This window comes from Euleptes europaea, chromosome 14, assembly GCF_029931775.1.
Source record: "Euleptes europaea isolate rEulEur1 chromosome 14, rEulEur1.hap1, whole genome shotgun sequence".
Classification (NCBI taxonomy): Eukaryota; Metazoa; Chordata; class Lepidosauria; order Squamata; family Sphaerodactylidae; genus Euleptes; species Euleptes europaea.
This window is the reverse complement of record NC_079325.1, coordinates 24,216,940-24,289,028: the sequence shown is the minus strand read 5'-3', so window position 1 is coordinate 24,289,028 and position 72,089 is coordinate 24,216,940. Positions and strand designations below refer to the sequence as shown.

At 44.2% G+C, this 72,089-nt stretch overlaps 1 protein-coding gene across 1 annotated transcript; it reads right to left on the bottom strand.

Annotated features, from left to right (window-relative positions):
- Nucleotides 1-22,190: 22,190 nt before the first annotated feature.
- On the bottom strand, nt 22,191-52,467 carry ADRA1A (adrenoceptor alpha 1A). Its single transcript, XM_056861006.1, has 2 exons — nt 51,394-52,467; nt 22,191-22,711 (listed from the first exon to the last, which is right to left on the bottom strand). The coding sequence occupies exons 1-2, from the start codon at nt 52,274-52,276 to the stop codon at nt 22,191-22,193; spliced, it is 1,404 nt and encodes a 467-aa protein (XP_056716984.1). The 5' UTR covers nt 52,277-52,467.
- Nucleotides 52,468-72,089: the final 19,622 nt, after the last annotated feature.

Below are 72,089 nucleotides of genomic sequence, written 5' to 3'. Positions count from 1 at the left end.
AAGAAAAAAAAATCTTGCCATTTACTTCGCAAAAAGACTTTATTAATGTTTCCCCAGATACTTTAAAAGGATTAGATGAAGAATGCTAAGAGCTGAACATTGGGGGTTTATGATAAAGCTGGGCATACTTGAGCTAGATACTTTATAAACCAAGGTCATCTAGAAACGATGGCAAGAAGAAGAGGTCAGTTGGGGAGAAAGGAAGTGATTGGGAGTCAACACTTTATGGCTAAGCCAGACAAGATTCCTTTAGAATATTTTGTGGACTTTGGATACTTGGAAGCTGAGCCAGGCTGGCAGAGAAATATGATTGCCAACCCCAGACTGGGAAATTCCTGGAGTTTTAGGAATGGTAACTGGGGAGGGCAGAGTTTGTGGAGGGAGCTCAGTGAGGATGTGATGAACATAAGAACATAAGAAAAGCCCTGCTGGATCAGACCAAGGCCCACCAAGTCCAGCAGTCTGCTCACACAGCGGTTAACCAGGTGCCTCTAGGAAGTCCCCAAACAAGATGACTGCAGCTATAGAGTCTGCTCTCCAAAGCTGCCATTTCCTCTAGAGAAACTGATCCCTGTAGTCTGAAATAAATTGTAATTCCAGGAGAACTCCAGCCCCACTTTGAAATTGATAACCCAACAGAAAAACAGAAACAAAGGTAGAAAGACGTATGGCTCAATCCCAAATCCCAGATGCTAGCGCATTGCAGGCAAAGCATAGCCACATCTAGACAGCAAAAGAACCCCCCTCCAAAGACTGATTTCCAAGAAACTGAGATTGTAGCAAGTGATCTGAAATCCCAAGTGACAGCATCAACCATGGTGCAGCAAACTGATGATGAACCCGTGTCAGCTACAAAGGGAAGCAGCCAACCAATGCATGCCAACACCACATGCCTCCCTGATGTCATCCTGCCCCACCTTAAAAAACACAACAAAGGAAGGGGCAAAGGAAACACAGCAGCCTCTGGTATAGAAGAAGAAGAGTTGATTTGATTCCCCACTCCTCCACATGAAGCCAGCTGGGTGATCTTGGGCAAGTTACAGCTTGGGCAAGTTAAAGCTCTGTTAGAGCTCTCTCAGCCCCACCTACCTCACAGTGTGTCTGTTGTGGGGAGGGGAGGGGAAGGTGACTGTAAGCTGGTTTGAGTCTCCCATAAGTGGTAGAGAAAGTCGGCATATAAAAACCAACTCTTCTCCTTCTCTCTTTTCTCCTTGAGGGCCTGATATCCAGTGGTGTTTTATTGAATTTGTGTTTTCTAAAAAAAAAATGCATTTGATGTATTTTCTGTCCAGAAGTATGCAATCTTTTGCAACATTTATTTATTTATTTATTTATTTATTTACTTACTTATATCCTGCCTCTCTCTGACAAGTCGGGCTTGAGGTGGTTTACACCAGTATAATCAGCATGTATATATAATCAGTTAAAACACGATGATATACATAAAACACATAATACTCTGTTAAAATGAATAAAACAGCAATTCCTATCATTTCAATTAATCCAAGAATCAGTAACCGCATGTAAACCCTTAGTCGGGTGCGAGAGGCAAGTAGGCAAGATAGAATCAAACTAGTTATATTGATTATTTTTCATGACTCCATCTGCTTTCTTCATCTTCCAAAATGGCATCTGCAATTTTTACAAGTAATTATAATGAAAAAACGATAATTGTGGGAGGAGTTACAAAATCTGCATGATCAATCAGAGGGCATCCTTTTCATCAATGAGGAGTTTCTAATTTGATAGATTTAACTGACTAATCATGACAGATTTAACCAACTATTCCATTTTCTGTTGCTGCCCTAATTTTTGGCCTTTATGTAAAGCAGCCAAGTGATAGGAAATGCTAGGAGGCAGATTAGTAACAGCCTTTATAGGAAGGGATTATGTGCATTATGTATAAACTGACCAAGCTTGAAAACAACTGGGGGCAGCTACAGGTCACAAAACTGCTGAAAGCAACATATTGCTGCCTGTGGCTTGTCAGGGAAGGAGCTATTCATATATAACCTTGATTGAACTGGTTCCGTTGCCATGTCTTCATGCTCAAGGAGTCAAAGAGCCAATTGCAGCCTGGTTCCCACTACTTACAAAAATATCCCTAATCTCCCACCCCCACCCCCTGCTTAACAGAAGATCTAAATATTGCAAAGTTCTGTGGCTCTGAGTTATTGGTTGCTGCATTTATTTTATACATTTGTTCACTTTATACATTTATTCTCAGCAGTCAAGGTCAGGTTTGCTTCGATGGCCTGAGACGGTTAATGTGAGACGGTTAATTGGCAAAGCTTCCAACTTTCTTCTGGAATGAAAACATATCTGTCTTTCAAATAAGGATGGGCTGAATTCCCATGGAGTCAAATGCTGATTGAGTCCAGGGGAGCCTGCTTAGAAAAGTCTTTAAGTACAATCAAAATGGCTGGCCTGGCTATTGCCATCTCGGGGCCCTTTCTACCTGCAGCAGCATGGGAGCTACTACTGCATGGCTTCTTCCTGCTGCTCAGTACTATCAGAGGCTCATGGTCATCAGGGAGCAGGGCTGATTCCATGTGTTCTTCTGCACCCAAGTTGGGGTTGCCAGGTCCCTCTTCACTACCGGTGGGAGGCTTTGGGGGCAGAGCCTGAGGAGAGCAGAGTTTGGGGAGGGGAAGGACTTCCATGCCATAGAGTCCAATTGCCAAAGTGGCCATTTTCTCCTGGGGTACTGCTCACTATCGGCTGGAGATCAGTTGTAATAGCATGCTGCCACCACCTTCCATGCTACTACCACCTGGTTCCAAGTCTTGGAGTTTTCAGCCAGCAGTGTCAGGATTGGGGGTTGGGTTGTATGCCTCCTCTCATGCCTCCTGCATGGGATTCAATCAAGTCCCCATCCATTTATGACATGAACTGGCCTTGCAAATGGTGAGGCCTCTCCTCTGCCCCTTCCCTGTGATGCTTCTCCTAGAAATTGAAGAGATGCTGGACCCTAACCCTAACCCATCAAGTCCAGCAGTCTGTTCACACAGTGGCCAACCGAGTGCCTCTAGGAAGCCCACAAACAAGACAACTGCAGTAGCATTGTCCTGCCTGTGTTCCACAGCACCTAATATAATAAGCATGCTCCTCTGATACTGGAGAGAATAGGTGTGCATCATGACTAGTATCTATTTTTACTAATAGCCACAAATAGCCCTCTCCTCCATGAACATGTCCGCTCCCCTCTTAAAGCCTTCCAAGTTGGCAGCCATCACCATATCCTGGGGCAGGGAGTTCCACAATTTAACTTTGGGGAAACATGTTGTAATTAGGGATGTACACTTGAAAAAATTTGGTATTTTGCGAGGGGAAAGATTCCATGCTGGTATAAAACAAAAAAACAACAACAAACCACCAAATAGATAAGAGTAAAAAAGATTTGGTAGAGAACACAATGGTCCCATAATCAGTGTCTGTGATTTTTTTGCTGACACATACATGGTGCAGTAAGCATGAGTGACTGGAAATGGCTGCTTTATCTTTGTAAGGACTCAGTAATGGCCACGATGACCCAGAGACTCTGAACAAATTGTCAAGAGTCTACAAAGAACTTTGAAGTGTTCTGAAGAACAGTTTCTAAATGGATTCCATCTAGCTATCCATCGGCAATTTTTACTATTGTATGTGATATTTAATGCATGACTTGCCACTTAAGGTACATTTTTCTATTGTGCCATTGACTAAATATATCATTCCATTTTCGACCGTTCATACTGTTTTGTCCTTATCCATTTGTTGTCGATAGATAGTTATTTACATTCTTAAACCATTGTGTCCTATACTAAATCTTGTTTACTCTTATCTCTTTTTTTTGTTTTTTGTTTTTTTGCTCTGTACCTCTAGTACATCTGGACTTCTGGGTTGTTGTCGTAGTTGTTTTTGCCGTTGTAGAGGTCAGTTTGTCTGTAGAATAACGAGAGCCGATCCCAAAGCTGGGATAATCAAAGGGTCAACTTTATTTTCATTGCTCAAGAGGGATCTGCAGCACACTCAGGTCAAAACCCCAGAGCTAATTGCAGTGCAGGCAATTGGTTGAATGCAGAAGAGTCACCTCTGTTTTGTGCATCCCTGGTCTTAGGGCAAGGCCCCCCTGGCTCAGAGCCCTTAGCCGTCACATAGGTATGCCTCCTCACATTTGTTTTTCCCAAAAAGGGAGGGTCAGCCTGACGCAGGCCCATATATGCCCCCTCCTTGGGACGACCTTTCTTTCTGCATTAGGCCCCAGGTGTGAATGCAGACTGGCTCTCTCTTCATGCCAGTCAGCGGCCAAACTCTGCCCCTCCTCCCATTTCCTTGAAGGTGAGGAAGGGGCAGCCTTCTTTTGTTTTCTTTCACTCCTTGTCTTAAGACATTCAGACCATGTGCTCTTCTGTGGTTTCCATTCTTTGCAGCTCCTTCCCCAACAAAATAATTATAGGTAGCTAGCTCTATTGGTCCATGTGGGGGGGGGGGGAGGGAATCCAGCAGCAATTATTAGGACAAAACAAAATATCACAAAATACTAAATGCAAGCTTTCCTGTTCCCCAGAAGTTTTCCTCAGGCTGCTCAATATAGGAACAAGAGAGGAGGGAGAAAAAAAAAAGGGGGGAGAGATTTCAGGGCATGTTGGAAACCCAAACTCTGTAATGTGTAGAAGGGATGCACCCTCATATTTCTCTGGTCCCCCCCCCCCAAAAAAAAAAAACCCGATACAGTATTTTTCGGGTATATTTGGGATCTGCATACACATTAGAGAATCCTGGTCAATTCTGGCATCTTAATTCCAAATATTTCATGAAATATTCAGGAATAGCGTGGAATACCTGGGAATATCTGGGGCTGTCATTTTAAAATGCCAAACATTAGTGGGGTTTTTTTTTTGTTCTTTGTTTTTAACTTTTTGCAGATTTCCTGGGCAGCATGAAAGAGAGGCAAGGGAGGTAGCTCTCACAGGCAAATGGGATCACATGTTAAGGGGAACTTGGTTCTGCTGGGATTCTCTGGTTTGGTGGTTCTGCTGGGCTTGTTGATTCTCTTTTTACCGGGTGGTTTTTATGCCTGTGGTTGCTTGCTTTTCTGTGTTTGGCTATTCTTTTCCCTGGAGAAAGCATGGAATCCCCCCCCAATAGAAAACAATGGAGGCTGGCTGGGGTCACTTTTTCAGGGGTCCATAGAATTGAATCCCTTGGTCCAATTCACTGGAAACTGCGGTGGGGGGGCGCTTTAGGAAATAGGCAGCACTAACTCTGCCGCAATTTTGGTGTCCTTTGCTTGAAAAACAGACCTTCCAGCCCCCCTGAAATATTCCCCATAAGGAATAATGGACCCAAATCATTTCAGAATTGGCCCCCAAAACCCAAATCTGATACCAAACTGATATTTAGTACCCAAATAACACAGAATACTGATAATTATGCCTTCCCCGATATCTAGATCCAAAAAATACCATTTTTTTCTTGGGCACATCCTTAGTTTGTAGCTTTCTTAAAATGGAGACCTGGAGGTACTGCAGTACATAATGGGTCAAGACACATTTCAAGGTGCACTAGAGGCTTCTGGAATAAGGAAAAAAACCAGAATAATTTTGATATATAACAGCCAGAGTGGAAGTTTCCCATAATGATTCTCTCCCAGTCTTTAAAAAAAACTTGCAAAACTCTTGCTTTTTAGGAAGACCTTTGGCTCTCTCTCAGAATCTCAGAGGCAGCTGTTTGTTTAGTGTCAGTAAGTTGTTTGCTCTGTTGTGTAAATGTTGAGCTTTTAATGAGATTTTATTGGGTTGATTATATTTTCTCACTGCCTTGACTGTGACTCACATGGAAAGCCTATTCAAATTGGATACTGCTACAAGCTTTCTACTACCCTCAGTGGTAAGCAGTTCCAGGGGCAACATTGCAGGGGTTGGGATGAGAGAAAACTAGAAACTTTGGGGATCTTTGCAATATTTGTTTCAGCTACAAATATAGAAGCAGAACACAGTGGCATCAAAAGGATCCATCAAAACCTCCATCAAACCACCTATTCCTCCATCAGATTCCCAATAGAAGCTCCAACACACACGTTTGCTAGCTTCAGATCTGGTGCCTTTCAGATGCCAAGCTACAATCGTTTTTATTTTCCTGGGCTTTTAGATTAACCATTTGTTGTACTTTTACTGGAACTCTTTACCTTTCTTGTACATGATGGGTAGCCGTGTTAGTTTGTCTGTAGCAGTAGAAAAGACCAAGAGTCCAGTAGCACCTTAAAGACAAAATAAATTTCTGACAGGGTATGAGCTTTCATGGATCAAACCTCCCTTCTTCAGATACAACCAGAATGTGAGTCCATGGCTCATACCCTGCCAGAAAGCTCACGAAAGCTCATACCCTGCCAGAAATTTAGTTAGTTTTTAAGGTGCTACTGGACACTTGTTCTTTTTTACTGCTACAGACTAACATGGCTACCCATAGTGATCTACTTCACAGGGTTGGTGTAAGAATGAAATGATGGAGGGAAGAGCTATGTATGCCCTCTGAGCTCCTTGGAAAAGGGTGGGATAACACACACACACACACAAATAAACTTAAACCATGTTTAGGTACTACTCTTGATTTTCTGCATGATTTCCTGAAATATGTCTACCTGATTCTAAACACACTGATTTGCAAATGGAGGTTTTATCCTTATTCATACATGCTGGATTCTACATGGGACCACTGTGACATAGTGTTATGCTGCATTTATGTTAACTCTCATGTTAATTTTCACATAACTTCATAATCCAGGACTCAACAAAATAATTATGAACTATCTTGCAAAATACATTTTTTCCTGTAATACTTTATTTGTTGGTTCGTTTGCTAGGATTTCATAGATTGTGTTTTCTTAAAGGTAATGACCAGGGCAAGTTATTTGAACACACTGCATGAGATACAACAGGTTTCTAAAAAAAAATAAGATACAGAAACTTTAGGAACACTTAAACTCTATAGGCAGAATCTGTCTTCCTCCATTTAAATAATCAGGAACTGCAATCCCTCCCCCAATATTCCCATTCAATCCTCAATTGAAACCAGATTCCAAATCCTGTGTTTGCTGTCTAAGAGGTAGTCAGGAAAATTGCAAGAGGCAGATGCTAACCTTTCATTTACCTGCAACTTTTGTGGGTAACCCTTTTTTTTACATTTAAACAACATTTTTTGACATCTCACAATTCCTCCAAAGGAATCCAGGGAGGCTCATCTAGTTGGCATTTTTAGAGTCTAACCATATATTGCACTGCATTTAGGTCTGCCCCTGGGCCTTTTCCCACCCCCACCCCCACCCCCGTGGTTCTGTCTAACCAGATGTGCACTCAGAATTCCAAGTTTGGAACACCAACAACCTGAGAATTAAATTTCTAAAACTGCTGGGAGTTCCATGGAGCTTTCAGAGCACATCTGATAAGTCCTAGCAACAGTATAAATGAGCCTTTAGCTGGAACTATGGAAGCCTTTGCTGTCAGGGAGAAAATACAAAGTGCTTTGCAGGGCCCCTGAAGCCAACATTACATTAGAGATTAATATTTTCCCTCTTTATTTCTTTCTTAGATTCATTTATACTCTTGTCACTCGTTTCCTAGTGGCTTTGTAGATTTATTTGTATCGTGCATGCATCTCGAACAGATCTATGTATAGATCTACGGTGTGGCCTTATTTGGATCATGGTATGCAGTTCTGGTCGCCGTATCTCTAAAAGGATATTGCAGAGCTGGAAAAAGTACAGAAGAGGGCAGCCAAGATGATTAAGTGGTTGGAGCCCTTTCCTATAAGGAAAGGTTAAAGAGTCTGGGACTTTTCAGTTTAGAAAAATAGTGACTGGGGGCATGATAATGATTTATAAAATGATGCCAGGAGTCGAGAAAGTGGATAGAACTTGTAGAATTTGATACCCAAGGATGTAATGATGGCTACTAGTATAACTGGCTTTAAAAGGAAATTAGATGCATGGACGAGATGTCCATCAGTGGCTACTTGCCAGGGTGACTAAAGGGAACCTCCACATTCAGTGCTAGGAGGCTACATCAGGGGAGGCCTTGGCCAGTATGCCCTGTGGTTCGCTCTCCAGGGTAACTGGTTGGCCACTGTGTGCCACCAGATGCTTGGCTAGATGGACCACCACTCTGATTCAGCAGGGCGTTTCCTGTGTTCATTTTTATATACTATTGATATTTATTTATTTACTTCATTCATATTCCGCCTTTCTCCCCAATAGGTCTCCTCTTCTCCATTTTCTCCTCACACCAACCCTGTGAGGTAGGTTAGGCTGAGAATAGTATAACTGGCTCAAGGTCACCCAGCAAGCTTCCATAGCAGAATGGGGATTTGAACATGGCGGAAGGGCCATAGCTCAGTGGTAGAGCATCTGCTTGGCATGCAGAAGGCCCCAGGTTCAATCCCTGGCATGTCCAGTTAAAGGGACTAGGCAAGTAGATGATGTAAAAGACCTCTGCCTGAGACCCTGGAGAGCCACTGCCGGTCTGAGTAGACAATACTGGCTTTGATGGACCAATAGTCTGATTCAGTAGAAGGCAGCTTCATGTGTTCATGTGAACCTAGGTCTTCCAGAAACTCATCCGACACTCTAACAACTATACCACACTGACACTTATATGTGCACATACCAAACACATAATGCGGATTAATTGATACACCAATAAAATTAAAACCATGTTCATTTTCGATTAAACCTTTGCTTCCAAGAAACAGAAAATGACATGAAAATAAAGAATCCTGGGTTTGATTTGCACAAGAGAGAAGCAAAATAGAAACTGAGGGTTGGGGTTCAACCAGTCTGGATGAGAAAACATCCCTGTGTTTATCTTTCCTGTATTCTGCTTGTGCCACAGTGCACATGCCAGGATTCACCATTGTAACCATGTGGGCATAGATGGAACTGAGACACACTGTGCATGCACATTATGTGACTTGCATGTCTCAGGTTTCTCAGGCTCATCGCACTGGGACCACCCCCCTGACACTCTTGTGCATAAATACCCAAAGAAGTTCTGCTCATGATTCTGGAAGGTGAAATCCATTAGCCATACCCTGCTATGCCAATTTGATTGGGAATGCCGTCTATTACAAAGCTCCTCAACCCATGAAATTGAGTTCTCAGGAAATGTGCAAAGGTCACGAGCAACTCTGTATTTATTCTCTAAAAAGAGTTTATTGGATCAGAGATGGCTATCAGAAATTGCAACCGGCAAATCCTATAACTCTGAGAACCTCTTGCCAGCTCCTATTAAAAGGTTTGCCAAGGAAATGAATGATGTTCTTTTGGCAATGGGGCAAGAGAGCTGGAGACACAGATTTTTTACATAGCTTCTTGGGGAGATGGTATGTGATCCCATCATTTTAAAAGTTGCGCAAGTATTAGCACAAACACACACACACACACATGAGGGCTAAAAATAACATTCGGGCAGGCATAGAATTTCTTTTTTGGGGGGAAAGAATTTTCTTCTATCTCAGATATTATTGCTTCATCTCAGGTATTTCCTTGTGTACAAGAGAGTATGAATCTTTCTCCTTTAATCTCACTGGGGCTCTGTATGCACCACTGCCATGGTTTTAGAGCACTGTAATGTAAGGGGCGATTTTCCATATCTGCTCCTTTGGCATGGAATCTGGTGCATTTAGAGGATCCTGGGTCATATCTAGGGAGGGCATTGGCCCATTCTGATGCTCTGCGTGAACTAGACAGTAGAACCTGGGATCCGTTGACTACGAATCATGTGCTGTACCACTGATCTATGATTGTGACTCATGGCCGAGTTTCCTTTTCTGGCCCCTTTACATTTGTTGTAAACAGGTTTTAAAAAATGTACAGTTTTGTGATACATAACATCATGCATATTTACATATGTTTGCTTAGCGTGGCGTAGTGGTTAAGAGCGGTGGTTTGGAGCAGTGGACGCTGATCTGGAGAACTGGGTTTAATTCCCCACTCGTCTACATGAGTGGCGGATACTAACCTGGTAAACTGGATTGGTTTCCCCACTCCTACACATGAAGCCTGCTGGGTGACCTTGGGCTAGTCAGACTCTCTCAACCCCACCCACCTCACAGGGTGTCTGTTTTGGGGAGGGGAAGGGAAAGTGATTGTAAGCCGGTATGATTCTTCTTTAAGTGGTAGAGAAAGTCGGCATATAAAAACCAGCTCTTCTTCTTTTTCTTCTTCTTCTACTTAGCATAAAAGTGACTGACTGCTCCTAGCCTTGGGAAGGGCCAAATCACTTCAGTGAACACTGGTGCCTGACCCTATGGCATGTAAGTCCTACTTATACTCTCCATGACTTTAGAGATTTCAGGAAGCATTATCCACACATTTTCAGAGGGACTAGAAGCTTACTTTGAAAAAAACTGGAAAGCCAAGAGTCTCAGCTAGCTGCATTTGATATCAAATTCTGTGACCTCCACAATGGCTCTCGTGGAAATGAGGAATATATACAGTTGTGGATATAGATGATCAGGGCTGGATTTAGGATTGATGAGGCCCTAAGCTATTGAAGGTAATGGGGCCCTTTATATGTCCAGCTGTCCTTTGTCAACAACAAATTGTCATTGTTTTTTTGTGTTGAATATATGCTATATGGTAATTTATTGACCTAATAGGTATCTAAAGCCATTTGCACACAACAAAATATGTATTTTATCAAAGTAATTGTTGAACTGAAATATAATTAAGAAGTAGTATATTAATAGTGAAATAGGTTTTATTTTATTTGTTTTTTATCTTATATTTTGGAAAAGTACATCCAGTTTTTTTTTTCATTTAAATTTTTTGGGGCCCCCCAAGAGAGTGGGGCCCTAAGCTATAGCTTGTTTAGCTTTTACATAAATCTGGCACTGTAGATGATTGGTGGGGTTTTAGCAGACTCAGTTCTTAAGTCATGAAAGAGTTCTTCTAGCACAAATATCTTCAATGCACCACTCTGGTTTTAATAATTACAGGTCCATGTCTTCAGGTTTGTTTTTTATAAAGTCTTTTTTATCGTATTTTAACCCCTCTGTTCCTCAAACAACAACAACAACCCTCAGGGTAGGATATATAATTCTCCTGTCCTCCATGTTATCCTGTCAATAACCTTGTGAGATAGATTAGGATGTATGAGAGAGAGATACTGGCCAAAGTTCCCCCAGTAAATTTCATGTCTGACTAGGGATTTGAAGGGAGGAAAGGCAGCATGGAATAGCTTGATATTGTCACATCTCGGAAGCTAATCAGAGACAGTACTTGGCCACCAAAGAAGAAATCTTTAGAGGAAAGAAGTGGCTCTTATGTATGTAGGTATTTGAACCTGGGTCTCCTTGATCGTAGTTAGACAATTTAACTGCACAGTTCTGGACTTTCCGGAGGCTGTTTGGGAAGGTTGTTTTGGTGTTAGTATAAAAATCCTTCTTCAAGGCCAGGACTCCAAAGCAATCTGACCTTGGCTGTCACACCTCATGGAATGTCCAGACAGGCCTGCATTTTTTTCTATTTTTAGTCTGTCCAACCATATTGACATCTTCCTGATAACATTTCACTTTAGCTGCTGTGTATGTCGTTTTTAGGATTAACGTCTGAAGCACTGTGTTTCATGATCCTGCTCAGCAAAAAAACCCTCCTGCTATATATGTTCAAGCATTTGAGGATTTTTAACATCCAAAACAAAGATGTATTAGTAGGGTTGCCAACCTCCAGGTACTAGCTGGAGATCTGCTGTTATTACAACAGATCTCCAGCCGATAAAGATCAGTTCACCTGGAGAAAATGGCCACTTTGGCCATTGGACTCTGTGGCATTGAAGTCCCTCCCCTCCCCAAACCCTGCCCTCTTCAAGCTCTGCTCCAAAAACCTCCCACCGGTGGTGAAGAGGGACCTGGCAACCCTACGTATTAGGGATACACAAATGTGACATGATTAACTCATTTAATGGTTTGGTATTTTCTCAACAAAAATAGACAGAAGTTTTGGGGCACCTTCAAGAGCAACTATTTTTCCTCTAGCATAATATGTTCAGCTTTAGAGTTCCCCAGTAGTCCTTTATTTTTGCTGCAGCAGATCAACATGCTGCCCATCTGGAACGAGCCTCTTTGTGGTTACTTAGGGATGTTACCAAATTTCGTAAGTGCTGTTTTGATTTGGAAATGCCAGTTTCCGCCATGGTTGCTCATTGATCAGGATGAACAACATGCCTCTAGCTATACTAACACAATTTGATAGAAATACGGCTGTTAACATTCACCTTTTGGGGAGACAATAGTGTATAAGTTGCATAAAATTGATGTAGCATACAATGGAAACACGGTATAAAAATGCCTTAAAAATGAAATCGGGAATAATAGCAACAAAAAAGGAAGGCAGAATAAAAATGAATGAAAACAAAAAAAGAGAGTGGGCATTTTAAAATGTAAATATGTTTAAATTCCCATGTACAATATGGCATTTTGCTTGGGTTCCCCCCCTATGCTTAAAAAAAGATCTATAACTACACAAACAAATTTGAACAAATGTTTGTAGTTAATGGTAAAAATTCATTAGAAGATGCATCTAAATACAGTCAAAGGATACACAAAAATATTTGAAATAAATACATTGAACACAAAATGGGGAAGAGGAAATGTTCTTCATTGTGTTCATTCATCATTGACATAATGCAGGAGGAATGAATAGAGAAGTTTGTTATCGAATCACAACTAAAGTGAAATGCGAAGGCTCCTCTAGTGAATATGTGAAGTACAAGCCATTAGGTGGCATGTTCTTCAGTAATGGCCACCATTCCATAACAAGTGGAGGACTTGTGAGTAACTTGCAGGAGAGGGGAAATCCAGTCCTCTCTCTTGGTCCCTGCTGCCACCCCTTTTTCTCCCTCACATCACTGCACTGCTTCCTCCTTTCAGATGCCTCTGCCACTTCTTCCTCCCCTCCGCTGCCACCTTGTTCTCCCTTCCCTACCCTCCTACCACTACCTCTCCTTTCCCTACTGCCTCCTCTTTTCCCTCCACTGCAAGCTTCCCCAAGATGTAAACCCCCAGATGGCAGATGAGATCTCAGAATGCATGATCTCCATTTTCCTTGGATCAAATTTATGAAAACAATCCCTCCTCCATCCCTCTTTTTAATTTTTGATCTGCAGGGGAGAGGCCAAATTCCAGATCAGATATATGATTAGGAAAAAGTGAATGATCCTGATTTTTTTTAAAAAAATTGGTATTATTATTGCCAGTAGTTTCAGTTCTTCACTTTTCACTCTTGCTTTATGCAGTATTTATATGTACAGTGCATGCTAGTTACATCTGTATGTATAACACTGATTTTTTGGTGCACAATTAACATTGAAAAAATGAAGAACAACTTGAACAAGGAAATGGAAAATGGTGCAGAAAGAAGAGACATGGGTTTGATCTACATGAGGGAGTAGTGAAACCAGAATAGACATTTGGGGGTTAAAACAGCAGGGATATTGTAAATATTTCAAGCACTCCTATCCTAATGAACCTAAGGAGATCAGATTTAGTTAAAGAATCTAATTGAAGGACTGTGACTCAGTGCTAGAGCATCTGCTTTGCATGCAGAAGATCCCAGGTTCACTCCCCACCCCCTCCATTAATAGTAGAATCAAATAGTAGGTGACGGTCTTTTATGCATGGGAGTGTCACCTGGGGTTCGAGGCTCTCTTGACCCACACTTTTCTGTTCCAAATCCTAAAAATGCTATGCATGTTGTTGTGTGCCCTGGAGAAAGTTCTGGGGTTTCCAGAGTACTGCAGAATCACCAGCAGAAATCTGGAAGTGTCTGAGTCCCTGCCCCTTGAAAACACTGCTTTGTAATTGGCTGTAGTGCTTACTGAGAGAAAAATACCCCCCAATTCCCCCCTTCCACACTTTGACTTATGCATGGAAATGACCTGAGCTGTTCTCATGGGAGATTGAAGAATCGCGTTACAACAGGATTGGGAAGACCCGGACATTGTGTGGGCTGGGCGGGAGGCCATCTCTAAGGGATGGAAAACTCATGAATAACCCCAAGGAAATCTGAATTGTACCTTCAGAGAAAGTAAGTCAAAGTGCCCGTGCATAAAAAACCTATGTGAAAGACCTTCACCTGAGACCCTGGAGAGCCACTAGAGTCTGAATAGACAGTGCTGAACCTGATGGACCGATGGTCTGATTCCGAATAAGGTCAGGGTGAATAGGATTACAGACCTAGATGGCCAGTGTCACTTCTCCATCCCCCAAGAAAAAAGCAGTACTATCCTAACTTCAGCATGTTTATCCTTTTGGGTGGAGACAGTCCCTTCTAACCACCAGCCTCTTTGCATTCCCCATCCTTGGCTGCACGGGGTCATTGTTTCCCCCATTTGAAATCACTGTTCGCTTCCTGCCAAAAGTGACACCGCCACATAGCCAATGGCATTTGGCTTTATTCCAACATCAACGAAAAGGGCAGAAAGCCATTTCACTGTCAGATTTCCCCTGAATTTGTATTGGCTTTGTTTGCCCTCTGTGATGGTGGCACCTCGCCAAATCCTGTGGGCTGTGTGGCAGTGTCCTTTTTGATAGGAAGCAAAGGGAAAAACCATTAGAAAAGGGGGGGGTGGAATGGCAGCAACACAGCTGCCAATTGGCAATAGATGTAAATAAAGTAAAAGGGTGTGAAAGGGCCAGACTTTGGGGAGAAGGTTGCCTTCCAAAATATACCCTTTTGCACTAAAAATGCTCATTGAGCTCTTTGGAAAATTTCCAGTTAGGAAGTTCCAGATTGGTCATGCAAAGTGTCTACAATTATACATTTACTAAATGTATTAACATGAAAAGTCTACAGAATTTCAAGCACTATTGGGACTGTAGCTCCTATATAATGGGACGATGTTCCAGGCAGAAAAATCCAATTAGGGCTGTAATAATCCAGTTGTACGGTGATGGAAGTAAATCCTGCTGTAATCCATGAGCTTGATTCTGAGTAAACAAGGCTAGCCCTGGGCTGGAACTGAATTAGCTAAGATACTGTAAAGATACAATAAAGTTACATTAAAAAGGTAAAGGTCCCCTGTGCAAGCACTGGGTCATTCCTGACCCATGGGGCGACGTCACAACCCAACGTTTACTAGGCAGACTTTGTTTGCGGGGTGGTTTGCCAGTGCCTTCCCCAGTCATCTTCCCTTTACCCCCAGCAAACTGGGTACTCATTTTACCGACCTCGGAAGGATGGAAGGCTGAGTCAACCTTGAGCCGGCTACCCGAAACCGACTTCTGTCGGGATCGAACTCAGGTCGTGAGCAAAGCTTGGATTGCAGTACTGCAGCTTTACCACTCTGCACCACGGGGCTCCTAAAGTTACATTGGGGGGGTATTATAAGGCAATCTGCGTGCCGTAATACATTGCTGAATTTCCCCATGAGGGTATTGTGAAAATGAAAGATGTATATACTGTGCTGCTTTCCTGTGGCAATGGTTGGGGCTGGGGTTGTCAACCTCCAGGTGGTGTCTGGAGATCTCTTGGGATTACAACTGATCTTCAGGCAAGAGAGATCAGTTCACCTGGAGAAAATGGCTGCTTTGGAAGATGGACTCTATGACATTATACTCCATTGATGTCCCTCCCCTCCCCAAATCCTGCCTTCCTCAGGCTCCACCCCCAAAATTTCCAACATCACTTCCAGAAGTGTTATCATCATGTCGCCAATGATGAGGGGAGCTCTCTGTTAGTTGGGCAAAACTCTATGGTAGAAATGGCCTCTACCATAAAGTTCTTGCCCAAATACCAGAGCATCCCCACGGTCGTCAGTGACTTGATGGCATCCCTTCCAAAATTGACGTCGACGCATTGATTCTGGCTTCCTTTTACAGCTAGTAATTTTCCTCACTCCAACCCCCCCCCCAACCCCTGCCAGTTGCCAGAGGGTTTCCGGCAACCCTAGAGGGAACTAATTTCTGCAGTCTGAAGATCAATTGTAATTCCATGAGATGTCCTCACCTGGAGTTTGGCAACCATGGCCTGTCCCTAGACCATCTTATCATTCTGCATTGTGGGTTTTATTGCTTACAATTTTAATGACTATTTTTTAATTGTTGGGAACCCTATCAACGGTTATTGTGAATGTTATACGGTATGTCTCTATTAATAGCTATGTTCCATTGTAGATAATGGGATTTCTTCTGTCTGGTGTCAATGCATCTCTAAATATCAGTTGCTGTAGGGACAAACTATGGACAAACTGTAGGGACATACTATTGGTCTGACCCACTGTGTCCCTTTTTATGTTCTTATTGTTATTGTTTATTATGTTTAAAATTCTTAAATAGCCCCGAGGGCCTTTTAACAGCCATAAAATAGGATATGATGTGAAAACAAGAAAGGAGCAAACTTGTTTTAGATCATGCTTCTCGAAATTCATTGCAAAGGGCTTCATTGTTTACAACAATTTTAGTATTGCAGCAAAACCTAATCTTTAAAATGTTATTTCAGGAGTTGCCTAGTGCAGTATTTGGACAAGCCCATAACCAGGATGTGACCAATGAGTGCACTACCTTATGTGAAGCATTGCTCTGCAATTTTTTTTTTTTAATCAGGCTTTTAACATACGACTTGCCAATATATGTTTAAAAATGAGAATTGCCTTTGAGAATACAAAAACTCCTAATTTTAAAATATCCCACTTTAGCCACTATGACTACAAGCATGATAAGGGGCTGTGGTTCAGTAGTAGAGCATCTGCTTGGCATGCGGAAGGACCCAGGTTCAATCCCTGCCATCTCCCATTGAAAGGATCAGGTAGTGAGTGTTGTGAAAGACCTCTGTCTGAGACCCTGGAAGGTCGCTGCCACTCTGAGAGATTGAAAGATAAAAGGAAGTATCTATTCACACAATGCATAGTTAAGCTGTGGAACTCCCTGCCCCAGGATGTGGTGATGGCTGCCAACTTGGAAGGCTTTAAGAGGGGACTAGACATGTTCAGGGAGGAGAGGGCTATCCATGGCTACTAGTCAAAATGAATACTAGTCATGATGCATACCTATTCTCTCCAGTATCAGAAGGCCATGCCTATTATATTAGGTGCTGTGGAACACAGGCAGGATGCTGCTGCAGTCAACTTGTTTGTGGTCTTCCTGGCTGGAAGCACCTGGTTGGCCACTGTGTGAACAGACTGCTGGACTTGATGGGCCTTGGTCTGATCCAGCATGACTTTTCGTATGTTCTTATGAGTAAACAATACTGACCTTTATGGACCGATGGCCTGATTCAGTATGAGGCAGGTTCATGTGTTCATGTACTGGTGCTGAAAGGGTGGAAAGTGATATCTTAAGGCCACAATGACAAGCCCCTCTAGCCTGGGCTCCACACATCTGCCTTCAACATGACCTCACTGGTCCTCTCTCCATGGAAATTGGCTGGAATATGTCTTGTCCTACCAAGAAATGTTGCATCCCCATGTAATGAGGAAGCTTAACAACAGCCCTGTGTTTGGAGAATGTGGATTTTAAGGGGTTTGTCTGCAAATTTTAATTTTACTTTAGATTACCTTGAAAATCTATTCAATAGCCATGTCCATTGGTCATCAAGGGAACATCTTGGAGATTTAAGGATTAGTTCAAACAACCACAGCATGTAATTGAATGTTTTCTTCTCGAAGTAGCATTGTCATTTGGTATCCTTACCTGTTTCCACGGCTAGGGATTTATCTCCCGCCTACAGCATGTCTCTGGCTGCAGATGATTTCTGTGGATAGTGTATAATGTATGGAAGGAAGGCATATCATACAAAATGTGTATTTTCATCTCTTTCTTAGCCTGGGGGGAGAAAATATCTCCAGACAGTTTAAAACTGAAGAGAATAGCTGAATCACAATCATTTTCGAGCTGTCTTAAAAGGTCAACTGTTACCTTGCAAACTTCACATTTGCTGTGAACGCATTTAGTCCTCCACTGTCTAACGTACAATCTGCACGACCCTTTGGGAGGCTATAGCAATGGAAAGAGAAATGACAAACTCGATGCAAACCAGGGTGTTCTTAAGGGACTGGGGGGGAAATCCTTTTTTTTTTTTTTAAGGTATTTGTCTTTGTGCAGTCTCAGCTTGCTGCTGACATTTTATGAACTGATGTGAGACAATCAGATCTACAAAAGCTTTTAATTGTATGTTTTCCCGAAAGCAAACTTCGGCGACCTCACATCTAAAGATTAAAACATACATACACAATTGCCCTGGTCCAACATGTGTGCACGCGCGCGCGCGCGCGCACACACACACACACACACAAGCTCTAATGGATACACCAAGAGGGTTGGTTCAACCTCATACACATCTGTACATCACTTGACCTTTATGCACTTGATATCTTCCAGCGGAATATGTGAGTTCACTTTACTGAGGGGGAGGCATAAGGGGAGAGGGTGCTCAATGGTTGAGCACATGTCTTGCATGTATAAGGCCAGTCCCTGGCATCTCTGGGTAAAAAGATCCCAGGCTGCAAGTATGGTGAAAGACCTTTCTCTGCCTGAGATCCTGGAGATCCATTGCCAGGCTGATAAGATTGAGTTAGATGGACCAACAGTCTGACTTGGTATAGGCCAACTTCATATGTAATATGAAAATTCCGTCTATGCCATTTGATCAGTGGTAGTCCATTCACCCCTGCAAGTCATCTAGGGTTGCCAAGTGCCTGGTGGTGCTGGGTAAAATCCTGCCAATCCACTGGGCTGCCAGCTGAGGGCCGGCGGGCAACGCGTGCATGCGCGCCTGCATGACGCGCCTATGTCACTTCAGGGTTTACTCGGAAGTGACGCGGTCACGCGGATGCTCTAGCAACCTCTGCAGAACTCTATGGAAACCATAGATTTTCTGCAGAGATTGACAGAGCGTCCACGTCGCTTCCAAGTAAACCCAGAAGGGACTTGGGCGCGTCGGGTGTGACGTGCACACGCATTGCGCCAGGTGCACGGGCACCGCACACTGCAGAAAAGCTCCCGCCAATGGAGCTACAGGACCTGGTAAGCCTAAAGTCATCACTTGATGGTGCAATCACTGAGCTCAGAGTGGTACATGACAAAGGTTTCCCCATTCACTTTAGGGTTGGGGAATCTGCCATGCGCATTGAGCGACAGCAGCTAATACCAAAGCAACTTGGGAAGTTCCTGCTTGCGCAGAGCTCAAAAGGAATTTTTTCATCTGTTTGGATTGCCATGATGGTGTGTGTTTGATAGGACATTGTAATCCTCTTGACAGTTTCGCTCCTGTTCATTTTGATGCCTTGATAATCCAAATTCAGGCAATCTGACTAAATGAGGGAGGACTGTGCATGATTTTTATAAAATTTGTTTTGTATTAATGGAAAGCACTCTCATTGACGTCAGTAGCTGAGAGATGAAGTTTTTCATCCTTGTTGCATAGGATGGATTTATATTTTGTTAATCCCAAGTAAAGCAATTTAATTCATCTAAAGTCAACTGAAATAATTATTTCCGGACATGCAACAGGCTTAAATGGGTTTAATAGCCATTCCCTTTACCCAGGTTATCCTAGGAACTATAGTTATATAAGAAGGGGTGGGGTAGGGATCCAAAAGAGATCCACCAAACTACAACTCCCAGAATTCTTTGCAGGTAGGTGAACCATATTTTCTTCCTGATATTAAATAAGGACTGAATCAGGATGATTTTGCAGTCCCTGAAAGTAATCACCTCTCAATAAACACACAGAAAGATTTCTGGAGATTTCCTGACTCTTCCTGACTTTTTAAAATGCTTTTTACTCAAGATAGGTCCGCATAGCAGCATGTTTTTCATAACCACAGGTTTAAACTGCCTTTTTTCTACTGTTAGCTTGCAGACTAGACTTTTGAATCCCAACTTCTGAATGATTCAGCGTAATTTCCTGTCACGAGCCAACATCAGCTGCAAAACATAGTCTACTTTGCTGCAGTCTAAATACTACATTACCCACAAATCTGCATCATGTGGGGATTGCAAATGCTTGCATTATACCCTATCCAAGAATCTGTGTAGTTCCACTAGGCGCCTGTTCATATAGGCCCTAGCTGGGGGTAAGAGTGGCAAAACAAAGGTTGCAAATGGCCCAAATAAGATTGAGGCTTTCATGGTTCTGTGTGGGTAGGGTTGCCAACTGCCCGGTTGTGGCGGGAAATTGCCCGGCAATCAACCAGGCTGCCCGCTGACCAGCTGATGGTCGGCAGGTGGAAGCAGAAAGGGGGAGCTATCCCACCCCCACGCTCCCAGGAACGCTCCAGCCTCCCATTCCACATTGCAAGCCAGTCGATCCTGATCTGGCTTGCAGCGTTGAAAGGGAGACTGGAGCCTTCCTCCTGGAGCCTTCCTCTGTGGAGCGCGCGCACAGCAGGGCTAGGAAACCAGAAGTGGAATCGAGAGCGCTCAGGAATCCCTCCACTCAGCGCCGTCCGTAAGAAGCTCCCGCCCAAGGTAAGTGGGGACCTGGCAACCCTATGTGTGGGGTGGGTTGTTGAAGGGTCAACAGATGTTATCTGTTACAAATTTGGGAAAGAGCAGCAACATGTATAGATCAAAACAGTTCCAAAGGGATAGATGTGTTCTCCTGTAGTAGCAAAATCACATGGGATTGTAGGGGGCTGTGAAATATCCTGCAAACTCAGAGATGGTTTCATGCCACTATTGTTCCTTCAAACATACATCATTTCACCATTGAGCATTATGCATTTTGCATGCACATTGTACTTTGAGCATAAATGTACGGCAAGACAGGCTAAAAAGAGTAACAGAGAATCGGCCTCAAATTGTCACACAGCGATTTTTGATCACTTTTGGGGTAAGCGTATGGTCCCTATAAAATAGAGAGCAGACAATATGCACATCAATGTCTTTGTATGCACATCAAGTCATGAGGAATCTGCTTCTCTGTTAATATCCTGTGGTGGGGGCTGTGTGGGAATACTGTGATTATGTGGGCTAGACTGATCATATGGCCCACTCTAGGGTTGCCAACCTCCAGGTACTAGCTGGAGAACTCCAGTCGATAGAGATCAGTTCACCTGGAGAAAATGGCTGCTTTGGCAATTGAACTCTATGGCACTGAAGTCCCTCCCCTCCTCAAACCTCCTCAGGCTCCACCCCCAAAATATCCCACCGGTGGCTAAGAGGGACCTGGAAACCCTAGCCCACTCTCACCTAATTTGCATCCTTAGGTGGGGGAAAGGTGCTGATTGGGTGTGAGAAAAAACCATGCGACTGGCTCTGTCCATGTGGTTGCACGGGTCCTACATATTCCTGGTGATCTTGATGTGCATATAAAGTGGGTACCCAGATTCTGAACTCTTGAGGCCATAGGTGGTAGAACACATGCGTTGCACGGGCGAGGTCCCAGGTTCAGCCTCCAGCACCTGTAGTGGAAAGGATCTCAGGGAACAAGACTGGGAAAGGCCTGATGCTGGGATCTTGGAGAGCTGCGGCCAGTAGAGCAGACAACACTAACCTAGATGAAATAATCGCTTGGCTCAGTGTTAAGGCAGCTTTCCTTGTGTAGCTCTAAAGAGGCTTACGAGCTCTGAATCTTGGCTGGGGCCATAGTTCTATGCTCCCTGTTAGGTTCAGTTTGTACTCATGGTGTTCACAGCTTTACGAGACCCAAATCATGTTTTTAACAAAAGAAAACAAGTCCAATAAAAGGTCCTCCCCAGTTACACATTTTGCCTTCTCTATTACTTACCCTGCTGCCCAGTCAAATGTGCACTTTTGAAATACAAAACTACCCTGTGACATAAACTTACAGCCATCCCTCTGCTGAAATCAATAACATATATTAATCTTCCTCTATCGTAGGGTATATTACAATGCTGTTCTCCTCAGCTGAACTTTAAGAACAGAATCGCCAAACCATTCAAGATGAAATAAAATGAAGCACAGAAATGTTTTCAAATAGTTTGGAAAGAACAGGGTCATTTCAAGGAGTCCGGTCCCAAATAGGCTTATTTGCAATTCCCGCGGATTCCAGTGGGATTGAAAACACCTTGGACCAGATTCTCCCTGGCAGTTCCATCCTCCGAGGATTAGACCAAAGCTCATGAACCATGCGCTACTGCCATAGCATCAGCATGTGCCTCTTGTTGAGGTCTCCCTTCTTTATCCCCACTAAAACTAGTCACTTCATCCTCAGGTTGCCCAGAACTCAACCGTTCTCTGTAACCCTCTGCGTTTTAGACATCTTCCCCGTTATCGCTAATGGAGATGGTGTGTATTTTAATGGGGGGCACTTTCCGGTCTTCCTGGGGGGTGGTTCCTGATGCGCCTGCACAACAGCACACCCGCAAGAAGCCTTTGCTCTTCACTTTGGCCGTAGCACAACTGGACTTGTCTTTAGAGGTAGCGCCTTTGGTCGGCATGCTTTGCATGGCTGAAAAAAGCCTCCACTCACAGATGCCATCCGATTTGGAAATCTTGTAGAAGGTTTCTCCGGACCCGACAGGAATGCGGACGATGTCCTTTGGAGGTTGTGCCACGTGGCCGCTTGGATGGTTGAGGTTGAAGCTGAGAGAGTACTTGTTCGCAGAGTGTCTGCGCTGGAGACATTGGGCTCTCAGAACGTTTTGGAATGCCTTTTTGAACTCTTGGCTTGAACATGGATAGATGATGGGGTTGATGCAGCTGTTTAGGTACCCAAGCCAGAATGCGATTTTAAAAACTGTGTCCGAGGGCTTGTTAGCAGGGAAAAAGGAACCTGGAATGGAAGAATATATGGGACATTACTTGAAGAGAAAAGAACCACCTTAGATGAGCAAATGGTAAGAGATAAATGGGATAAAATATAAAATAAGTACAGGTAGAGTATCCCTTGCCCTGACCTGGATGGCCCAGGCTAGCCTGATCTCGTCAGATCTCAGAAGCTAAGCAGGGTCAGCCCTGGTTAGTATTTGGATGGGAGACCACCAAGGAATACCAGGGTTGCTGTGCAGAGGAAGGCACTGGCAAACCACCTGTTAGTCTCTTGCCATGAAAACCCCCAAAAAGGGGTCACCATAAATCAGCTGCGACTTGAGAGCACTTTACACACACACACACAAAGTATCCCTTATCCCATATCTGGACTGATCCAAAAACCGGACCCTTCGAGCCGGCGTGTAGGCAGATTCATGCTGCCTACTTTCAGTGTTTCCTCTCACCTAAAAATAAAATAAAATACAGTGTACACTGCATTGTAGGTGGAGACTGAAAGCCTGCCGTTGCTAGTTTGTTGTTTGTTTGTTGTTGCTCTTGTTTAACAGCTGATACAGGTATTCTAGTGAGATAGTTTCTCCTTTGCTTTCTGATAATTCCATGCACACAAAATTATTTAAAATATTGTTTAAAATTACATTCAGGCTATGTGTATAAAGTGTATATAAAACATAAATGAATTTGGATCCCATCCCCAAGATATCTCATTATGTATATGCAAAAATCCCAAAATTTTCCAATAATCAGAAAGATCTGAAATACAGACCACTGCTGGTCCCAAGCAGTCCAGAGAAGGGATACTCAACCTGTACCAAGATTTGTTTTTAATTGTATTCAGAATCCCTCTGAATACTAATTACAAGAGAAGACTTGGGCTTCAGTCTCCTGCTTGTAGAGTAGATTGACTATAGGTCAGGATTCTTCCTATGTTCTGATCAGGGTTCTTCCTATGTTCTCAATCACCCAGCATCTCATAATCCAACAAGATAGCTATCTCAGGAAAACAATATTGTTTAGACCATAATGGGTTTGATCCAACTGGAATTCTATGCATGTATTAGGGTTACCAACTCTGGGTTGGGAAATTCTTGGAGATTTGGGGGTGCACCCTGGGGAGGGCAGAGCTTGGGGGAAGGGAGGGAGCTCAGCAGGGATATGATGCCATAGAGTCCACCCTCCAAAGCAGACATTTTCTCTAGTCTCTGTCCTCTGGAGATCAGTTGTAATTCTGGGAGATCTCCAGGCTCTGCCTGGACATTGGCAATGCTAGTAGGTATTCATATAAATATGTATATCCCACCTTTCTTGTGTGGCTCAAGGTGGCTTACAAACCCAAATTCAAAGCATACACATAAAATACAAGTCCAAATAATCCTCCCCGAGTGCCTTCCACCTACAGCTCATTTTTCCTTTAATGTACTATGATAAAAAAGAGGAGAACGGAACCCCTAACTGCTGTATGGTGTGTGTGTGCACCTCTTTGCACTGATTTAAATGAACAGGGCCAAGTAACATTGGCTGAGTTTGCAGCATTGGTGGATTTGCCCAAATACTGAAAGCCATCAGAAGTTGCTAGGAGTAAGAAGAAGAGTTGGTTGTTATACTCTTTTCTCTACCTTTAAGGAGACTCAAACCTTCTCGTCCCCTCCCCACAACAGAGGTAGGTGGGGCTGAGAGAGTTCCGAGAGAACTATGACTGGCCCAAGGTCACCCAGCAGGCTTCATGTGGGGGAGTGGGGAAATAAACCCAGTCCACCAGATTAGAGTCTGCCGCTAGGGTTGCCAACCTCCAGGTACTAGCTGGAGATCTCCTTCTATTACAACTGATCTCCAGCCGATAGAGATCATCTGGAGAAAATGGCTGCTTTGGCAATTGCACTCTATGGCATTGGAGTCCCACCTCTCCCCAAACCCTGCCCTCATCAGGCTCTGCCCCAAAAACCTCCCGCCGGTGACAAAGAGGGACCTGGCAACCCTATCCGCTGCTCATGTGGAGGAGTGGGGAATCAAACCCGGTTCTCCAGATTAGAGTCCGCCGCTCTAAACCACTATACCACGCTGGCTGGGAAGTGTTTGAAATAATTATGTACCGTATTTTTCGCTCCATAAGACACACTTTTTTCCTTCTCAAAAGTGAGGGGAAATGTCTGTGCGTCTTATGGAGCGAATGCAGGCTGGGCGCGTGCGCGTCGGACGGCGCGAGCCTGCGTTCCCCGCCCCGACGGCCAGCTGGGAGGTGGGCGGGGCCGCACAGAGCGAGCCAGCGCCCGCGCCCAGCCGGCTCTGTGCGGCCCCGCCCGCCTCCCAGCTGGCCGTCGGGGCGGGGAACGCCGGCTCTGTGCTCCCCACCATGCCCGCTGGGAGGCGGGCGGGGCCGCACAGAGCCGGCTGGGCACGTGCGCCGGCTCGCTCTGTGTGGCCCCGCCTGCCTCCCAGCTGGCTGTCAGGGCGGGGAACGCTGGCTCGCACCATCCCGACGCGCACGCGCCCAGCCGACATTCGCTCCATAAGACAAGTTTTTAGAGGAGGAAAACAAGATTTTTTCTTGTTTTCCTCCTCTAAAAACTAGGTGCGTCTTATGGAAAGGTGCGTCCTATGGAGCGAAAAATACGGTAGATCAGGCATTAAGAAAAGATAGTTTAACCCATGTTTTGGTATCTCTGTCCTGGGATGCAGGGCAAATCGTTTACAGGAATTGAACAGGGGCTTTTGCCCACCTCCATTATGTGCTCTGGCCCTGAGGGACAGACCTTCCCAGTCCTTGCCTGACTCTGCAGTCAGCGCTCAGAGGCAGTTTATAACTTCAGCTGGGATTGAATTGTGAGGCCCTCTCCCACCAAAGTAATTAAAAGGCAAAGCACAAGGTGGCTGAAAGCCAAAACAGATTTCCAATTTCTGCAGCTACAGCTGGGTGCAGAAGAATCACAGTTAGTAAAATAGTTTCAATGTGAAACATTTCCCCCCTCCAAGTGCTCATAATGCAAGAACTCACATGCAGCTTCCCCCTCCCTTAAGGACAATGGAATTCGATTTGCATTCAGTAACGCAATGCGTGGGTTTATGTGCAGGATGCTGGCTGATTTATAAATCCACTTTCTTGATTACACCTTTAAAGAAGAGGGGAAATGTTCTTGTCAATTTTATATCTTTCAGCAAGGATACATCCTTGGGCTAAAGAGGAAAGAATACAGATGGGACTACAGCAAGTTTTCTCCCTTTGAGTTATTATGAGTTGAAAACGTACCCCTTTTAGGGTGTGCGTGCAAAATGGTTCTCAAAAAATAACCTTTTACTTAATTCCTATTCCCCCCACATCTGATTTTGTATGTGTGTGTGTGAGTGTGTGTGTGTGTGTATTTTGCTGTCAAGTCACAACTGACTTATGGTGACCCTGGTGAGGTTTTCAAGGCAAGAGACGTTCACAGGTGGTTTACCATTGCCTGCCTCCGCGTCACACCTTGGAGGTCTCCCATCCAATTACTTGCTAGGGTCGAGGCTGAGTGTGTGTGACTGGCCCAAGGCCACCCAACAAATTTCCATGGCGGAGGGGGGATTTGAACCTGGGTTTTCCAGATCCTAGTCCGACACCTTAACCACTACACCATGCTTGCTCTTCCCTTTTCTAATGAAAGTGTCTTCTACTTTAGGGAGGTTTAGAGTGTGTGACCGGCCCCAGGTCACCCAGCAGCTTCCGTGGCAGAATGGGGATTCAAATCCCCCAGATCCGAGTCCAACAGTCTAACCACTACACCACACTGGCTCTGTCAGTCCATGTGGAGTCCCACATAGGGCTGCTGACAGTCATTCTGGTTTAGAAAAAACACATGGGGGAGGGAGGCTGAAGCTTCTCCTCCCCTGAGCTGAATTGAGCCCTGGAGAACGAGGGAATGTTAAGTCCCCAATGTCACATTTGGCTGTAAAACAGGCTGAGGAACCCAGGCCCCAACATGTGGCAGACGTAACACTACACCACCCTCCAGCACGGTGTAGTGGTTAAGAGCAGTGGTTTGAGTCTGATCTGGAGAACTGGGTTTGATTCCCTACTCCTCCACATGAGCGGCGGAGGTTAATCTGGTGAACTGGATTTGTTTCCCCGCTCCTACACATGAAGCCAGCTGGGTGACCTTGGGCAAGTCACAGCTCTGTTAGAGCTCTGTCAACCCCACCTACCTCACAGGAATTCTGTTGTGGAGAGGGGAAGGGAAGGTGATTGTAAGCCAGTTTGAGTCTCCCTTAACTGGTAGAGAAAGTCGGCATATAAAAACCAACTCTTCTTCTTCTTCTTCTTCTTTCCCCCACCATTATACACCATTGAAGGTGTGTAATGCTGTCTGATTCTGTCACAGTTTCTCCCACTGTGTTTCAAAAACCAACAGGTGTTCTTTCTGTTAAAGGGATGGTTCTCGAACTCGGGATCAAAGTGGTTGTGACTCCCGCATAGGTGAGTCATGAGGCTCAAGCTCTCTAGCAGGAGAGGAAGCTTTGGGCCTCCTTTCTTGCAGTGGCGGGAGAAAGAGAAGAGCAGGGGCAGAGATGCTGTGTTCCCTACTTCTGTTATGATGCAGCTCGGTTTTTCATTTCTTTCTGAATCTCCGTTTTGGAAGAGGAAAAGTTCTTGTGTTTTTAAAGCCTGGAACACAACCTAAATAATATTTATTTATATTTTAAAATATGAGTTTTCGGAAGATGTACACCTTTCAGCAAGAGTTGTTCCAAGAATCACGCAGCTGCAGTTAACTTCTATGTGATCTTGATTTCTGAGAAAAAATGATCTTGCTGTCATCACCTCTTGTCAGCGCTGAGATATATTCACCAGGCTGACTTAAACATTAAATCCTAAGGGAGGGGATATTCTGCCCAGTTTGTTTATGCAACAGCAGAGATTCGGCAGTAAACAGCTGGTTCTTGGGACCGCTCCATCATATAGTCTGTGGAGAAAGAGAGAGGGAGCTGAATTGCTTCCAAGGATTTTAATATCCCATTGAATTCTGAGGGCAGCTGTTTGGTTTATAAAAAGCTCAGCCAGACCCCTACTCTGACCTCTTGCTGAGAATTTGTTGCTTCAACACTCAGGATGTTTGATTGTGGGTGTTTCCAAACTGAAGCGACCTGTTATTTACTTAATCTGTCCAGGGGTCCATCTGTTAACATGAGCAATGTGAATACAGGGCTGTCTATACAATCAGGCTTCAGATGCTGTTAGCTATTGATCCACCTGTGTTTCGTCCAAGTTACTCAGGGCATCATATATGGGATCACTAAAAAGGTAGTCCCCTGTGCAAGCACCGGATCATTACTGACCTGTGGGGTGATGTCACATCCTGATGTTTACTAGGCAGACTATGTTTATGGGGTGGTTTGCCATTGCCTTCCCCAGTCATCTACACTTTACCTCCAGCAAGATGGGTACTCATTTTACCGACCTTGGAAGGCTGGAAGGCTGAGTCAACCTTGAGCCAGCTACGTGAAACCGACTTACGTTGGGATCGAACTCAGGTCGTGAGCACAGCTTTTGATTGCAGTACTGCAGCTTACCACTCTGTCCCACACGACTCCTATGGGATCACTACTCCTCCATTTTTATCCTCACCTAGGAATTCCAACTCCTGCTTAGGAAATTCCTGGAGACTGGGGTACAGTTTGGTGAGGGGAGGGAACTCAGCATGGATGTGATATAGGGTTGCTAACTGCCAGGTACTAGCTGGAGATCTCCTGCTATTACAACTGATCTCCAGCCGATAGAGATCAGTTCACCTGGAGAAAATGGCCGCTTTGGCAATTGGACTCTATGGCATTGAAGTCCCTCCCCTCCCCAAACCCTCCCCTCCTCAGGCTCCACCCCCAAAAACCTCCCACCAGTGGCGAAGAGGGACCTGGCAACCTTAATGTGATACCATAGAGTCCACCCTCCAAAGCTGCCATTTCCTCCAGAGGAACTGATCTCTGTAGTCTGGAGATCAGTTGTAATTCTGACAGAACTCCAGCCCCCACCTGGAGATTGGCAACCTTACCCCTCACAACTGTTGAATAAGTTAGGCTGAGAGTGTGCGACTGCCTTGAGATCACCTAGTCAGAGGAGATTTAAATGTGGGTCTCCCTATCCCTATCCTAATAGTACACAGAGGTCCTCAACCTTGTTCAGCTGCTGTTGCAGGCACGTTGGGCATTTCAAGAAAAGGTGGTGGACGCCGTTGCAAAATGGCTGCCTTGGAAGGCAGGGCCCATTACAAAGTGTTCAAAGATCCAACAAAATGTTGGGAATTTCCAAGCCAATCATCCTCCAACAATGGATGTGCCTTCTGATGCCTCCTGACCTCTTCTGATGCACCTGCTGCTCCAAGAAGGTAGACAAGGCTGGGATCAGTTGTTTGCTTTTGGGAGAAGATGTGCTTGGTTTCATTTTGCAAAGAAAGGGAAAGGCTTGCTCATTGGATGGCCACAGGGAGAGATTGCCAAGCTCACAGACATAGAAAAAGGCTAATCTAAGGATGCATGGCTATCATGCTTACTCCGAATAATCTCGGAGGTTTGTCAGTTAGTCAGCTAGTAAGGAACAGTCCAGAGCTCCCTATCTTTTTCCTGTTCTGTCTCTATGGATTTCACCCCCAAGACTCAGGAAGCAAGTAAGCACTAGGAAATGCATTGATGGTGCCTGTACATATCATGCTGGAGATAACTGCTTTAATCATGGAGGGATCCCCCCATAAACCTGTTTTGGGCCCATCTGCTATTTGGCTCATCTCATCACTTCCCTCAGAATCCATTCCAGAATCCATATACTGTAGACTGTTGTTTTGAATTATAAACAGTCTTAAATACAGTGGCAGAAAGGTGGTATATAAACATACCAAATCAATACATTTATTTATAGTCCACCTTTCTCACAAGGATCCATGGTGGATTACACTTAGTGAGCCAGTACAATCAACAAAATGTGACTTTTAATAACTAATGCATTAGGATTTTAGAACTCTGGAAGCACCAGAAAGAACTGAAGCATAGCATAAGTATTCACATAACCCATTAAGTACAGAAAATTACATAAATAGGATCCTACAGACAATAAGCTATACACAACAGTATAGGCCACATCCCAAATAATTTATATATTAAGGCACAAGGGTTTTAGATGACCAGTTTTCTTGCTGCTGCTATGTTGCTGTTAGGTTATTGTTATGACTGTATTGTTGTAGAGCCGGCCCTGCGAGTACGTTTATTTCATATTTAGGAGACCGAATAATGTGAAAATACAAGATTGTAGTTACCATGCTGTTGCTGAGGATGAAGATTATTAACAGGAAGGTGGGAGCCTACTAGCCATGCAAGGAGGGGCAAACAGCCAGAAAAACATTCCCCTGACCCCAACACTCCCACTGTAGGATGCTGTCAACTTTTGAGATGGATAATGCTAATGTTGCCCAAAGTTACACTTCAATCTGTCTTGGGTTTCCCTTTGGTTACCTTTCTGATCCATCTTCAAGAGGAGGTAAATGAGAACCGAACCAGGAAGCAATGTATTACGCCAAACATAGTTGTGGGTGAAAAAAAATAATCCCCCGGTAATTCAACTTTGCTAAGACTTCTAGCAAACTTTCAATGGAATCCTGATATGCTGTCCAACTCTGTTAAAAATAGCAATGGCATGTCTCCCAAACTTAGGGGAGGGAAGTTCTGGATGCTAAGTTATTGGTGTAATCATTTGGGCTGTTGTTATTCAGTGTTGAAACTTCCTGTTTCAGAGGAGCACCCTCTCAATGGAAAAAAGCAGTTTTAAGAATAAACAAATATCACCACCACTCAGAATCCGTACAGGTATTCAGCCTCAGGACACAAACTGGATTCTTCATCCCCCAACTGGGGATGCAAGAACAATGCACTCTATAGTAGTAAGGAAAAAGAACCAGATCCCTGGGCTCAAACTATGACTGATGCAAATGCTGCCTCCCAGCATGGTGTAGTGGTTAAGAGCAGTTGTTTGGAGCGGTGGACTCTAATCTGGAGAACCGGGTTTGATTCCCCACTCCTCCACATGAGCGGTGGAGGCTGATCTGGTGAACAGGATTTGTTCCCCACTCCTGCACATGAAGCCAGCTGGATGACCCTGGGCAAGTCACAGCTCTGTTAGATCTCTCTCAATCCCACCCACCTCACAGGGTGTCTGTTGCGGGGAGGGGAAGGGAAGGTTATAAGCCGGTTTGATTCTCCCTTAAGTGGTAGAGAAAGTCGGCATATAAAAACCAACTCTTCTTCTTCTTCTTCTTCTTCTTCTTCTTCTTCTTCTTCTTCTACTACTACTACTACTACTACTACTACTACTACTACTACTACTACTACTACTACTACTACTTTTTGGGTATTAGCTCAATCACCCTTCCTTTCTCAAGGACTCTAGCAGCATCTCCCACACATAGGGTTGCCAAACTCCAGGTGGAGTCTGGACATCTCCTGCTATTACAACTGATTACTTGGTGACAGCGATCAGCTCACTTGGAGAAAATGGGCACTTTGGAAGGTGGACTCCATGGCATTGTATCCCATTGAAGTCCCTCCCCTCCCCAAACCCTCTGCTCCTCAGGCTCCACCCCCAAAATCTCCTGGTATTTCCCAACCCAGAGCTGGCAACCCTACCCACACAAGGGACAAAGTATGGTATGGATGGTTTGGAAGGGAGCCCCCCAGGGGATATGCTGGTTGAACATCACTGCATTGTCGCCACAATGTCATGCTGGTGTATGTCAGGGAAACAGGGACAAGAGCCACAACTCTGGGCATAACTACGAGCCACTGCAGCCACTGCTATCATGGGCCAAACACTCAAACCAAATTCTTAAGAGTTTGGGCTAGCTAATCAGCGTGCGCTCCCATTCCCAGAGATCTGGTGTATCCAGGATTCTTTCCAGGGGCTTCATGCAGGCTTGAACTAGGGGTTCACAGCACATGCTAACCCTGTGCTGTTCCACAGTAAGATGTCTTTTTCAACAGCATTTTCTACCTTGGTCCTGGGGCATTATTTGTCCTACTGTGGGGCTGAACATGCTGCAGTAATGATTGGTTTAGAGGTGTGCATTTGGATAGGCCAAACCGTAAAAAGGTGAAAAAGCCATTTCGGCTATCCCCTGGCCATTATTGGACAATGCTTCATGATTGGTGCATGTGAGCAGTGCTGTGATGGACCCCTATGCATTTGCTGTCTTCTCAACTCCTTCCAGCTGGGTTCTCCGCCCCCCCCCCCCCAAACATCTTTTCACATCTGAGAGAGCGCAAGATACTGACTAGCTACACAAGAGCCACAGCAAATTCGGCTATGTCCTACCATATGGGATTTAGCTGTAAATCCCTGATAATCCATGATTATGAGGTAGCTTTCTTATTAATCACGTGGTATGGAATCATTTTATAGTGTCAATGTTTATAACGTGTGGAGCTGTAATCTGCTTTCCTCACTAGGTGGGGCTTCCATATTTCCAGGTGGGATTTCAAAGAAATGTATGGACAACCAGAGATTTCATCTTAACCTACAGAAACATTTAGAACCCTTTCACAATGCCCAAGTGTCCCTTAGTATTTAGTATCTCTGAATTGTTAGTGTCAGAAACCTATATATTGTTTATTTAGTACTGTACATTGTCATTCTTGAATCAGAAGGTATATTGAAGCTCATGAGTTTTTAGCCACTTGTAACATCTCCCTTGTATAAATAATAGCCCCCTTAAAGCACCTGCCCAAACTTACAGTCATAGATGCTAAAATATATTTCTTTTTCCTACCCATGATCACTTAAGTATAATCTTGAAAAATCCTAGCAAGAATGATTAGTGAGCACTGATTATGCGACCCCAATTACACGGCCCTGACTGGGGCTCCGATTACACGACCCCGACCTCAAAAGGGCCCCAACTATGGGGCTCTAGCAAAACAAGTCAAAAAAAGATAAGAAAATGGGAGAAAGCACAGAGCCGTGCATCTAGCAGAGCTGGGTGGAAGTTAAAGTGCTATCAATTATGGAGTGCACCAACTGCCATTGGTTTCCTTAACCAAACACTAACCTATTCTCAAAAGAAGCTGTCATATATTAAAAAGAGACTAAAATAATGTATTTTTTTAAAGGAAAAAGACTAGGTCTGACCAAGTTTCTGCTTGATGCCCAATTTCCCTCTTCATTGAAGTCTTGGCTTTTGCCTCTCTGTGTTCCATGGAATAGCCTTTTCAGTGGTCAAAAGAAGATTACTTTTTCTCCAGTGGAAAAGCTTTTAGGATCCAACCCAGTGTCTTCCAAGGGGGGGGGGGATTAGTACTCCAGATAGAATAAGTGTACTAGTTGCCCCCTCTTTAATTTATGGCTCTTATTCACAGCATATCTCCAGAGTTGGTGACTGATATCTCCCACCCAAAATTGCAGTTGTACCAGTGTCATTGGTTTGTTACTCACGGGTCGTATTTGCCTGTGCTCTTAAAACCTATTAGCAAAAGCTAGTGTCGGATCACCAGGAGAGACAAAGGCCATCATTATAAATGATTCCACTAGACATTATTTGTCCATATCTTTTTATTTACCAAATTGCTTGCTTGCTTTTTCAAAGGCTTGCTGCTACTTAGCACAGGAGTGCTTTGTGGAATGCCACAGCATAGCTAACAGATATAACACCTTTAAGAAAAGAGAGAGAAGGAAGTTTATCTTGGAGATTTTGAAACTGTACTGAACCATGTGCCCAGGGATGGGATCTTATCCAAGGTTCCACACATTTGGCTGGACTTGGGATCCACCCAAAACCTGTTCTCTCCACTAATCTCACCCTTCCCTTGAAGAGGAGGGGTGAGTTTTTATTGCAATGTCACGTTCCAGAGACATTCCACTTACAAGGCCCAGTGTGACTGTAAGTGTAAGCTTTTGCTCCTCCCCAGCTCTGAGCTGAGCATGTGTTTGTGTGCATGCATGCTGGGGCTCGAACCTCTGTCATGCTGAGTCTCAGAGAGGGCTGTCTCTCTGCTTTCTGAGCCTCTCTGATACTTGGTGTGCAGTGATGAGATCACTTGCTGTTCTCCACGCTTGGCTGTAAGGTAAGAAATGTTGCTGGAATAAATGCAGTGGTGAGCATCTGGGTCTTTTCTGTATGGGTCTTTTCTGTATGTCACAGGTGTCCTAGAGGAATTCCCCCCCCCAAGTAGAAACAATAAGGAAGGATATACTCTGTGCTGGAATCCTGGCACACAAAGGAAGTCCTGAGCAGGTCTTACGGTGGCTCACAAACAATCACAGCAAATCATTGCCCCTCATCCTAAGATGCCCATGTACAACTGCATAGGGGATCTTGCCTATCTCTTCCTGCTAAAATGTTGGTGGTGATTTCATTCAGGGCCATGTGGCAAGGAAAGAGCAGGGGTTATTCCTTCTACCCTTTCCTCTTTGATTACCAAACCCCACCATTGGGGTTTCAGACTAGCTAGTGTTTAACAGTTCATCACATCAATATTTTGATGAACTGCTTGAAGCTCTTTTTAGGAAGAAACCATGCCACCAGGCTTAAATAACCTGGGGAGAGGATACCTGGCTATTTCTCTCTCTCTTGAATGTTATATATTAAAATGAGGGTACAACATCTCTGTTGTGCAACCTATTTGATAATTGTAAAGGACTCAGCGAGGACCTAATATTGACATTGGCCAATGTATTCTACAAAGCTCTTATATAACAAAGAACAAACAAGACTCCAGATACAGTCTTTGACATATAAGACATATAAGTCAGAGGGCCAAGGGACACAGGACATGGGGTTCTTTGGCTACAAAAACACTGCATAATTTGTAGTACTGGGTGGGGTGGGGGAGGCTCATGCTATTGAAAATGCCTTCCCTGGTTAGGGTTAAGATGGCCCAGGCTAGCCCGATCTCATCAGATGTCAGAAACTAAGCAGGGTCAGTCCTGGTTAGTATTTGCATGGGAGACCACTCAGGGTCTCTATGCAGAGGAAGGCAATGGCAAACCACCTCTGTTAGTCTCCTGTCTTGAAAACCCTACTGGGTTGCCATAAGTCAGCTGGGACTTGATGGCGCTTTGCACACACACAAAGAAAAAAAGACAGGCTATTGTTATCGTGACCGTCTTTTTTCTCTACTGGAGCTTAAAACAACCGGAGGAGATTTTGGATTGGGGAACAGATGAAAAAAGGAAGAGTTATCACACATACACACACTCCTCTTCCCCAACGAGGCAGGTGTTATTAAGATCAGGATTCTCCACAGCTGTTTTTAGGGCAAAATTGCATGACTGGAGTTCCAGTCATATAACTCCAAGGCAATTTGACTAGGCATGTCAGGTTGTCGCCTGGAACTTTCTGGAGGATTTGGGGGTGGGGAAAGGCAGGCTGGCATCACATCAGTGTGTGGCGCCACTTCCAGCAAAAACTGGAAAGGGACATCAGGATATTGGTGTTAATGCTCCAGGATTTGCCAAAACTCTATGGTTAAACCATAAAGTTTTTTGTCTCAGTTTCCTCAGTATTTCCCCTGCTGGCCTTTGAAGAGTTGGCAGAAAATGGACAAGATTGCTGGGAGGTTTTGCTGTCATAGTGGGACACCCGGCATCCCTAAAGTTTGATCCCAAAGGCAACGTTTAGATCAATGTCTAACAAATGCATCAAAATAGGTAGCCTTAATACCTGGATGACAGATATACAGGGGATGTACAGGTGTACAGGGGATGGTGAGTAGCAAAGCTTGAATCAGGAAGAATGTGGGGAGGAGAGGAAGAAAGATGGAGACACAAGTCCTACAATGTAGAGAGGGCTTTTTGTTATTTTATCCAAATTATACCCCACCTTTCCCCATGCATATATGGCCAGGTGTGTTGCACATTGATTCAGTTTTATGCATATTGGATACCCCCAATTCAGAATTTGTTTTCAGGCAGCATGAAAGTCTATTGGGAAGTCCAGTGTTGTGCATTTCTGTTTTTCACGAAATATCTATGCAAGTATAGGAGCAACTCCCACGTTGGCAGAAATATAAAGTGAGAATGGATTCTGAGATTAACCTGATTCTGAAAAAGCATTTGCTTTCCCTTGAAGTAGATAGGATCACATGAACAAAACACCAGGAAGGCTCTCAAGTATACTGAAATAAATCAAGACTGTGCCTCGGTATTTTGGTAAGCTTAGCGTTCCCCATTTCAATCACTAATGTTATCGACTCTCACCTACATTATGGGAAATTTCTGCCCTGTCTTCTACACCAGCACCTGTCTACCTTGCTAACATCTGGAAAAGGCTGCTCTTTCGTTTCTTACAGAGCTTTTGTGATTTTAACCACGGCATGACAGGGAGGAATTCAAGTGACATGGCAGAAACTAACTAGCTGGGTGCAGATGAGATATTGGAGACAAGGGCCTAAAATAGAATCCACAAAAGAGCTCTCAGGCTAGAAGTAGGCTGGAAAAAACACAGCTAAAAACAATGGAACGCTTCAGCTAAAAGTCTGAGTAAAGAGAAATGTTTTGGCCGGGTGCTGAAAAGATAGCAGAAGGGGTGCCAGGCGAGCCTCAAATGAGAGGGCATTCCGCGAGCAAGGTGTCACCCCTGAAAAAGCCCTGTCTTCGGTCACCACCTGCTTCACCTCTGCATAGGGTTGCCAACCTCCAGGTAGTAGCTGGAGATCTCCTGCTATTGCAACTGATCTCCAGCCGATAGAGATCACCTGGAGAAAATGGCCGCTTTGGCAACTGGACTCTATGGCATTGAAGTCCCACCCCTCTCTCCAAACCCTGCCTTTCTCAGGCTCTGCCCCAAACACCTCCCTCCGGTAGCGAAGAGGAATCTGGCAACCCTGTCTCTGCAAGCAGGAACACAGAGAGCAGGGCTTTTGGAAGAGAACCTTTACTGGCAGGATGGACCGTGCAGGGGCTGGTGATACACCCTCAGCACTGTGTACAACATAAAACACAAAGCTGGAAGATGCTTTGTTAGGAATGTTATCACATTTCATGACTGCTGTGGTTTGATTTGAGCCTTCACATTTCTTTCACTTATTTATCTCTGTAAGTATTTTTTTTATCCTGCCTCTTCACAGCACAAAGCAACTTACAAATTTGGGAGGGGGGGACTTTATATCCACAACCCAAATAAAACACACACAAACATGCATTTGACACAGAGTGTCATTGTTCACATTTGAGTTGATTGCCATCCTACATTGAAACAGATAAAGGGAGGGAGTTCATAGTTCTGCTTGTCATAAGGAAGGGGCTTGAATTCTCGACGGCTTTCCTTTCTGAGTCACCTGTCATGCAAGCCATTACGATCTGCCTCTTAACTCATCTTAATGCACCACATTCCATGCCCCCCGAGGGTGCATCCACCTTCTAACTCGCTGCCTTTGAATTTCTAATGCTGATTTTGGAAATGCAACAAAGAATAATGGTGGAGAGCAATATATTAGCTTTTGGTTTTAGCCTTTAGAAATAAGGAGAAGTTTGGAATGAACAATGGTAAATTCTAATACAAAGGAAGTATAAACCAGTAATTTCCAAACTGTATGCCAGGACACAATGGTGAACAAGGTTGCCACCTCCAGCTTGGGAAATTCCTGGTTATTTGGGGGTAAAGCCTTAGGAGTAGGGTTGCCAGGGCCCTCTTGGCCCCGTAGGAGGTTTTTGGGGTGGAGCCTGAGGAGGGCGGGGTTTGGGGAAGGGAGGGACTTCAATGCCATAGAATCCAATTGCCAAAGCAGCCATTTTCTCCAGGTGATCTGATCTCTATTGGCTGGAGATCAGTTGTATTAGCGGGAGATCTCCAGCTATTACCTGGAGGTGGGCAACCCTACTTAGGAGGGTGGGGTTTGGTGAGAGGAAGGACTTCAGTGGGGTATAATGCCATGTAGTCTACCTTCCAAAGCAGACATTTTCTCTGGGCAATTGATCTTTGTTGTCTGGATATCAGTTATAATTCCCGGAGATCTCCAGGCTCCACCTGGAGGTTAGCTGCCCTACGGATGAACCCTGAAACATGAACGAATTAAACAATTGAAGACGTGGATGAGCCCAAAGTCCTCATCCAAAGAGGAGGATTTCTGCTGCATCTCTGAATGATTTTGTGCCCTTCTTTCCAATTAGCCTGAACTGGGGATAGGTAATTCTGTTGTGTCTGTGCATTGGGAGTGATTAGATCATTCAGCTATTCCCAAAGATGAGGCATACTGGAACAACTCACCAGCAGAGGAAGTTGCTCTTTATGCCTCTGTGCGGAACTGCGGGGGAAAGAAAAAAAAATGGTTTCCCACATTACTATATCCCTCCTTCTTGTGGTTACTGTTGCTTTTGTTCCTCCATACTGCCCCCACTTATTGCCCCTCCTCATCCTGGCCTCCACTTTTGAGGAGGGCATCTTATCATTTACTACAATTGCTACTGTGATGAAAAGTGGTCCTCAACCTCTACCTGCTTTGCTTTAAAAAAAAATCTGTGTATGTGCAGACTTTGCTGGCATTAGGGGGTAGCCCCCCCCCCCAATTTCTTGTTTCTTTTCTTTTTTACAAACCTGGGGATTCCCTTGGATTTTCTGATTTGGAATTAGAAACAGTGGTCTCATCAAGATTTTTGTTGCATGTCTTAACAGTAGACATGTGCCCATTGATAGTATATATGTGCGTGTGTGTGTGCGTGTGGGGTGATACAAATGAATTTTGATGAATGACTAGGGTTGCCAGGTCCCTCTTCACCACCGGGGTGGGGGAGGTTTTTGGGGCGGAGCCTGAGGAAGGCAGAGTTTGGGGAGGGGAGAAACTTCAATGCCATAGAGTCCAACTGCCAAAGCAGCCCTTTTCTCTCAAGTGAACTGATCTCTATCAGCTGGAGATCAGTTGTAATAGCAGGAGATCTCTAGCTATTACCTGGAGCTTGGCAACCCTATGAATGACACATGCCCCGATTCTGGGAATAATTTTAAAAATTTTTATAATTAAATTGGAACTAAGGAGGAGTAGAATTTGGTACAAAGAAAACTTTCAGTCAAAACTGGAATTAAGATAGTGTGAAATTCTGCCCCCCCCCCCCCCCCCGTACTGGCTTTTCACTAGAACATGAAAATTTCTCTTTTTCTGGAAGGCCTTTGATCAATGGTTTTAGGACATTGAGGTCTCCTAACAGTTTGGTGAGATTTCTTCTAAGGATATCTTTATAATGCTTTATATACTGTTTTCACTCTGCCTTCTGTACTATGTTTTTCCCCCCTTGCTACTAAATGATTTTATTTGTTTAATGTTTTCAGGCCATAGCACTGGCTAGGATTGTAGCCAGTTTTCTTTCCACATTTCCCAAAGAGACTTTGAAGAAATGAATGAAAAATTAGACACATCCTCACTATTTGTTTAGAGAACTGTCACCTTTATTTTTAACTATAACCTGTATATAAATATAATGAATAGAAATTGTAGCCTATTTATAATGAAAGCATGCCTTAAACAAACAAAGTTTCTAAATCTGTCCTTTACCTCTCATGCTAAGGTCAGTCATAATTAGAGATGTAAACATTTTGGAAAGTTTGAAGCCGTGGGAAAAAGTGTTCCCCCATTTTTCTTTTTAGGGGGGAGGTGAAGACTTTCAGAAAAATTAAAATATACCCAGTCCTTACTTTTAAAAATCAAGCCGAAGCTTCTTTTTATCTATTTAGAAACACAAATCATTTATGACTTACAGTACATTTCTGAGGGGAGTTACTCCAGTCTAAGCCCATTGAAATGAATGGTCATAGATGGAAGTAACTCTCCTTTGGAATGTACCGTTAGTATATAAAATTGTACTATTTGGCATATTTATGGAATTTAAAGTATAAGTGTCTTCTGTTTCTATAAGAAAATTTGTAGTACTTGAGAGAGAGAGCTGCAAATTGCTGCCTGCTGTGCTACCACTGCACATGTATCTTTAATTTTTGCCATCTGGAAGGTAAGAAAAAAAAAGACGTTCACAGTAGAAAACAAAATCTGGAGTAAACCAAAGAAAGTGTATCATTTGGACAAATATTCTCTCTTATAGAAACCTTTTCCGTGGGCTTGAATTACTCCTGATTTTCTTGGCAGTCAATCCACGAGCGTTGGAATCAGTTTGGGCAAGGCTGTTCCGCACATCTGCCTTCCCTCTGCATTTTCTCAGTTGCAGAGTCAGTTTATTTTATTCCACACATGCCTTCAATAATAAAGATTTTCAGGGAGGGTGCCGCTGCTGTCATTGGTGGCATCACAGCACCCCCTTATTTTATAAAAAAAAATTGCCCTAAAATATTGATATAGCAATATAGTGTTGTGATGATAGTTTAAGTAGGTTCTCTGAATTCCCTGCTTTCATTTTTTAGAAAAAGTAAGTCTCTAGCCCTTTCTCTTGCTGAGATATAAGGGAAAAGGCATATCTCCACGAGGAAAGACACTAGAGATTTTCTTTGTAAAAAATGAAAGCTGGAAATTCAGAAAACCTGCTTAAACCATCAATGCAACCCTATGGTAGTAGGGTTGCCAAGTCCCTCTTCACCACTGGCAGGAGTTTTTTGGGGTGGAGCCTGAGGAGGGCGGGGTTTGGGGAGGGACTTCAATGCCATAGAGTCCAATTGCCAAAGCGGCCATTTTCTCCAGGTGAACTGACCTCTGTCGGCTGGAGAGCAGTTGTAATAGCAGGAGATCTCCAGCTAGTACCTGGAGGTTGGCAACCCTATATGGTAATCCGTTTATTGTGTGCCACTCTGAGTATCCCTTTGAATAGGATGGTGGGATAGAAATCAAAGAGATAATCTTCTCCCCCCTAGACTAAGTTCAAAATCGGTCTGTGTAGAAAAGCAAGTGCCCCTCCAAGAGAGACAGGCAGTCTAAGGGCGAAAACGCACGGTCGCTTGAGCCTCCTTTCTTCCCTGTTCCAGCCAGGATCCAGCCAGGATCGAACGCACGTCCGTGCATTCGATCCTGGCTGGATCCTGGCTGGAACAGGGAAGAAAGGAGGCTCAAGCGACCGTGCGTTTTCGCCCTAAGTTCCTATTCATGAACACAGTAGAGGAAGACCCCAAGTCTATTCAAAACGGCTGTTGATTGCCATAAAGCCTCTAGTTGGCATACTGCTTTGTTAAATGGAATCTCCGTGGTGTTTGTTGCTTCACATGTTGTTGCTTTGCCATTTTAACTCCTCTCTCTGTGGGACAAGCGCTGATTGTTGAACAAGCCATAATCACAGCTTCTGTGTAATATATTTACAGAGGAATCAAGGACTGCCTCAATATGCACTTAATCAGCAGGAGGCAGATGGAAATGCTACAGCTGTCAGATTGGGCACAGCAAAATCCACAAACCCTTACGCTGCAAAAAAAAAAAAAAAAAAAAACCCTCTACCCCCTCTGCTTTTGTGGAAGGAGGGGAGCTGCCGGCCACCATCTAACCCCTGAAGAAAATTAAGGCACTGATGTACTAATAGCAAAATGGGGCTAATTTCATTTTTTGGGGATAAGAACAGATTGAACCGTGTTAATGACTCTTAATAAAACTCTGCTGTCGGGAATGCAAAAGCCCAACTGGAGATTCTTTGAGCAAAACTGTTATTTCCAGGAATGGATAAATCCGTTTGTTTTCTAATGTCTGATTTTCCTAAGAGCAGGCTGTTTAAAGAGTGGGGTAATTCTCTTCTAACCCACCATGTTGCAGTCCACATGAACAACACATGGACACATGAAGCTGCCTTCTACTGAATCAGACCCTTGGTCCCTCAAAGTCAATATTGTCTACTCAGATCGGCAGCGGCTCTCAAGGGTCTCAGGCAGAGGTCTTTCATATCACCTACTTGCCTAGTCCCTTTAACTGGAGATGCCTGGGATTGAACCTGGGACCTTCTGCATGCCAAGCAGAGGATCTACCACTGAGCCACAGCCCCTCCCCAGAAGTGAGCACTGACATCTCTGGCTAGCTTAGGTTCGACAAAATGGGTATTGTTATAAATAATGAAATGGGCCTGTTTGCTATGCATTCCAAAAGCAATATCTCAGCCCCTTCTCCTGAAACGTCATCTTTCTTTAAAATTAAAAAGCTTGGCTTGCCAAAATTTAGTAGTTTTATTTTCTTCAAATTGAAAAACTAACTAACTCATACACTTAATGTTGATTTTGGGCCAATGTCCAGTAGTCAGGTCATCCCCTTGCAGGCACACAACCTCCAACCATCTTGTCTACAAATGATAAACCACATCGGGCCCTGACGCTCTCATTCCAGTGTCTGTTTGAAATCTGTAAAATAAACAGCGTATCTGGAAGCTGCATCATCTAGGTCTCCTATGGTTTTCTACATTCAGAACCATTATTCGGGTCTCCTAAGGTTTCTTACATGCAAAGCTTTGAGGTAAAGCAGACGTGTATCTATGTCACGTGCACTGATTTAACTATGTATAAAAAAGGTAAAGGTCCCCTGTGCAAACACCGAGTCATTCCTGACCCATGGGGTGATGTCACATCCCGGCGTTTACTAGGCAGACTTTGTTTATGGGGTGGTTTGCCAGTGCCTTCCCCACCCAGTCATCTTCCCTTTACCCCCAGCAAGCTGGGTACTCATTTTACCGACCTTGGAAGGATGGAAGGCTGAGTCAACCTTGAGCCGGCTACCTGAAACCAACTTCCGTTGGGATCGAACTCAGGTCATGAGCAGAGCTTGGACTGCAGTACTGCAGCTTACCACTCTGTGCCATGGGGCTCTTTAACTATATATAGAGCTGCCAAATAATACTACGTGTTGAAATTAATAAGATAGGTTTCCTCACAAGGTCGTTCTGCGAGACATTATTTTTGATTCAACAAGTTCGCCATGTACCTTGGCCCATCTTCCCGTCTCTGGCAACATTCAACCTCTGACTCTTGGTAGTGACTTTCATTCCTCAAAATCCTTTCTCAGTTTATCACATGCTGAAAATGACTCGCTCTACTCCTGTTTAGAAAAATAGAGCAATTAGCAGAACCAGCAAGATGCAAACATTACGAAATGAATGGCTGCACCATCTCATTACTGGATCTCGGTTGCTCTTTCTCATCCCTCCCACATCTTTAATGAACTCGTTGCGATAACAGATTTATTAAAATAGAAACTGAGTTTTTGTTATGGCCGGTCTTGTGAATTTCTGAGCCCTTTTATAAGCATTCGTTCATGCATGCATCTTCCTCACTCAATGGCTGTAGCATTGAACAGTGGACTTGTGCGTGCAAATTAGCTGATCACTATTCAAGCACCACAAAGAACTTTTGAGTTATCTCCCATTGCTTTTCAGCAGTCCGTTCACAAGTTCAGGTGGATCATCACTTGTTGCGTAATTGAGTGAGGTATGCGAACCAGCACCATATAGCAACATTCACAACATGAGTTTGATCCTGACAGAAGTTGGTTTTAGGTAGCCAGCTCAAGGTTGACTCAGCCTTCCATCCTTCCGAGGTCAGTAAAATGAGTTCCCAGCTTGCTGGGGTAAAGTGTAAATGACTGGGGAAGGCAACGGCAAACCACCCCATAAACATAGTCTGCCTAGTAAAAGTCATGATGTGATGTCACCCCATGGGTCAGTAATGACCTGGTGCTTGCACAGGGGACTACTTTTACCTTTTTAACCCACGCAACAGAGTATCACCCATCCTTGTCTTTAATCAGTCATCATCACTGTGACACAGACTTGAACTCCAAAACAATGGACACAATCTAGCCAAGTGAAGCACTGGATTAAATGGAGATAGATCACGATAGGTGGTCATGTTAGTCTGTCAATAGCAGTAGAAAAGAGCAAGAGTCCAGTAGCACCTTAAAGACTAACAAGGTTTTGCATTTGCTGTGATAAGACTTCTCAGATCCTTTTTAATCAGTCAAAACTCCAGTTTTCTAGTTTATTAAACTGGGGTTTTGATCTTGGGAAGATCTGAATTGAAATGAGACCACTCTCATTTCAAAGGATATTTATGTATTTAGGATATTTCTCTTCAGAGTCCTGATCCGGATAGGGAGATGGGGAAGGAGAGCAGATAAAAATAAGAATCAAACAATGAAAGGTATTGTTCTCTGAAATCATATTTTAGTGTCCTAGAATTTGAAACCACTGGAGTTGTAAATGCCCATGATAAATTAGGGAGGCAAACTATTTTACTAGGGCCTGTTCAGTTCTTGCAGCTGGCTCCAGTGAGTGTTTTCCCAGAATGCTGGGCCAACTTCCTTTCTTCCTTACCTTTGCTCATCTTATCGTTATTATGCTATTCCTATGCTTTAACTAAGTGACCTTCAAAGTATACATTCCATCAGTCCACCTATAGGGCAATGCACAAGGACATCCTGATCAGAATACTTGTGGCATAGCCTATGTTTAAAGTTGTCAATCTCCAGGTGGTGGCTGGAGATCTCCCGCTATTACAACTGATCTCCAGGTGATAGAAATCAGTTCCCCTGGAGAAAATGGCCACTCTGGCAATTGGACTCTATGGCATTGAAGACCCTCCTCTCTCCAAATCCCGCCCTCCTCAGATTCCACCCCAAAATCTCCAGATATTTCCCAGCCTGGAGCTGGCAACCCTACCTACATTGGCAGAAGTCAACAGGAAAACTTTCTCCCACATGCAAGAATTTAATCAAATGATTGATACTTCTATAAAGGGTGCATAGAAATAATGAGCCATGCCTAATGCACAACTTTCTCCCAAGCACAGCAAATGTGCACAAGATTGTTTCCAACAAGTTCTGTTGAGCTATTCTGTCAAATCCCTATGGGTTAAAAGGATTCAGAGGATGCAAGCTGTAATGTCATTAGCAAATAGAACCTAAAAGACATACAAAACAGCCAGGCTACAGCTCAGGTTGGCAGCTGTTGTCCAACTGCGCCCTATCACCGATTAGGTCTTTGCTGTCAGACAGATGGAAATATATATCCAGTAAATCAACATAATCATAAATCTTCCTGGAAACCCATGATATAATTCAGATGCTGCCAAGCACGTCGACACATGTGGAAGATTCCAGAGACAGCTTTTTAGAGGCAGTCCATGAAGAGCAAGTATGGCCATCCTGGCCTGTTCCCATGGAATCTTGGGAACTTTAGTTCTTTTATGGCTGCGGTTCTCTGAATAAGAATTTCCAACATTTTCAAGCCATTCCTTGGCAGAAGCCAGGAGAGCTGTATTTTTTTTTTAATGTTATTTTGTACTTAGATTGTTCCCTGTGCTTATAAGGTACCTGGTTTCAAATCTCTAAAGAAGATGACCTGTTCTTTATATGAACATGGTGTGTGTGATTTCCCCATCTGTCTTCTACACACATGTCAAGAAACAAGAGAAGGGGGCTCACACATCCCAATGTTAAAATGACAGTTCGACCACATCAGGGGGTCTACAACGCAGAAACAAATACTACTGCTGTCCCCACAGGTGTTTTTATGCCCATGGTGGAAAGAAGCAGAAAAATGTGGGGGAGCTGAGCAGCAAAAGAACAAGTTTCCCTCAATTACATTTTGCCTTTAGCATACTAATTATTGCTGCATTGAGAACATAGGTGGCCACCCACCATTCTCAAGGGCTAGTGTCAAAAATCCGGCATAGTAGGGCATCTGCCAAGGCACACATTCCTGGTGGAAGCAGACTGCTGCAGAGACCTCTGCAAGGTTACAGACACCTCTGGAGCAATCTTCCCTTTCCTATGGAGGGAGGTACCGGAAGAGTGAGGGGAGCAGGATTCCCTCCTTTAAGCCTCATTATATCCTATGAGCTCCTAATGGGAGTTGAAGGATTGTGAAAATCATGCTGCACGCCATCTTCCTGCAGTGCATGTGTACAGATGTACATGCAAGTAAAGCGGCATGCTTAGTGAGGAGCACTGGAGATCATCTTGCCCAAAGCCCCTCAAAACTAGACCCGGCCATTCCTAATTCTGAATGGGGGTAAATGGCAGCCTCCTTCAGCTAGCTTCTACTGGATAATCACCAGCTTCTGGGCTCTTAAGCTAAGATACTGGACTTCCCAACTTACCACCCATGGTGCCTACCAAGCTTTTCCTCCGGTGCCTACCAAGCTTTTCAGAAAGTGAGTGCAGTCATTATAAGGCAGGGCTTGTTATTGCCTGCTGTTGTTCAAATGGAAGTAGGGTTGCCAACCTCCAGGTACTAGCTGGAGATCTCCTGCTATTACAACTGATCTCCAGCTGATAGAGATCAGTTCCCCTGGAGGAAATGGCCGCTTTGCTAATTGGACTCTATGGCATTGAAGTCCCTCCCCTTCCCAAACAGGCTCTACCCCAAAAACCTCCCACTGATGGCAAAGAGGGACCAGGCAAACTTAATTCTCAGAGGATACATGTCCATCCTTCATTCTGATCCTATTGCTAAGACAACCCATTCTCCTTAGGGTGGATGTCACTGCTATGGGTCCTTTGTCTATGAAATGGAAATTTATGGCCCAGATGATTACTAACTATAAGAGTCCTTGCTTTTTAAAAATTGACATACTCTGTTTGGCTACTTACCTGCTCCAGTAGTATGAATACTTTACTTGTTCAATGTAGAAAATAAATGCATTATGGCTGTCAAACCTAACATTTATATTTTATTTATATGCAAGTGGTATAACTCTACAGCAGGGAGGGAAGGCAGCATGGTATAGCCCAGTCTCATCAGATCTTGGAAGCTAAGCGGAGTCAGTACTTGGGAGACCTCCAAGGAAGACTCTGCAGAGGATGGCAACAGCAAACCTGCTTCTAAGTTGCCTTGAAAGCCCCTTGCTGGGGTCGCCATAAATCAGCGGAGAGTTGATGGCGCTTTACACACACACAAACACACCCCTGTAGAAGTAGTTAGAAAGGTGGGCGGGAAGGTTACATTAAAAGCTTGAGTTTCCTAAACATCAGCGGAATTATAGTTTAGTTGTTACTCCCTTCCTCCAGTAAATTTCACTGAATTTTAGTCATGAGAAGTCTATGAACTAAAATGAAGGAATTATCTGTCATTAGCCTGGTTTCTTATAAGGTAGATTGCCCTGAGTTTGCGTGGCTGTTGAATATGGTTTTCTTAATTATAAAAAGAACAAACAGCCACCAGAAGACTAATGATGTGTTTCTAAAATTACCCAGAAGCCCTGGAAAGACACAAAGCTTGGGTAATTTCCCTTAAAAGGGATCAAAGTAAGGCATGAGGTCAGTTTCAAGATGAGGACAGTTTCGGAAACCTTAGCCCAGCTTTCATGCCAGCTCCACTTCTGCAGATGGGGGCGGGGGGGGGGAGATGTTATGTCTTTCTCTAATCCTTTTTGGGTTTGTTTCTGACTTCTTGGCAACCAGCATTCCAACATCACAACACCCAGGACATAAAGAGCTAGTTTTTCTGGGAATTTTTAAACCTTCTGTGGCATCTACGGTATAACAATCTTTGTCCACAAGCTATTTGTCAGAATTTACTGTTGATTCTACAGGGAGAAGGAATCCAATGTGATTATGGCTCTCAGAGTCAACAGGTAAATGATTCCCTTTCGGTCACTTGTTGGAATGTGTATATGAAATTGATCATTGAGGGCTGACTTTCAATCTAAACAGGGCAATCTTAAGAACAGTTAACAGGGCAATCTTTCCTGACAGTAAGCCCCACGGAATAGATCTGAGTAGGATTCTGAATAGATCTGTTTAGGATTGCTCTCTAAGAAAAAAAATCATACATCTTTATGGGTATATTTGGCATCCCATCAGTCAGGTTATTGATGGTGAGTAAATAGGGTTGCCAACCTCCAGATGGTGGCTGGAGATCTCCCGCTATTACAACTGATCTCCAGGTGACAGAGATCAGTTCCCCTAGAGAAAATGGCCACTTTGGCAATTAAACTCTATGGCATTGAAGCCCCTCCCCTCTTCAAACCCTGCCCTCCTCAGGCTCTGTCCCAAAATCTCTAGGTATTTTCAAAACCAGAGCTGGCAACCCTATGAGTAAAACTAATTGGACCCAGTCCTCTGGGACATTCTCCTTTGAAACAAGGAAATGAACAAGAGCTGTACCTTTTTGCAACGCTCTCGTTTATTCCAATGGGACTTGCACAAAAGAACATCCCATGAATTGTACCCAATTAATTTAACTCCCATGCATTGAAATGGTACTTGCTCAGGTAATTATCTTGTGGACTGCACCCACGAATTAGACATAAGACAATAATTCCCTATTTCATTCTGCTGGGTGTCTATATTGTGCCAGGTTGTAGTGATTAAAGTGCTGTGGAATCCAATGAAGTTAATTGCACTACTATTTTAATGAAATTTATGCATAAAAAAAGCTTTTAGAATATAAGCGAAAATGAACAGCAGAGCAATTGCAAAATAATATTCTAGGGATCCCAAACAATGGAATATTGTCCAAAAGTAGTAAATCACCCAGCAAATGGCTATGCTGCCTCCTTCTTGAACTAAACCTCTCACTAAAGAATTGTACTTAGTGATAAATAATGTCCGTATTATCACATTCTGTTTAGTGAAATTGGATGAAGACAAATAATGAACGGGTGAGTCAATAGGTCTTGGCACTTTTACCCAAAAAATAAGGCAAAGGAGACCTACCCTTTTAACCTCTAGTTGAAATTAATTGGGTTTGACCACTCGGAGACTAGCCTTATTAAATCATTCTTGGCATTTTGTTCAACAACATTCAAATCTGTTCCATCCTCTCTCCCCTCCACTCCTATGGCTCACACCTAAAGACTGAAGTTTGCTGGCAGTACTAATGCTCTAACTAGTCTGAACTAGAACTTAATCTAATATCCAAGATTTAAAAATTATTCTCCATTCAAAATGTTCCCTAAATAGGAGAAAAGGTTGTGCATCAGTCTTGGCCAACAATCGGTTTTATTGATATCTGTATTTGATTCTAATGGGCTTACCAGTGGTGTTAGAAGTCATTATTTTTTAAATGAAAGTATCCATTGGGTTTGCTTACACTCCCCCCCAAACATCAATAATTGTAATAATAAGAACAGTGTGGATTGCTGATTCAACATATCCCTGTTCCCAGGTACTAAAACAGCCAAAATTAGGCCCGTCCATATCTAGTTTGCATGTTTTCTACTGTTTTGTTCATTGCATTTCAGTACTGTTTTCTTTGACACCAGACACCAGAAACATTACTAGCTTCACAGGCATTTCTTTGTTAAGCGGGACACTAGATATCTGGAAGCCTATTTTCCTATCAGTATTTTGAACTACAAAGAGGTATCCTCATAAGGATTTACTGAAAATGACTAGCATCTCTGACTCATACTGCTTATTCAAATTTTGCAGTCATGGGGTGTGTGTGTGTCTCTTTGCACATCCAAATATGCATTAAAAAGAAATGTTCCCTAAAGTTACCACAGTCTGCTCTTAAATAGATGTACCTTGATTAAATGAGAAGTCAAACAGGATTTGGGGCAGAATCAAGGGACCCTGTGTGTGAAGCAACTCAGGGGAAAGGAGAAACCCACCATATCCATCAGCCTTGGCTTTATACACAGCTATAGAACCAGTTCACTGACCCATTAGTGTAGCACCACTTATCCTGAAGTGGTGCAGGGGACAAACTCATGAACACATGAAGCTGCCTTATACTGAATCAGACCCTTGGTCCATCACAGTCAGTATTGTCCACTCAAACTGGCAGTGGCTCTGCGGTGTCTCAGGCAGAGGTCTTTCACATCATCTACTTGCCTAGTCCCTTTAACTGGAGATGCCAGGGATTGAACCTGGGACCTTCTCCATGCCAAGCAGGTGATCTACCACTGAGCTACAGCCCCTCTCCAACTCAGTGGAGGGGTATTCTCCCCCCACTCCAATTGCTAATAAGCTTATCAGAGAGAAAGAGACCTGTTACAATGAAGTTAGGTCAACTTGGGACTGGTTCACACACACTGTGAACTGAAGTATCCCGCGCACCCAGCGTATGTCAGATATCACAAGTCTATATTCACATTACCTCAGTGCAGTTCTTTTCAATAGAGACAATTCCCATATTTCCATGCAAATCACTGAGTGTTTAGCTATCCTGGTGATACCCATGCATGTTTTAAATAGTCCTAAAATTGAATTTCCAGGAGCCCCGTGGTGCAGACTGGTAAGCTGCAGTACTGCAGTCCAAGCTCTGCTCATGACCTGAGTTCGATCCCAACGGAAGTCGGTTTCAGGTAGCCAGCTCGAGGTCGACTCAGCCTTCCATCTTTCCGAGGTTGGTAAAATGAGTACCCAGCTTGCTGGGGGTAAAGGGAAGATGGCTGGAGAAGGCACTGGCAAACCACCCCGTAAACAAAGTCTGCCTAGGAAACGTTGGGATGTGACGTCACCCCATGGGTCAGGAATAATCCGGTGCTTGCACAGGGGACTATCTTTACCTTTACCTAAAATTGAGTTACACCCACATAAATGTGCTTGAGGTCCTGGTATATGTCATATATAGACAGAAGAACAAAATATAAATGTATAGAATATTTGTTGCTCTTACATAGTGCATGTTTACTCAGACGTCCCATTGAGAAAATGAGCATTATAACCACATAAATGTGGGCAGGATCACAGCCCTAGTCTTTTGACTGACAGCAAGCAAGGCATTTAAAACTTATAGCAACATGTAGATAAACTGTCAAGATTTCATTTTATTTCTGATCAAGAAACCACTGGTATCAATGGAAGACATCAGTTGACTTGACATTATCAAGAGAGTTCACTTCTGTGTAAACACCAAAATAAGTATCAATCCCATTTGTATAAGTTTACCATGACAAACTTTTGAAAACCAGCAATTCTAGCTCAAACAAATGATTCCATTGTTTCACTGTTATTTGGCTAGTGTAGTGAATCTACACCTGAGTAAACAGTTTGAAGCCAGTAGGTTGCAGCCTGGTCCTGTACATGTTTACTCAGAAGTAAGTCCCACTGTGGTCAACTGGTTATGCATAGAATCAAATCTTTTGCTCTGAGAGTCAGCCTAGACGTGATGGTGGCAGCTGTTCTTGCCTAATTATGGATCAACTGTAAAACAAGATGTGAATATTGAATTTTTCCATCACATGAAGCACACAGATAAGGGTGGATGTACTTTCTATAGGTGGTTAGCCAAGGTCCTCCAAAATCAGAAGAAGCAAGAGTGACAAGTTGGACTGAGAAAATTTCCTAGGGCTAACGACAGCATTGGAGTAAGGTGAAAGAGACCAAGGAGTTTAGATCAGTGGTTCCCAACGTGGGGCACAGGCCCCACAGGGAGGCAATTTGATTTTTAAGGGGGGCAATTCGAGAGTGAGTTATTAACAGTGAATTTAGGGGCCTCATATACAGTATATAAATATATATTGTGACATACACATTTTAGACTTCCTCCATGTGAATAGGACTTCACTTTTTGAATAAGAATTATATGTCACGGGGGGGGGGGGCATCAGGATTTTAGAGATGCTTAGGTGGGGCATGGCCAAAAAAAAGTTTGGGAACCACTGGTTTAGATACCCTTGTGTGCACCTTACGTCACGTTATCACCCAGCTGCTGGTGAATGCAGACACATGGCTAAATAAACATCACTGCCTCATCAATAAGTTGGCAAAGAATGCTGCCCAATGCTAGCCCTCACATCCTGTTTACATCAGTGCATGATGTGATCCAGATTCTTGGATTTTTCACATAAGCCCCGAAGCAACACAACCCCACTCCTCCCTGCCCAGCCCCGTTGCTTTACTTACCAATGGGCATGATTAAAAAGAAAGGAAGCCAGCAGAGTATGAAGCATCCCACAACTATCCCCAGACTCTTGGCTGCTTTTTTCTCTCTGGAGAACTTCAAGAGCCTCACGGAGAAATTGGATTTGTGCTTTGCGCTGGGTGAAGATCTGCTGGGGTCTGCAGTGTTTTTGCGATGGATGCGGAGGGTCACTTCTTCCGAATGGGACTTCTCAGTTTTCAGGCCACGAGAGAGTCCTTTGCTTTCCCTTTTGGCCACCACGTACACTCGGCAGTACATCACCAATATGATGATCAAGGGGAGGTAGAACGAGCCGAGAGCGGAGAACAACACATAACCAGGATCAGTGTTGATCAGACATATTGTTTCATCGTCTGGAGCTGGTTGCTTCCAGCCGAAGAGGGGTCCTATGGAGATCACAAGAGAGAGCGCCCAGACACACAACAGGGCTAGGAGACCCCTCTTTTCAGTCACTATGGTTGGATATCTGAGTGGGTAGCTCACCCCAATGTATCGGTCTATAGAGATGACACAGAGACTCATGATAGAAGCTGTACAACACAGAACATCCACAGCTGCCCAGATGTTGCAGAAAATTCTCCCAAAAACCCAGTAGCCCAATATCTCAAAAATGGCAGAGAAAGGGAGGACAATAGAAGTCAAGAGGAGATCGGCCACAGCCAAGTTTATAATGCAATAATGAGTTACACTCTGTAGATGTTTGTGGCAGGCGACTGAAAGTATAACCAGAATGTTGCCCAGGACCCCAAAAATGATCAGCCCCCCCAAGATGACCCCCAGTAATATGGCCTTAGAAACATTCACTGGATCCACAGTCTGGGTACAGTTTAGGCATTCAGAGACGTTCCCGGAGGTCAAGCCCATTTTTGAAGCTGGTTAATGATCATCCAATGTTTGTGCTTCACTCTGTCCTCTCCTTGAAAAAAGCCGAGATCAAATGTTTGATGATGTTGCAAGAAATTTTATGTCTACATTGTTGACAAAAAGTGAAATGGAAATCTGAATCTGACTGTCTAAATGCAGAGTCAGAAAGGAAACTCTAGACTGAAGAGCATATTTGAAAATCTACATTTACTCCATTGCATCTGCTCCATTTATAGACACATTCGAGTTGAATGAGCCATACCTCCACTCTTCTCATTACTCTTTTCAGGATGTCCTCTCTGATGTTCTCCATACTGTGCTGGATGCTTGATGACGCAGGGTTAAACAGCGAACCAACGATCTCTTTCTTAGTCTCTGCTGGGTTTTTAAAGAAACAGCCATAAAGCCAACGAACACCATCCGCAAATAAGCAAGGGAAAACATCTGAGTTTGCAGAAAGACCGTCAAAGTCATCCAAAGTATGCCTGTTTATGTTGCTCTCACGGAGAAAATGGTACATGAGCGACACAAGCATATTCCTTGCTTCTCTTCATTTGTGTTCTGTTTCTTTTCAAACCTGATTTTTTGCTCTGAGACCTTCACAAGTAGAATACCAGGAGATTGCATGGACGTTCCTTCATTTGGCTCAGTATCTGTTGCAGTCATCCATAACAGGTTTCATGATCTTGAAATATGGAGCAAGCCGTGAGAACCTCTGTGGTGTGCCAGCTGGCCCCAGGATGCAAGGTTATTAACCATGGGCTCAAAAGGAACTAGGGCTTACTTTGAGGATGGCAACTCTTCATTACTGCTACCCATTGGACAAACATGACAGCTCCTAAAGAGGAAAAAAAGGGAAAAATATATTTCAAAACCATTCCTATTTAAAGCTGCAGCTTCCTGGATGCACAGATTTTCTGAAACCTGATTTACTAGCCTTAATACTATGCCAATAAAGGTATCTGAATCTACTAGCCTTGACATCAGCACTATTAGCATTTGATTCCTAGAGCCCTGTTCGCATAATAGATCCTGTTTTTTCAGTCCGTGAAAGCCTTTGTGTTTTGACAGACAACGCTTCTGAATCCCAGACAATGCGAATGATACTGTTTAATGCCCCCCCCCTTCTCTGCCCTTCAGGGTCAACATGAAAAGGGCAACGGTACATATTTCAGAATGCCCCCCCCCTTTTCTGTCTGCCTGCTCAGTCTGTAGAAGACAGAAAAGTCTGCGGCTACAGTCCAAAAACAAATCGATGGACTTTTGCACATGTGAGGATTACTGTGGTTTGCAAAACAAGAATGGCATATTCAAATTACAAACGTTGGTCTTCCGCTTTTTAATTTCACATTGATGTCTTCATCAAGAGACTGAAAAGTGATTCTCTGGTCTAGTACTAAGGGTTCCCCTCACCATGCATTAGTATTGGCTGCACAACCTACATTTGGCATTTGTTCAGGTAGACATCATGCACCCAAGCTCACACCTTGCACGTGGCTGAGGTCCCCTGAAGAAAGACAGAAAGCATGTGCAGTGGGACTTGTCTCAGTACTGGGTGACCACAATCAGTGCTTGTGTATCAGAGGGATATCCAGATTCCTGGCTTCTGGACATGCCTGTTCCCAGTTCGACTCATTTAATAAACAAAAGCAACTAAGAGATGCAAGAATTATCGGCAACATGTTTTCAGGTGGCCTAAGTAAGTGATTTTGACCCCCTCCCATAACTGTCACAATGCTCATGGAGCGATGTGCATTCCTGGTGTGGAACAAAAAAAATAAACGCATCTCCCCAAGGAGCTGTTTCTCTGTGCATAGGCACAAGCTCAGCTTTGGACATTCCAAATGAAGCATGGCAGGGGAAAAAAATGCAACTCACATACCTGTTTCCTACACTTGTTGAAAGCATCCAAAGCCCCTCAGACCACTCATTCATTTAGCCTTTAGACTCTTCCAGCAGGCAGCATCTCTCCAGGGTCTTCGGCTGAAGTCTTTCCCAGACCTCGCTACCTGAGATCTCTCGTTCTTCAGTTGCGATGCCAGGGACAGAACTGGTGGACCGCGTGCTCTGGGGCTGCAGCTCTATTCCTGCCAAACCAGCCAGCTGTAGAAAAAAGTGGAAAAACAAAAGGCGGCTAATCTCGATGAAGGTGCTGTAGATAGACTACAACAACCGAAGGCTTCGTATAGGCGGACAGTGGTGGAATTTTTTAAAAAATGGGAGCAGTGATTCTATAACTAAATATCAACCTAGCGGCGATCTGGCAAAATCGGCTCCAGTTAGCAATGACCAGTTTTTCACCATCACCCCTATCAAAAGACTTATCTGTCCCTTTCGAAAGCTCCCTCTCCAAACCCCATAGATTCTCTTTGTTTAGGGTTTAACTGAAACTAGGCTTCCTCTTTCTCAACAGGTGTTAAATTAACATGCCCAAACTACGAAGACTGCAAGCTGAACAGGCACTCTGCTTATCTTGTATACTTTTGAACTGGGCACCAAAATGTCACAGGCTGTACTTTCATGGCCATTTGGAACCACTGTTTACATGTGTGTTTGTGTGTTTCTGAGTCTGCAGAAGCCACAATGAAATGGTCAGCTTTTAAGAAGCCCCAAGACTCTTTGGGAATTCCCCCTCCTCAAGATTATAGTTTCCAGGAGATAACAAGTTTACAAATTCCTCCAGGATAGTTTTAACCACAGCGTCAGTTTTAAACAGAAATAAACCTCTCTGTCCTGTAGCTCTATACTGGGGTGCGGTGGGTGGATTTGATATGAAGTCCCAATTTGCTTGAATCGCCGAGGTAAAATAAGTGAGGGGAAAGGGGTGACAGAAAACGAATCCCTTTTCAATTAGGGGTGATATATAATCCCAAGTGGGAAACTGGAATATTAACTTTGCTGTTGCCGAGGCAGGGAGAGAAGCAGGAACAAATTTTAATAAGCATGCGTGCATGAATCCATGAAACATGGACAATAAGTACACACACACACAAAACACAATTCATTTCTGAGCATCTTCTGTCTGTTGCTTCTTCTCCTGATGCTCACTGCAGACCAAGGAAATAAACTGAGAAATCCATGAAGAAAACAAACCCCAAATCTACAAACAAAACCTATCAGCATTTCCCCAGCAAATTGGTGGTGGGGAAGCAGAACAGAGCTGTGTGTGTGTGGGTTAAGTGCCCCGACTCATGGCAACCCTATGAATCAAAGTCCTCCAAAATGTCCTATCTTTGACAGCCTCGCTCAGGTCTTGCAAACTGAGGGCTGTGGCTTCCTTTACGGAGTCCATCCATCTCTTGTTGGGTCTTCCTCTTTTCCTGCTGCCCTCCACTTTTCCTAGCATGACTGTCTTTCCCAGTGACTCTTGCCTTCTCACAATGTGACCAAAATACGATCGCCTCCATTTAGTCATAGAGTTACCTATAACCAAAGAAGCAGTTCTCCAGAGGAGACCTTGGGCGCAAACGCACGGGAGGTTTTGCCTTGGATTTGCCACTCTCTAAACGCACATTTCCCCCCAGCCAAATTCTCACAACTCCACAGTAAGCCCCCATGCAGAGTTTTGAGCATTCAGATGGGGGTGGGTGGGAAATGTGCATCTAGAGAGCGGCAAACCCAAGGCAAACACTCCCATGCGTTTTCCCCCCTTCCCTCTGAGCTGCAGACTTTGCCTTCGCTTACCGACTTCAGCCGGGGAAGCTGCCGAGAGAGCCCGCCTGTTGCAGGGTCCCCGGGAAGGGGGGAGTCACCAGCCAGCCATCCTCCTGCAAGGCACCGGGGAGATGCGGGAAGGATGCAAAGGACCTCCGCGCTCCGCTGCTCTCCTTCCCCGCCTTCCCTGTAGGACTGGGGTGGCTCGCAGTCGCCCTGCTTCGCCCCGTCCCGATGGCCGAGCAGGGCTGGCCGCCAGCGCCTCGCCGCCCCCCGCCCCTGCCCCACCGGACCAACGCGCCGCTTCCCACCGCCAAGGAGCAGCAGCAACTTTGCCGACGGAGCGGGCAGCGGCGTCCCTTGGCTGCTACCGTAATCTCCTGCCGTTACCGTATTGGCGCACAGCAAAGAGCATCTTGACAGATGGCCACGTTTTTTTGGGTTTTTTGTTTTTTGTTTTTTTAGCTGACTCTTAGGAAGATTTTTTTTCCCCCAAAGACGAAGATTGAAACTATCCGTTAGCTCCACCGAAACGATGAGCTGGCAAAGAATGTTATGGCAAGGTCCTCTTTTTTGGGGGTGGGTGGGAGGAGAGAACAATTAGTTGCACGTTCACCCCAGTAGTAGAAAAGGGCAAGAGTCCAGTAGCACCTTAAAGACTAACCAAAATATTTTCTGGCAGGGTATGAGCTTTCATGAGCCACAGCTCACTTCTTCAGATGCAAGAGTCCAGTAGCACCTTAAAGACGAACAAGAATATTTTCTGGTAGGGTCTGAGCTGAAGAAGGGAGCTGTGGCTCACGAAAGCTCATACCCTACCAGAAAAATATTCTTGTTAGTCTTTAAGGTGCTACTGGACGCTTGCCCTTTTCTACTACTGCAGACAGACTAACACGGCAACCCACTGGGAATTACGTTCACCCCAGGTTCACCTGAAATTGGATTTTGAAAAATGAGAAGGATTCGGGGGACATGGAGGAAAATACATGTAGGATCTAGTAGCTGCTGTTGTGGTTTTCTGAACCATTTGTTGTGGCTGTTGTTGTTTTATCTGCTGGTCAGTGACCACATTAATAAATTACTACTACTACTACTACTATTATTATTATTACTATTATTATTATTACATGTAGGATCAAAAAAGTCAGCTGGGGGTAACTGTGCTGCACACACCCTGGCCCAATTTCGCTAAGGGGGTTAAGAACATAAGAAAGGCCATGCTGGATCAGACCAAGGCCCATCAAGTCCAGCAGTCTGTTCAGACAGTGGCCAACCAGGTGCCTCTAGGAAACCCACAGACAAGACGACAGCAGCAGCATTATCCTGCCTGTGGTCCAAAGCATCTAATAGAATAGGCATGGTCCTCTGATCCTGGAGAGAATAGGGATGCAACATTACTAGAATTCATTTTGACTAGTAGCCATGGATAGCCCTCTCCTCCATGAACATGTCCACTCCCCTCTTAAAGCCTTCCAAGTTGGCAGCCATCACCATATCCTGGAGCAGGGGAGTTCCACAGTTTAACTATGCGTTGTGTGAAGAACAGCTAAACAGGTACATCAAGGGCTGTCTTAGTGATTCTGGAGCTCCAATCAAAAGTCCAGGATGGGGCCCCAGAATCGCTGCTACCCCCACCCCCCATCGCCACCCCTGCCAGGACCGAGCAGGGGATGGCTTTCATTCCGTGTGAGGTGGGCAGGAGTTGTTTAACCCCTAGATGGGGCAGGTGCAAGCAGTCACAGGAGCCTGCTTTTTTTCACACCCCCTCCTTTGGGGGGAGGCTGTTGCCCATTGCCTAAGACCGCCAAGCTGAGTTACACCCTCTAAATCCATTGACATTAATGGGATTAGAAGAGGGTAACTCCGTTTAGAATGACACTCTATGTGACTCCAAATCACAAAATGGGGCTTTTCTTCAAGTGTTGCTGTGTATTACTCCACCTGGAGCACTATTTTAATTTTTTAAATAAATGGTTTTTAACTTGCAACATTTCTATTCACAAAGCAAGAGCTTCCATTCAGCAGAGGAAATGTTCTCTGCCGCCCGTAAATGCTCCCAGTTCCATCCATATGACCCCCTCAGCTCTGGGTACCTAAACTTGAGCTGACAGTTGGTCTATTCTAGACGCTATTGATGGGCAAGACCTGAGTTCAGGTCTCTGCATGGCCACGTGACTCACCTGCTGTTCTCAAACAGCCATTTCCACCCCCCTCACTTGCCTCACAGGATTGTGGTGAAGATGAAATGGCGGAGGGTCTTGTGTGCTGTGCTTCCCTGAACTCCTCCTGCCACTCTGCCCAACAAAATTGGAAGCCTCCCTCCAGTGACCAATCCATCCAAGGAAAAAAGAAGGCTTTAGACTTCATCAACGGGCCACAGGCAGGGCCTCTCAGAGGTCGAGAGAGGCCCAGGCCACTCCCAGGTTTTGAGGACCTAGTGGTGGCAGTGGCGAGAAGAACTGGCCAGGTCCCAGCCTCCTCTGCCGTCACTCCTGGCTCTGGGCCTCACTGATGCCATCACTGACAGAAGAGAATATTAATTCATAGTTCACGATGGGTAGCCATGTTACTCTGTCACTAGCAGTAGAAAAGAGCAAGAGTCCGGTAGCACCTTAAAGAATAACCAAATTTCTTGCAGGGTATGAGCTTTCTGTAGAAGTGAGCTGTGTCACAGCTCACTTCTACAGAAAGCTCATACCCTGCCAGAAATTTGGTTATTCTTTAAGGTGCTCCTGGACTCTTGCTCTTTTCTACTATTAATTCATAGTGTACAGTACAGGTTGTGTGGCCCAGTAACGGGATGCAAATGTAAAGTTGTATGATGAATGACTTCTTCTTCCAGTCCTCCTGGCAGCATATCTCTGTGACTGTATGTATAACCTCATGTGGAGATAATGTCAAAAGTATAAATTGGAGGCCCTCCATGAAAGGCCCTGGCCAAATGCCCCACCACCCCGCCACAGACCTTTGACCATGGTCATGCCACAAAACGTTATGTGAATTCCTTTGTAGCTACTGACAGGGAGGCTTCCAGGCTCCCTGTTTGTTTCCCTCAATGTTTAGGTCAAGACTCTGCTTCTGGTACAGATTAATGGCAGGAGATAATGATGAAGTGTCTTCGCTAAGCACTTCTTAAGGTCAAGTCAGGAAAGGTAAGGCTTAAGCTCAGAGGGTAATCAAACAGAAACTTTGGTCCTTGTGACACTAAGGACCAAATTTCTTTTAACTGTTTCATCCTCTGATGGCTGCTGTTTCCACTGAGGCCATGGTGTCTTCCAACTGCTTTGCCCCTGGGCCAAGCCCCGCCTGAGATTTGTGGCATCACATGGTTGTCAGCTGGGGTCTTATCAGCATTGCAAGACTGACTATTGTGTGTGTTGTGGCCAACTCTAAAATTGTACTTTCTTTTCACCCATCAACTCCTTCCCTTCAGCTGGGGTGTGTGGGGAAGGACCTCTTTCAAGTGGTAATAGGCACTTGGCCAGAGTCATCTCGTGCAGCCGGAGGGAAAATGTCCCATTCCTTTAATCGAGGTGTTGTGATTTACCTCTATGTCGTGAAAAGCTTCAACTGCCCATTTCTAAGGACAGACATTTTCCCTCTGGGCCTGTTGGCAACCATAACCTGAAACAAGGATTCAAAGTTGGTTTGTTAATCTCAGTTAGTCTTCATTATAGTTGTGTCTGATGTTTGAATGCAGGCTCCCTGGCTTAACCCTGGTTTAATCCTTTGTTCTCTGGCAGCAGCTTCCCAGACTGTAGACAGAAGATAATATAAATGCTGTGTTTCAAGGCAAACTAGAAAATGACTGTTTGTGAGAAGAATCCTGGTTTTACAATCTAGCCATAACTGGGGAAAAAAATCACGGTTTCACATTATGTCTGAATCATGCCTCTGTGCTCTGGTGGGCAGACCTGGGTTCGAACAAACAGTCCTGCTTCTGCACAGTCTAGATTGGCCCACAGGCCCGGTTAAATTTGGCTGATCAAATTGTGCTCATGAAGATCAGAAAACATCTCTGAGTAGCTGAGAATGACAAAAACGTGGGCAGTGCATTCCCCAGCATTTTCTGGACCGTGGCACAAAAGTTGAAAGGAATCTGAGGCTGAGATGGAGTTTATTTCTTTTGTTTATATCGGTGTTCTCCCTCCTGGGAGTTCAAAATAGCAGATGTAGAATTCATAGGTGGTCTCCTATCCGGATGCTCGGCCGGGATTGAGGATCTGGGTTGAATCAAGCTGCCTCATCTCCTGAGCACTAAAAACCTTGCTCTGACCTCCTGTAGCTTTGAAGTGCTGAATAGAAACTGCCCACACATTTCCATTTTTTTCGTGTCCAAGGTGTAGTTTACATATGTAGGCAAGTGAGGTCAAAGAGCCCTGAAGTGGTAGAATAAATTGCACAATGTCAGACAGCAGGGGTTTTTCTACATAGGTTTCCCCCCATCAGTTCTGGCTCCATACTGTTTTGGTTTTATTCCCTGATTTCTGCATGCATTTTTATGCCTTTAAGTTTTTGCTTCTTCTCCCCACCCCCACCCCCCGGGTTTCCCCCCGGTTCTTTTGAAACCACTTTTACCGCAGTCTTTTTGGGGAAGCTGGTTTTGAGTTGTGCATAATGTTTCTGACACTTTTCTTTGTCCCACTCACTCTCACCCACCTCCAGCCCACTTTTCAAAGACTGGACTGTTGTCATCATCAAACCACTCTCTTTCCTCCCCTCCCGCGCCCAGTAGACAAGTAGATTCAGTTTTGATTTTTTTTAAAAGGCCCTAAATTATCAATATATCGCTAGTGTGTGCAATTGTGCTGCAATGATAGTTTAAGCAGGTTCTCTGAATTTCTAGCTTTCACTTTTTTAACAAGTAAGTCTCTAGCCTCTTCCCTCAAGGAGATATAAGGGGAAAAGCATAACTCCAAGGTGAAAGAGGTTACATACATTCTTTTTCTTTTTAAAAATGAAAGCAGAGGACTTGCTTAAACTTTCATTGGCGAGCCAGCGTGGTATAGTGGTTAAGAGCGGTGGTTTGGAGCAGTGGAGTCTGATCTGGAGAACTGGGTTTGATTCCCCACTCCTCCACATGAAGCCAGCTGGGTGACCTTGGGCTAGTCACACTCTCTCAGCCCCAGCTACCTTACAGGGTGTCTGTTGTGGGGAGGGGAAGGGAAGGTGATTGTAAGCTGGTTTGATTCTTCCTTAAGTGGTAGAGAAAGTCGGCAAATAAAAACAACTCTTCTTCTTCTTCTTCTTCTTCTTCTTCTTCTTCTTCTTCTTCTTCTTCTTCTTCTTCTTCTTCTTCTTCTGTATTTTAGGGCCTTTAAAAGGGGGGGGTCTTGTGACATCACCAATGATGACACCAATGATGACAGCATTTAAGACTGAAAGATTGGTAAAAAAGGCTGCTTCTAGAGAGCTCCGTGCTTTGAACAATGTGTGGGTTTGAGATCTCTCTGTACCCCATATCGTGCAAATGCAGCTTCATCTGCCCCTTCAGATATCTGTAGGAGGACCTCAGGCCCCACCTGGAGGTTGACACGAACTAGGCTTAACCCTGAAGCCAGCATAGAAATATTTTGAAATAAATAAATATTAATCAAGTGTACACTGTTCACAGATTGTAAAAGTGTTCACTATAATTTGGGAACAGGGTTAGTGCCAACAATTAAGGATCTGTCCCAGGTGGAGATTCTTTTTTGGAGAGCTTGTAGTTCTGAGCTGTGGTTTCCCCTTGGTCCTGCTTCTTGGCTTTGTTCCTGTGTCTGAGATTGCACCCAGATGCAGAGTGGGGGAAAAGGAGGAATCCATGAATGGTGACTGAGTGAACTGAAAGCTTGTGCAACGAGAAAATTGGAATGGCTGAGTGGGGAGTTGAACCGGGGTCCCTCTAGTCTAAGGGCCATACTAGGGAGAGTCATGAGCAGATCTCCTTGATCATTTTTTTAAAAATGATAAACTCCTGTGTGGATTGGATCTGCATTGTCTAGGAAGGTTTAATCCTTTCTTTATGCCACTTTGCTGCCTTCAGATGCCAACCTCTACACCATGCTGACTCTTACACTCGTGCAAATAGTTGAGGTACCTTGACTAGCTTGGGCCTGTGGCCAACTTTCTAGCTAGTAACCATGCTGGATCTCAACTGGCATACCACTGTGTTGGGTACCACTTACTATTCATGTTCTATGCCTGGGTTTTGATCGTCTCAATGCAGTTTTTGACACCTTCTTGTGCATCACCAGGACCAAATGGAAGAACACAGGTTTGTTATGTAGCCCAATATTCTCTGTTTTGTTGCAGAAAAGGGCGAGGCATACTTGAGAATCAAAGCTTGCATTCTGGAATTAGGCCATCCTCTGCTAGTACATCACTGGACGACCATGTGTATCCTTCTCCTTGTATCCTTGTGTATCCTTCCCTTGTTCACCCAGTTGTAAAACAAAGGCAGGATAACAGTGACGCATACTGACAAAGTGCATTGGAAGGTGCAAAGGGAGATGGTGAAAGAAATTATTGTTCTTTCCTGTCCGCATGTTGCTTTCCTTGTGTAAAAACACCTACAGTCCAGCTGACATTAAGGATATTTTTCAGACAGATGCAGAAAGTGAAAGAGGAAACGAGCTAAGATCATCCACTTGGATCAGTGCTCCATTGATCACTCACCAAATTACTGGATTTCTTTCACTGAATTCACTCCGGGAAGAAACTATTGAAAACTGTTCTATGACTAGAGGATGAAAACCGCATCTGTTCAATCAGACTATTGGAAAAGCAGCGGAATCAGTGGGGTAATGAGGTTCTTTACTCATCCATTCAACTGACAGGGCATTGAATGCGATCTTCAGTGCTTGAAATGTTTGCATGGTGCAGTTCATTTTTTATCTTCCCAAGTGCTGAGCATCGTGCCAGGGAAACCAACAAGCCGTCTGTACACGAAAATGCTCATTTTCATGCTGCGTTCTCAGTCCCTTTATGACATCAGAAGGAAGTCCATCGGCCACGCACCTCACTTCCTCTGTTCACAAATGCATTTACAAGCAGTACGATCAAGGGCCGTTTCTGATGTTTTAGAACTCTAAATAGCCTCTGTCTAACATAGCTAAGGAATTGCTTCCTCCAGCTGACTCATTTCGATAGGCTAAAAGAACTTCGATGTGCCAGGTATGGATCTCCCCAGACTTTTAAAAAACAGAAACAGCTTTACAGAATCCTGATTTGGATAGGGGTTCAATTGCAGGCATGCATGTGAGGAAGGGGTTTAACTCTTGAACCCTCCCCTACTCGACTGTTGTAAGCTCCAGAAGGGAAAGAGAGAATTCCATCCTCTCTTTACAATGCTTTTTTCCCCCTTCCAAGGTTAATAACAGTCCAATGTGTGCTGTTGGAATAGGGTTGCCAACCTCCAGGTGACACCTGGAGATTTTCTGCTGTTACAAATGATCTCCGGATGTCTGAGATCAGTTCCCTTGGAGAAAACGGCTGCTTTGGACGGTGGGCTCTATGGCATTATACCCTGCTGAGGTCCCTCCCCACCCCAAACCCCACCCTTTTCAGGCTCCACCTCCATAATCTCCAGATGTTTCCCAACCCAGAGTTGCCAACACTAGGTTTGAACCAGGAAGGCTTAAACACCTTGTACTGCTCAGTGTGTGCATTGTGTTGGGATGCAGCCCCACTGCAAATAAGGATTCTGCAAAGAAGAAGAAGAAGAAGAAGAGTTGGTTGTTATATGCCAACTTTCTCTGTCACTTAAGGGAGACTCAAACAGGCTTACAATCACCTTCCCTTCCCCTCCCCACAACAGACACCCCCGTGAGGAGGGTGGGGCTGGGAGAGCTCGAAGTAGGGTTGCCAATCTCCAGGTACTAGCTGGAGATCTCCAGCTATTACAACTGATCTCCCGCCAATAGAGATCAGTTCACCCGGAGAAAATGGCCGGTTTGGCAATTGGACTCTGTGGCATTGAAGTTCCTCCCCTCCCCAAACCCCACCCTCCTCAGGTTCCACCCCAAAAACCTCCCACCTGTGATGAAGAGGGGACTGGCAACCCTAACTCGAAGAGAGCTGTGAGTAGCCCAAGGTCACCCAGGAGGCTTCATGTGCAGGAGTGGGGAAACCAACCCTGTTCATCAGATTAGGGTCCACCGCTCATGTGGAGGGGTGGGGAATCAAAACCAGTTCTCCAGATTAGAGTCCAATGCTCCAAACCACTGCTGTTAACAACTACACCATGCTATAGGTGCTATTTTTACTTCAAACAACACTGGGAAGATCCAGAACCAGCTTTTGCACAATCCAGAATGCTTTGGCTCTAACAGTACAGTCCTAAACTGAATGACACTTTCTAAGCTCTGTTAACATAAGTGGACTGAGAAGGATGTGTCACTGCTTAAGATTTCACTCTAACAGAAAAACGAGGGCCCACTGAATATAACCAGTTCCTTGGAGGTTTGCCAAACCATGAGCCTGGCTGTCTTTGTGAGCAAGGAAAGAGAAGTATGACACATCCAAGAGAAAAGTTCACTATTATTATTATTATTACTACTACTACTACTACTACTACTAATCAGGCACAGTGCTAAAATTAAAAATAACACAGGTATTGCCCACTAGAATACAATAATCCAAAAACAAGGCATCTTCAGGAGGCATAGAAAGGAAAATCAAAGGGAAGGAGGGTCAGATGGGGAAGTCAGAGTAAACAGATGGGTCTTAAGGAGGTGTACTTGAATGTAATAAGAGGCGAAGAGAATCAAATATCACACGAAAAAACATTCCAGAGGCAAGGAGCTGCAAGGGAAAAGGGATGCCTGCCAGGAATGGAGAGGGTTATCTTGGGTTTAGCTGGAAGGACTGTACCTGTGGGGTGAAAGTTCTGAGGAGGTATACAGGAAAATAAAAGCAGAGAAACACAGAAGTTAAAGACTTTGACAATTCTATAATTCTGTAGAAAAGGGAATATTAAGGCTGTAATATTTAGATAAGAGCCCCGTGGCACAGAGTGGTAAACTGCAGTATTGCAGTCCAAACTCTGCTCATGACCTGAGTTTGATCCCAATGGAAGTCAGTTTCAGGTAGCCGGCTCAAGGTTGACTCAGCCTTCCATCCTTCCGAGGTCGGTAAAATGAGTACCCAGCTTGCTGGGAATAAAGGGAAGATGACTGGGGAAGGCACTGGCAAACCACCCCGTAAACAAAGTCTGCTTAGTAAACGTCGGGATGTGATGTCACCCCATGGGTCAGGAATGACACAGTGCTTGCACAGGGGACCTTGACCTTTAATATTTAGATGATGGGACTGAAAAAAGCAGCCTTTTGAATTCTGCCTGTTGTCACTCTCATCTGTTCTGTCTGTCATTAATGATTCCTTTGTTTCTTTTATGCCTTGTTTGCACCTTTACATTTGCATGTTGTGTTTGTGTCATGAATGAGCTAAAAATAATGTTGAAATGAGTTTATTTTCAAGGGAAAAATTTGAGGCAAGGAAAGAAAAAATGATGTGAAAATCAGGGCCCCAGGGGTTCCCCTTCTCACAAGGGAAAATAAAATAAAAATGAAAACATTCAGATTGAACTAGCAAGCTTGTGAAATTTCTTCTCATGCTTACATTATGAAACCTAGGTAGCCCCATTTCCCTTGTGAATGGGGTTGCCAGGTCTCCCTTGGCCACCGGCAGTTTTTTGGGACGGAGCCTGAGGAGGGCGGGATTTGGGGAGGGGAAGGACTTCAATGCCATAGAGTCCAATTGCCAAAGAGACCATTTTCTCCAGGCGATCTGATCTCTGGAGATTTTGGGGGTGTGGTCTGAGGAGGGCGGAGTTTGGAAAGGGGAGGGATTCCAATGCCATAGAGTCCAATTACCAAAGCAGCCATTTTCTCCAGGTGAACTGATCTCTATTGGCTGGAGATCAGTTGTAATAGCAGGAGATCTCCAGCCACCACCTGGAGGTTGGCAACCCTATCCACCCCAGCAGGCCAAATACCACCCCACCCAGATCATTTCATTTCAGAAAAATAGTGTGGGGGGAAGACTGAAGCCCCTGCTGTGATGCAACCAAACACTGCCTGCCTGTATGGAAACTGAGGAGAACCCGCAACTCATATGTGACTGCAGGACACAGGGTAAGGACCTTACCTGTATACTTCATAATGTGTAAAGAGAAAAATGAAAACAAATGGACTAATAAATGGGAAACAAAACAAATGTAGTTGTGTTTAATGTCGTTGTGTGTAAAAGTGCAGACATAAGGTCTTTAAAACAAACACAGAATGGGAGAAGCAAAACATTTTTTCATGCCACCCCCTAGTCAATCCCTTAAGGGCTTTGCTACCTTCAGCTACAATATAAGTTGTAGTTTAGGACTACATTCCTTGGAGGAAGAGTAGAAAAATATAAAGGAGGTAAATAAATACATATGAATCCATGTTGTGCAATATGAAACAACACGACAAAAATTTTAAAACACTTTTTAGTCTACTGGAATGACTCCCCTCCCCATACATGTCCTATTACTGAGGGTTATAAGAACCACATTGTGATGTAGGTTATTGTTGTTTTTTAAAATGAAAGATGTTTGCATAACTCTAGCACACCTGTCCTGAATATTGAGCATGCCATAAAAAACAATACAATCTAGACCTGTAAGAATTACTTGAAGAGAGATTATTATTATTTTTTCTGTGAACATTTTGCAGAATAATTTCCCATGAGAGTAAAAAGCCCTTGTAGTGTTTTTATTTCAAAGGTTTGAATTGTAAGAAGTGATGATGTTCAAGATATAAAAAAATAAGGGAGGGATAAGCCCTGGGAGTTATGTTCACAGTATGCAATCTGTAGCAAATGTTATGTTTCAGTAGGCCGAAAGCAAAGAAAGCTCTTGAGAAAACTGCTTGCCATAAATGATGAAAACCAAGAGATAAGGCTGTGCCATTGTGCCATGAGATAAGGCTGCCATGTGTCAATGGGGATGTTTTGAAAAAGAAGAAGAATGTTTTTTATATGCCGACTTTCTCTACCACTTAAGGGAGACTCAAACTGGCTTTACAATCTCCTTCCCTTTCCCTCCCCACAACAGACACCCTGTGAGGTAGGTGGGGCTGAGAGAGCATGGCTTCATGTGTAGGAGTGGGGAAACCAGCTGGCTTCATGTGTAGGAGTGGGGAAACAAATCTAGTTCACCAAATTAGCCTCCGCTGCTCATGGGGAATCAAACCTGGATGTCCAGATCAGAGTCCATTCTCGAGGGAAAAATCTCCATCTCTGCTTAAAAAACTGTGTGCGTGTGTAAAGGGCCGTCAAGTTGTAGCCGACTTATGGCGACCCCTTTTGGGGGTTTTCATGGCAAGAGACTAACAGAGATGGTTTGCCATTGCCTTCCTCTGCACAGCAACCCTGGTATTCCTTGGTGGTCTTCCATCCAAATACTAACCAAGGCTGACCCTACTTAGCTTCTGAGATCTGACGAGATCAGGCTAGCCTGGGCCATCCAGGTCAGGGTGTTTAAAAAACTACCCCTTGGCAATCCACCATGGGAAGTCATATACAGTCCAACATGATGACTGATGTCAATTTGCTTGGTTGGTTGGATGCCAAAGAAATTTCTACTAATGGAAAGGTGAGCAGCATTTTTTGCTGATTTCCCCCACCTTCCATTGCATACTTCCAACTCCCCCCACATTATCTCCTTGGAAGTTCCCTGTCCTCCAGGTAGGGTTGCCAACTTACGGTTGGGAAACTCCTGTAGATTTGGGGGTGGAGTCTGAGGAAAGCGGGGTTGGGGAGAGGGATTGGGTATAATGCCAGAGTCCACTCTCTAAAGCAGCCATTTTCGACAAGGGAAATGATCCCTGTAGTCTGTAGATGAGTTACAAGTGAGGGAGATCTCCAGGCACCACCTGGAGGTTGGCAACCTTTCCTACCTCCAGGAGCCTTTCAGGAGGTATTTGGGGCAGTAGCTGGAGGGGAAGGCAAGGAAGTCCCACTCCCCTGATGGAAATCAATTCCATCACCAGAGATTTACCATGGGACCCAAGCCACTATTTCAGTCAATTACAGCTGAGTCCTGCATCCTCGCACATTTCCATGAACTATATTGAAAAGTGTCTGCTTCATTTTGCTCGGGCTGGTGCCTTGCTGTCATCATTCATGTAGGTGTGGCTTTCAGCAGAGCGAGGACTTGTCCTCAGAACTTGCTTCTAGTATCAGGGCACTTCCTGAGGCATGAAGTTTCGGGAAGGTGATTTTATGGGAAGAAGACCTTTGCATCATCAATGAATGATTGCAACCCAGGCTGCCAAATCTTATGATTCCTGGGCAGGACTTCTCAATGGGCAGGATGAATCAATATCCACTATTTCATTTATTTTTGTCAAAGCCCAGTCCTCTAGCTTACCCATCAGAACATCATGGGGAAACCTGTCAAAAGCTTTACTGAAATCCAGGTAAACAACATCGACAGCATCCCTCAATCCAGTAAGCTCGTCTCTTGATCAAAGAAGGAAACAAGGTTGGTCTGGCAGGACCTGTTGGGGGGGAAATTCATGCTGACTTCCCCTGATCAGCAAGTGTCCTTCAGATGCTCACAGACTGATCTCTTTAAAATCTGCTCCAGTATCTTCACAGGGACAGAGGTCAAACTGACCGGCCTGTAGTTTCCTGAGTCATCCTTCCTCCTTTTTTTTTTTTTTTTTGAAAATTGGGATAACATTCACCCTCTTCCAGTCTTGTGGCCCATTTCCTGTCCTCCAAGAGGTCTGGAAGATGATGGACAAAGGCTCTGCAAGCTCTCTAGAAAGTTCTTTGAGCACTCTCGGGTGCATACTGTCTGACCCAGGGTACTTGTACTCATCCAATGCAGCCAGGTGCTTCTCAACTACCTCTCTGCCCATGTCAACCAGCAGCTCAGATGCCATGCCTTGCCTACTCCCATCCCTAGATGAGCCTGTTCTCTTCTTCAGGGAAAAAAAAAAACTAAGGCAAAATAGGTATTGAGCCTTTCTGCTTTCTTTCTGCCCTCCAGTTAAAAGGGTCGGGTCGAACATGATGTGAAAGACCTCTGCCTGAGGTCCTGAAGAGCCACTGCCAGTCAGAGTAGGCAATACTGATGTTGAATAACCAGTGGTATATAAGGCAGCTTTACGTGTTCAACCAGTAGGCAAATCAGGCAGATATTGACAGATTTCCTAAATCAAATTGAAAGGCTAGTATTTCTGTCTTTAGGCTTATTCCCCCACTCTGCTTCCAAAGACTTTCCCGAACCTCAGAGCTGTCTCTCATTGGTGGCAGCTGAATCAGTAGGTGTGGCCAGCAGCATCTGCTTCCCAAGAAACTACACACCCTATGAATTTGTGGTGGTTGTTTTTGAGCCACAATATAGCAGAACGTTTCTGGAGCACCCCCGTCTAGAGCAGGGGTCCCCAACCTTTTTGAACCAGTTAGCACCTTTGGAATTCTGACACAGCATGGTGGGCGCTTCCAAAATATGGCTGCCACAGGAGGTACAACCAGCCACAAAAGGTCTGCTGCGGCTTACTTTCAATCAGTGACAATACTTGTGCTGTGGTGATAGCTGCTGCCCAAGCAACTTTTTTTTAAAAATCTGCACAGCCAATCAGAAGTAGGGTTGCCAACCTCCAGGTAATAGCAGAAGATCTCCTGCTATTACAACTGATCTCCAGCTGATAGAGATCAGTTCACCTGGAGAAAACGGCTGCTTTGGCAATTGGACTCTATGGCATTGAAGCCCCTCCCCAAACCCAGCCCCCTTTAGGCTCCACCCAAAAAATCCTCCTGCTGGTGGTGAAGAGGGATCTGGCAACCCTAATCAGAAGCCTTGCTGGGAAAAAACTCATCTGGCCCCACCCATTTTCTAAAAACACTTAGCGGTGCAGCGGTGCTGATGGGCACCATGCTGGGGACCCCTGACCTTGAGCAATCACCATACCATGGTTTGTACTTTGCATTGATTTTGTACATTTGAATGCACAATTTATAGGTATTTATGTATACAATGTAATTTATATGTTTAGTGTATAGCACTAAACACAGTCATGTTTATTGTGCATGGCCATAGGCCTTTACAATCAAGACAATGGGGGTTACCGCATTATGTATTCCCAGCGATGTATTACGAGTTTGAAAATGTTACAAAAAACATCACTTTAAAAGGGTTTTTGGATACCACGGCTAAAAAATGGTTGGAAGATGTCTTCACAGCTAAAGGGGCCAAACAAAGTGCGAACAGTATTTTTCATAACATTTTCAAACTCTTAATACATCGGTGGGAATACATAGAAAGTGCGAACAGTATTTTTTATAATGTTTTCAAACTCTTTATACATCCCTGGGATACATAATGCGGTATCCCCCAATATCACAACAAAATATGTATAAAATCATTACAAGTCGTAAGATTAAAATACACCAATTTGGCTCCTTTCCTCATTCGATGGTTTTCTTCGTCCTGATTTTTTTGGCTGCAAGGCCCTAAAGTGCCATTTTCCGGGAAACAAAAGGGTAAATGTCGGAAAGGAAGAAAATTAGTTTTTCGGCATCAGATAATAAGTGTTAAGTGGAAAGAATATTTGCCAGGAACTTACTCCGAGGCTCAATGTAGAGAGGGCAGGCCAGGATGTTACGGAGTAGATCTTCCACTGAGCTACCGCATATACAGATACGTTGAGCCCTGGGTTTTTTCAAAAATCGACCGGCAAGAAGCTCCGTGGGCATAGTTTGAAATCACAGTGGTGTGAGAGCTGCTCTAAGACTATAAGTTGTTAGATCTACCAGATAAGAAGATCTGAGATCTTTTTAAAATCATTTTATCCACTAAACATATAAATTATCTCAATGCAGAGATGCTGCTGAAAAACAAGTGCATTCTCCAAAGGGGGAAATGGCATGAAAAGAACGAATCGTATCTTTGAGTCATGCAATGGAGATGCACAATTAAAGTGGGGATTTGGGGGGAGGGTTGCAGAGATGGCTTTCCTCCTTGCTCAACTATCTCTCTTTATAGAACTTAATTAATGTGTAGGCAGACTTCCTCCCCGTTGTCCCTTCCCGCAGCTGGGGAAGAATTAAAAAAGCAGGACTCCTGTCGTGGGAGCTCCCAGGGAGTAGGCTGCCTGTGTCCGCCTGCTCAGCAGGGTTAGAAGCTTGCAAAGGGGAGTGTGGGAAGTAGAGGGGAGGTTAAGATTTATGCTTCGGTGATCTGTCCTTAAATGGTATTGCTGACATTTTTTAGCGTTATCTGGCTGGAAGGATCTGGTAAGGGCCCTCTGCTAAATAATTACCCAGTTCCCCTGTGATTAATGGTACTTGTAATGTTTTACTGACAAAGGCAGGTATGGAAGACAGCTCCAAGGATGGTGGTATTTAATGCAAGGGTGGATTTGAGGGATGGGTCTTTGTAATAAGCTGTTCCTGCAGTAATGTACACTATTGTTAGCTGGGTGAAAATACTTGGGGTGTGAGTGTGAGAAACTTGTGTTCCATGTAAGATCCTTTTATCTTACACGTTCTCCAAGGATCTCAGGAACGTGGTTCACCTCTCCACACACACACACAACTTTAGCCTCATAACAGCTCTTTGAGGTAGCTGAGGTGGAAAGAAGACTACAGTCACCATGGTTGCCAACCTCCAGGAAGAGCCTGGAGATCTCCTGGAATTTCAACTGATCTCCAGACAACAGAGATCAGTTCCCCTGAAGAAAATGGCTGCTTTGGAGCCTGGACTCTATGGCATTATGGTCCCTCCCTTCCCCAAACTAGGGTTGCCAGGTCCCCCCTGGCTACCAGCGAGGGATGGGGAGGTAGGGTTGCCAGATTCAGGTTGGGATCCTGAAGATTCATTGGTAGTCAGTGTATCCAGGACTGAGCTATATGGCCCAGCACTGGACTACTGTCAGGACGACTTCACACCTAAAGGGACGGAAAGCCATGGAACAGCATTTTGTGTGTCTGTGCATTTACATACATGTGATCCAGAATTAAGAAAATGTCTTTGATTACTGCCACCGTGTGTGCATGCACATTCACTACTTTTTATTTTTTTAAGGCCTCCCTATAATCTTCTCAATGGTCAAAATAGGGCCAAACCTTTAGTAAAGAGTGGTACTACAACATAGGGGCTGTCGCTGTTAAAAAAAAAGAAAAAAAAGAACAG

Excerpts from the sequence above, each read along its gene's own strand:
- ADRA1A (XM_056861006.1), bottom strand. The coding sequence starts at position 52,276 with ATGGGCTTGACCTCCGGGAACGTCTCTGAATGCCTAAACTGTACCCAG. Across the intron at positions 22,712-51,393 it reads CTTTTTAATCATGCCCATTG|GTTCCTTTTTCCCTGCTAAC; the intron begins GTAAGTAAAGCA and ends CTTCCATTCCAG.